Source organism: Camellia sinensis, chromosome 14, assembly GCF_055761805.1.
Source record: "Camellia sinensis isolate YWXY chromosome 14, ASM5576180v1, whole genome shotgun sequence".
Classification (NCBI taxonomy): Eukaryota; Viridiplantae; Streptophyta; class Magnoliopsida; order Ericales; family Theaceae; genus Camellia; species Camellia sinensis.
In genome coordinates this window covers 47,525,721-47,590,177 of record NC_138974.1, presented here as the reverse complement: position 1 = coordinate 47,590,177, position 64,457 = coordinate 47,525,721, and the positions used below count along the sequence as shown (strand labels likewise).

General features: G+C 37.2%; 2 long non-coding RNA genes and 1 pseudogene across 4 annotated transcripts; 1 reads left to right on the top strand and 2 right to left on the bottom strand.

Annotated features, from left to right (window-relative positions):
• Positions 1 to 4,976: 4,976 nt before the first annotated feature.
• Positions 4,977 to 32,610, bottom strand: LOC114265657 (sterol 3-beta-glucosyltransferase UGT80A2-like; annotated as a pseudogene). The gene is made up of 11 exons (XR_014351317.1): positions 32,218 to 32,610; positions 31,580 to 31,760; positions 29,399 to 29,448; positions 29,163 to 29,220; positions 28,868 to 29,044; positions 14,592 to 14,708; positions 11,054 to 11,156; positions 10,190 to 10,266; positions 6,670 to 6,717; positions 6,434 to 6,583; positions 4,977 to 5,153 (listed from the first exon to the last, which is right to left on the bottom strand). The product of XR_014351317.1 is annotated as a sterol 3-beta-glucosyltransferase UGT80A2-like (transcript).
• A 20,360-nt stretch (positions 32,611 to 52,970) lies between these two features.
• Positions 52,971 to 57,540, bottom strand: LOC145807910 (uncharacterized). 2 transcript variants are annotated; one of them, XR_014351318.1, is made up of 2 exons: positions 57,046 to 57,540; positions 52,971 to 53,262 (listed from the first exon to the last, which is right to left on the bottom strand). It is a non-coding gene; the product is annotated as an uncharacterized LOC145807910 (long non-coding RNA). The 2 variants fall into 2 exon arrangements; XR_014351319.1 differs by having other exon boundaries at positions 52,971 to 53,259; positions 57,046 to 57,539.
• On the top strand, positions 53,598 to 54,567 carry LOC145807911 (uncharacterized). Its single transcript, XR_014351320.1, has 2 exons — positions 53,598 to 53,824; positions 53,858 to 54,567. It is a non-coding gene; the product is annotated as an uncharacterized LOC145807911 (long non-coding RNA).
• Positions 57,541 to 64,457: the final 6,917 nt, after the last annotated feature.

Here is a 64,457-nt window from a genome sequence, read left to right as displayed (position 1 = left end):
AAAGCTTGTTTCCAGAGCTTCAATTTGGACACAAGAACGACCTAGAACGGAGTCCCTATGAGAGAGTTATACCCGTTTGAAGTTTTCACATCTGTGCTGGAAGCAGATCCGCACGTGCGGGGAATAGCGGCGCACGTGCGGGACTGTGCGGGACAGCAGCTCAAAAACGTGATTTTTGGACCATTTCTTATATTTTCTTTTCCTCTCTTCTTCTCCCCTCCTCCATGTCCGAAACCCTAGCTCCCCAAACCTTGATTTCCTCCACTTTCATCAACAAATCCACCATGAATCTTGCATCAAGGATAGAGAACAAGAGAAGATTAACATTTTCTACCGATTGGATTTCGAAATTTTGGAGGAATCTCATCAAGCTTGCTCCCTTGTTTGATTCTTGAGGTAGGGGTTCTATTATTGGGTTTAGATTATGGTTTATGGATGATGGACCTAGGGTGTATAATAAATGGAAAGATTGGAACAAAAAGAAATGGGTTAAGAAATTTGGATTGTTCTTGAAATTTCTAGATTTTTCTTGAAATCCTAGGTTGATTTTTGATGATAATCAATGATTTAGCCCAAATTGAGAGTTGAATCATGAAATTGGTAGGTTGAATTATATATGTACAAGTTTAATTGGAATTTGGTTATGTTTGAAAATTATGTTTAAAATTTACGAATGAACTTTGTTATGAGCAATGTAAATCATGTTATAATGAGAAAGGAAATTGGGGGAAATGATTTGTTAATGATATAAATGACATAAACTCGGTTATGGAATGTGGAAATGGGATTTAAGAATTCCTCTTGAATTATGTTGAATTATATTTAATGATGTTGAGTTGAATCGTGTTGTTTATATTGAATTGTGGTGATTATGTGGGATGGTATTGACTATGTTGATTTTGATTTTTGTGACCTAAAATGTGGAGTTTTTCGAAATGGGTTTAATCCCAAATTATTTTGCTAAATACTTGTGGGCTTGCTTAGTTATTAAAATCAAGAGAATGATTTAATGGAGTTTCTTTATGGAGATAGGAAATGTTTGGTTTTTGGTGAAAACCCTAGACATTCAGGGATTTTTAGAAAAAATGTGGAAGATGTCCACACAATTCCTTTCTATCTTGAAATCGAAGTGATTGATTATAAATTTCATATTGTGTTTGCAAGAATGGTAATCTTCTGTTTATATATATATTGAGATGGAGGAAATTGTGGTATAAATGGATGCTTAATGGTGGGCTTGTGAAGAATAACGAAAGAAAGAAAAAGGAACTAATGACTAAGTTATATATGTGTACAGGGCACACTTCAGGAGGGACAAGCACTCCGTTGTAGCACTGTGAGTAGTAGTACTATAGTCGTACGTTCAATTATCGTTAATGATTTTCATTGTTAAGATTATGTTCCTTGCAAGTAATTAAGTTAACATTATGTTGATTGGAAAATCTAGAGGCATTAGTGAGCAGTACATTCTGTTTACGGTTGACGATGAATACTAACATTCTGTTATTTACAAGATAGCTTACGAACAAATTGAACGTATAAGCAATATGGAACTATGGTATCCACGTATCTCTGAACCCATTCAATCGGTAAAATGTGCTTACCTTTTTGTTAATAATTATCAGGAATGTCCTGTTAAACTTAAGTCAACTATGTTAACATATATAAACGATCAAACAAAGGTGTATGCTTCTATATGCTACCGATGAATAGATCAAGTGAACTACGCCATTCTTAATGAATAATTAGCTAAGACCACGGATTGTTTTATACGTTAATGCCTGCTAAGTATTATGATAAAAAACAGATTGACTTACGGATGGCTCAACCTAAAGACAGAATTAAATATCGATGACCTTGTCATGTAACCCACATTATGATGTAACATGTTCTGTCTTTGCTAAGTGTACTGTAATGACATGATATAACAAGAAATGTTCTATGTTCTAATATGTTACGTTTTGAATTAATGAACAGTTGGCCATATATGTAAAGTATTCATGACATCCGTAGCACACGACCCTTACCCGGGGGTAATAATACCGTGTTTTCAAGTATGTTTTCAAGTATGTTACAAGTTCAAGTATGTTACAAGTTCAAGCATGTTTTCAAGTATGTTACAAGTTCAAGTATGTTTTCAAGTATGTTACAAGTTCAAGTATGTTTTCAAGTATGTTACAAGTTTAAGTATGTTATAAGTTTACGTATGTTATAAGTTCTCGGTATCCAGGGATTCCCCTCATGGAATTAACAAGTATGCTTTATATTGATTTGTTAGCAACATCGAAGTGCCAAGTATAATCAAGTATGAATTCCGATTTCTGTTTATGATTCAAGTATAATGCATATGTATGAATTTGTTTCCATTTATGGTATGACATGATATGAATGGTTTGGTCCATAAAACCTATTAATTACTGGTATGGAACAAAGTGCTACTTGGAACTAAGTGCTACATTGTGAGCCACCTCTAGAGTCCATGTGAGACACCTTTTGAATTCATACAATCTTTCAAGGGCTTCATGCCAACTTTTCAAGGGCTTAATGCCAATCTTTCAAGGGCTTCATGCCAACTTTTCAAGGGCTTATTGCCAATATATTTAAAAGCTTAATGTCGATACGTTCAAGGGCTCAATGCCAACATGTTTAAGGGCTTCATGCCATAAGTTCAAGGGCTATATGCCATGCTACTACATTCAAGGGCTTATGCCACTTTGTACAAGGGCTTCAAGCCGCTATGTTTCAAGATATTATGTTTCAAGCCATTATGTTTCAACACTGGGCCTAAGGCCGTTATGAAATTAGTACAAAATCAATTAACCTTATGTCCTCTTATTTATGTATGCATTGAAATGTTTTATAATTCAAGTTGAGTATTGAATTGTTATGTACTATTATTCACTGAGCCTCGCTCACTTTGTGTTATGTTTATTCTGTAGGTAATCACTTTGGGAGTCCGTCTTAACCCTTAATGCTCACTCTTCAGTTGTCAACCTTAGTATGCCCAAGCTCCCAAACCAAGCTCATGCATTTATGTGAAGTTTTGTTAAAAATTTTCGTTTGCCCCATATAGCATGTATATCAAGTTAAGTGTCCATTTCTGCATAAGTCATGCCTGAACTTTTAGGGGCGAGTTTGGGGCATGACACTCTCCGAGCTACATCCCTATCTGCCATAGCGTCCACCGAAAGATCCCCCTCAATTTCCCGCTTATCCAACCCTTGCAAAATTGACAAAATGTTTTGCTTCTGAACCTTCAAACGACCAAAAACCTCTACATTCCACATCTTCAAATCAGACTTAAGAAGTTTCAATTTCTTAGCTAATCTATAACTAGGTGAACCCGCCACATTATAACTCCCCCACCAACCACCTACCCTCTCAAAAAAACCAACTGCTTGTAACCACATGTTCTCAAATTGAAAAGGCGAGGGACTGCTCTAGACACCCCTACTATCTAACAAGACGGGCCAATGATCAAAAGTCAAACGATGCAACCTGCACTGTAGCATCTGAGAAAATGCTCCTCCCAATCCTCAGAAACCAAGAATCTATCAAGGCAAGAACTGACGCGGCTACCAGACCAAGTATAACCTCCCCCCTTGTAAGGGTAGATCTACTAGCTCCATCTCATCAATGAAAAAAGCAAAATCCCGCATAGACCTCCCCACCTGACCTCCCCCCAGTCTTTTCCACTAGACTCCTGACAGCATTAAAATCACCTCCAACACACTATGACAATCCCCATCTAAAAACAACATGCTAGAATTCCTCCCAAAAGACTGCCTTTCTGACCCCCCGAACTGGACCGTAAACCTCAGTGAACACCCACCGAAAATCATCCTCAAGGCATCTAAACAAAGAAGACAGAGAAAATCCCCCAACTTCGTCCCCCTCCTTCATGACCACTTTATTATCCTAACAGATAAGAATACCCCCCGACACCCCTAAAGATGGTTGGAAAACCCATTCCACATGCCTCCCGTTCCATAACTCTCGCACATACTCCGAGGCAACAGCCTCCAACTTCGTCTCCTAGAGACACACCACGTCTGCCCTAGCACTCTTCAACAAGGACTTCATCACCGTGCGTTTCCTTCGATCATTCAAACCCTGCACATTCCAAGTCAAAATTTTCAAATGCATGGCAACAAAAAATGACGACCCCACTATTTCCTTATCCGCCAATCGCCTCTGCTTGTATTTTTATCATAATTTATTGAACATTCTAGTCTTCGTAACTCCCGGGCCCCCTTATCTGTCTGACCAGCAAGCTGCACTTCCATACCACCCACTCCTCTCCATGTCCATGAAGCTTCAATAGTTAAAAATACTCTCAAAGCTTCATCCTCATGTCCCTCAAATGATACTCCCAAAAATTTACTAACCCCGGATATGCGATCAAACACCCAATCTGATACCTCATCTGATCATGGTGGATGATCCATACAGAAACCTACGCCCAACTCTGACTCCGGAGTTGGCTCTAGGTCTGGCAACCCAGAAGCCCCATCTACGAACACCTCCGGTCGAACCACCAAAACCAATGCATCACCTGAATTTGGCCACCTCAACTCTGACAATACCTCAAACCTACCCTGGTATGTGTTGAACATTGTGTCCCCCTTGATCTCCTCTCCCAACACCTACTGGGCGTAATTGCCTTAGAAGAAACAATTTGGCAAAGTTTTTATGGAACCATCAAAAAAACATCAATCAAACTCTAAAAATAAATTTTTTTAAAAAAATTGAGCATTTCTTTTAATAAATGAATTACAAACAAAAAAAATAAAAAATAAAAATAATACAACTCTCAAGAAGACAGGGATGGCATTTGCAAAACAGAGCTATAAATAGAGATAGTGGAGTACGTTATGAGAAACCACTAGTGGTGAACACGTCTTGCTATATCAAGATTACACTCTCTGAATGTAAAATCTAATCAAATAAAAAAAACACGGAAATCATTATCCACACCAGACGACTTAGGAAGAACAAAAACTTTTTCTAATTGAGAAAAGATTGGAGGGCAAGGGTGCTGTCTCAGGCTCAGGCTTCTTTCGAGGAAGATGTTTAAAGAAAGCTTTCACTGCTCCCGTCACCCCATCTTCATTTTCCATGGCCTTGGCAAGTTCCACTGCACGCTCCTTTACCTGCATTGTCTGTCAAGTTTGAAGCCATTTGCGGAAATATAAATATTTTTCTAGCATTCTAACAAGACAATGTGTACGGGGAGGAAATAATTCTCCTCGTATAATCCTGTTGACCAAGTCCACGCTCCTCCGTACGACGTCGCTTTATCACCTGAAAACACAAACGTGAGCTAGCCGGCGGGTGTGTGCCGGAAACCTCTCCGATGCCTAAGTCAGTAAGCTTGACAAATAGACAAAGTTTTATGCTCTCAAAAATAATTGTGTTCAATTTACCTCCTCCAAGGTGATGTTTGTGGGCTTTTATAAGTTTCCCGTGGCACAATCCTAGTAGGACTTGTATTTCTCCATGCAAAGTCCTCCTAGGATTCATACTCCTAAGGATAATGCTTATCCTTTTACACCCTCCCCCACTGCTTAAACCAAGTGGGATGGTTTTCTCCATGGCCGAACTACCATTTGACCGAAGTAAAGTAGGCCGAACTATCCTTAGTTCAGCCCTTCCCTTTACTCTCCCTTATATCGGTTTCTCATCTGTTCAACCTATGGTGTGTTTGGACCGAACCAACGACTCTCGACCGGTTTAACTCCCAAACCGGTATACCTCTAAGGTCGATATAACTTCAAGGCCGGTCTAACTTCAAGTTGCTCCCAGACCGAAGTACATTTACAATCCTCTAACCGAAGTAACTTTATCATTTGTGAGCCGAAGTAATTTCACCTCCTTGGGCCGGAGTAACTTTGTCTCCCCAAGGCCGGAGTAACCTTGCTCTCCTGGGCCGGAGTATCCTTTACGGCCTTTTTACTTAGTCCTTCGCGTTTTGGGCCTCAAAGCCCAACTCGCAGCTCGGCCCAATTTTTCCCAAAAATTACCCTAAATTTTCTAAAACAATGTAGAGCAGCATACAGTTTTGTTCATATTGATAATAACCGCCTTGTTTGGTGCAGCTTTTGGGACTACCTATAGCTTCTTCTTTTTTATTTTTTTTATTTTGCAAATCTATGGCTGGTTGTTTGGTGCAGCTGCTTCTTACAACTTATGAAAAATTGATTACTGAAAAGCAGGGGAAAGGGTGTTTTAAGTTTCTACTTTCTTTTTTTTTTTTTTGGTACAACGGAAAAGAAGCTACACCAAATCGGACAAATATCACTTTAATTTTTGGCTTCCGTTAAAGGGGGTTGCCGGGGACATTGAAACCAGAATAGTAAGCACTTTTGAGGACAACTATAGCATACATAAATTGTAGTAGGAAAATTAAGCCGTCTAGAAAATTGGAAGTTACCTTTGGATCTAGCATAAAAGAAATTGCATCAACCAGCTTGGTAAGTGAGAACTCATCGACTGGTATAGGAGGGGGACCTACTCCTCTGGCATGGACACGATCTCCCCAAAAAGGTTGGTCACCGAAAAAAGGTACAATGCTTGTGGGACACTATACAACAACATGTAATAAAAACATAAGACAAACAGAATTACATGTAACAGAAAGTAGAGAAAAATGGGTCATGAAGCCATTACTGCAGCTTTAAGACCAGCAGCTGTTGTTCCCACATCTCCATGATGCACCTGAAAGCAAAACCACATAGCAATAAGAATTGTCTACAGTGTTAAGAAGAAAACCACATAATAAAGTTGAAGTTTTGAAAGACTTATTATTCAAATAACTTTATTACAGCCAAAAATGTACCCAAAAAAAAGAAAAAAGAAAAAAGACGAAAAAAAAACACACTCATTGTAACATTACATATGTAGACTATTTGTCATTAAAATGCGTTGAGCATGCATAAGGATCTCTTCCCTCAAACTTGCTAGATGAACTATAAATACCGAAGCTCAATAGATTGGTAAATTTGAATCGTGAGCAGAAATCTTGGTACAGTTTTTAACTCTCATCAAAATTGAGATTGGGTAAACGATCTTGAAACTGCATTTGTAGACCACGCATGTATTTTTATACCATTTTCGCAACTGAAAACAGTTCGCAATATGTAAAGTGGAAGAGAATTATCATGTCAGAGAGAAGATTATTTGTAACGACCCCAAAATCCATATCAGAAGTTGCCTTTATGCCCTTGTGGGTTAATGTCTTTTAATTTAATGATATCTGTTCTGACTGAAGAATTATCTGTTGAGCTACGGCTTTAGAATTGAAATTACCGACCTTTACAGGTTCAGAAATCAAAATTGAGTACTTGAGTATGTTAATGAGAATTTTTAGAACTATTTGAAAAAATTAATTGGAAATCTAATTTGTCTGATTCGTTCATGCACATTTAGGTGGTTAATTTTGTACTGCAAATTGAAGGCCTTAGAGGCTTCAAAAACCAGAACATAGGACATATTTATGATCAGCACAATTTTTAGAGTCACCTGGGAAGTTTAATTTAAATTTGATTTCGTGCGATTCTTAAGGCCGCATTTGGCTTTCCCTATTGTGTTAAACTTATGTGTGTGTATATTTAAATGTATATATGTATGTGAGAGGAGGAGTTGAACTCATCTCTTAGAGTCCAAAAATATCTAGAGGAGAGAGGATGATACGTGAGAGAGAGAGAGGGGGAGAGAGAACTCAAAGAGAAGAAATGGAAGAAGACATCAAAGACTTGGCTTGAATTCATCATAGTTATGCAAAAACAAGTGATGGAAAAGGTTTAAGGTAAGATTCTCCCTCTCAACACTTGAAGATCATAAGCTAAAGAGTGAGTTCTTGGGTTATCTATGATTGTGTGTATGGGTTATGGTTCTTCAAGAGGCTAAAGAAGAATTTCACCATGAAAGTGAACTTTGGACCCCAAACCATGTCCACTCTATATTTTTGTGTTTTAGTTCTTAATCCTGTTCTTATGCTTGGGAATTTGGGTAGTATTTTGGGGTTATGATCTTTGATGGAAGCTAATAATGTGAAATTTATCATGTATTAAAGAGTTTTAGGCTTTGATTTACATGAAATTGAGGTTTGATTTTGAAAAGGAGGGGTTCCAAATTATACAACCATTTTCGGATTGTCTGATTTTGCCCAGACCACACGAGCGGCCACGGGCACCGCATGCGCGGAACATGAAGAAAAAAAGAGATTTTCATTCTGCTCTTTGGGCGCTCGAACGGCCGGTTTTTCCGCTCGAGCGGATTTGGGCCGCACAAGCGGTCCAATTGGGCGCACGTGCGGCCAACCCTGTTTCAGCTTATACCTGGTAACTTCAAATAAGCATATCTTTTGCATCCGGACTCCATTTTGAGTGATTCTTGAGCCTAAAATCAAGCTCCGGAAGTCTAATTTTCAATGGTAGTGGTCTCACTTCCAAATTATAAGTAAAGAAATAGATATGCCCAAATTAGTGAGAGTTGCTCACTTTCTATCTACCAATTTTGTACCATTTCTCCGTCTGATCCATTTTCCTATCAATTCCTTCTATCTTCTGAGACATGGATTATGACTTATTGAAGACTAATGAGTTTAGAACCGATATGACTAATTGATTAAAGAGTAGAGTAAGGAAACGGGTATATTCTTATAATGCTATGTGCATTGTATTTGTAGGTCAAGACGAGGACATCGTCCCACTGCTGTCAGAAACTTATCACTATGAGTAATAGTAGTGTAACGATATGCTATACTTACTTCTGGTGCTCATGATTTTTATATAGTTGTTGAGAATGACACATACTATTGACATTGTGCTCTGATTGAATTAACGGACATAATTGAACAATGGCACTGTTATAGACCTAAGGTCGTTCTGTCTCTATTAGTAAAAGTGGGCTTAAAGCCATTTTGTATCATATCTGGGCTTAAAGCCATTCAGTATCATATCTGGGCTTAACGCCATTCTGTATCTTATATGGGCCCGAAGCCGTTCTGTATGATCTGCGGGCCTAAGGCCATTCTGTATCCTATACGGGCCCGAGGCCGTTCTGTATCACATGCAAGCCGGAGGCTGCTTTGAAATATAATTATGAACAAGATCTGTGTATGACTTGATGAGCTTATTTATACTCTTTAAGACTATGCTCAAGTAATTAACCTCCTTACATTGCTATTATTCACTGAGCCTTGCTCACCTCGTTATTATGTATATTTATGTAGGTGAGCCATCGGGGATTGACACTAGCGTTGTACTGAGGTTTTTCTGTTTGCCAAGTCACCTGGGGTATGTCTCCGTGTGGAGGCTTTAATTTGTGTTGAGAGTCATGTAAATTATTAAGTCTTATATAAGTGTGGGTGAGATCTATATAAATTTTGTGATTGTATATGTAACTCTGGGAATGTATTTAAATGCTTAAACCTAATTAAGCCATTATGTATGCACAAGCTCAATAGATGTTGTTTTTTATTGATATTGCTTCCGCTTAAGGCCCCGTATGTGGTTAAATATTATTCTAAAATTTTGTTTTGAGGCCTATGTATAAGCCGATCATGAACAAAACTTTTAAGGACGGGTTTGGGTCGTGACATTATTGATTCACAGCTATTGTCTAGGTTCAGTTGGTTTTCAGCAAGAGACATAATATTTGCAGTAACCAGGTTCAAATTGAAAAGAAATCTTTTTTTTTCCCCTAAGAGGGATTTCTGTTTTCAACAAGGACACAATATAACACATGGAATTAGCAATCTACAGTAAGCTGTGTGTGTAAAAGTACAGCAATCCAAATGGCCACGAACTAAATAATGAGGCCTCACCACAGATGCACATTGTAAGATATCAACTATCAATTAAAAATCAATTAGTCGGATATCAACAATTGAATAAAAATTAATTGTTCGGATACTAACAACCGAACTGCTATTTTGTTCAATTGTTAAGGTTTGAACAATTAATTTTTTTTTGGTGATTAATATCCAAATGGACAAAATGGGTCGAACTAAGAAACTCCAAATGGCCACAAACTAAGGGGTGGTTTGGCATCCCCTATATAATCCATCTTTTTATCTTTTTTTCATTACATCACCTCTTTATTTTTCTGCACATTTTTTCGTAAAAAAATAAAAAGTGCACTTATTTAGATCATCCCAAACAACTCCTAAATAGTGAGGCCTCACCACAGCCGCACATTGTAAGAAAAGCCAATCATGAGGGCAATTGTCCAGCAAGTACACAAAGGCCCTGTTTGGTAGAGCTGTGAGAAAATGCTTATAACTTATGCCTAAACAGCTTATAGCTTATAACTATGAATATAAGCTGATTTCTGACTTATAAATTAAGCATCTCCTGCCCCACTCAAACAATAAGCTGATTTCTGACTTCCAAAAAGTTATAAACTATAAACTATAAGCTAAACCAAACACATCAAAATAGCTTAAATTAAGCTGAAAGCTGAAATAAACAGCTTTTAAGCTGCACCAAACAGGCAAGTGCTTTGAAGTACACAAAGTCCTTTGGTTCTGCCACCGGGGGGGGGGGGGGGGGAATAGCTTAAATTAAGCTGAAAGCTGAAATAAGTAGCTTTTAAGCTGCACCAAACAGGCACAAAGTGCTTTGAAGTACACAAAGTCCTTTGGTTCCGCCGCCCGGGGGGGAGAAAAAAAAAAAAAGAGCAAAATAAATAGACTAATACATTAAATAGGCAAGCAGAGAAGACAAATATAAGGGGAGATTTTGTTACACAACACAAGCTCCTTGTTCCATTTCACACGGCATGGTTGACAACCATGCCCAACAGTTTAAGGAAAGCATTTGTGAATAATATATTTATAAAAATTCCTTTATTTAAATAAATATTTTGGAATCAGGATTACATTTACAAATAAAATTAAAGACGGGTAATATGAAAAAGTAATGATTAAAAATTTGGAATTTCAAAAATGGATACATAAAATGCGACTTTCAAAAAAGAAAGTATTAAAATGGGACTGGAGCAGTCTAATTGAATGCATAGAGAATCAAAGATGAAAACGGAAACTTACAGTTACCAAGGCCACCCCGGCCTTTATTAATAATACCCCTTTGTCCGGTTGTTTCAAGTGCTTCCACAATTATTTGGGTAATTTTCTCAGGCTCTTGAACGGGCTGCAATGAAAGAAATAACTTAAATTTGGGAACATATACTGTTGTTTAGAACCCGAATATATAAATCAAATAAATAATTAAGTAATAATTATTTTATAATTTCAAATATTTTGTTTGTGAATCTTTAAGTGTAAACTAATTATTTTTAGGAGGTCTTTTAATTAATTTTAAATCTAAAAAAAAATTTATGGTGAAAATCTTTAATTTAAAGGTAAGATTTTTTATTAAAAAAAATATACTTTAAGTGCAAACTAATTATTATTGGGAGGTTTTTTAATTAATTTTAAATCTAAAATAAATTTATGGTGAAATGCTTTAATTTGGAGGTAAGATTTTTTATTAAAAATATATGCATATATAGAGAGAGAGAGAAGAGTGTGACTTCAACTCTAGACCACAATGTTAATATATATGACTCTTACCATTTGAGTTGCATATAACGTATATATGTATTTTGTATATTTATCTATTTATTTGACCTATATATGCCCACCACTAGTATAAAATAAAATAAACACAAATCCTACTCTATTATTTTGTTCACGACATAGGGCAACAACACAGCGGGGAGAGGGTTTGAGAGAGGGGAAAAAAAAAAAACAAGAAGTTGCAATCAAAGAACATTTGGATGTGTGGTAGGGTTCTAACTTTCTTCTTTATTTTATATTTGTTTCTTTATCCTTATTCTATTTTATGATTTAATTCATTGATGGGGAGGTTGTAGGTGTATGTAATTTGTGTATATATATATATATATATACAGTTAAGAAATCTGAGGAGTTAATTTCATGTATAAAGAATGGTGTAATTCTTAGTCCAAAAATTCTGTACAGAATCACAAACTTTAAAAATCAAGAAACCATATCAAATGAATGAATTTTAAACTAAAATTTTTACAGTAAATAATTACATATTGAATTTCATATCTGAATTTTCCCGTAATTTTTGGGAGTCAAAATCCATATAAACTAATGCGCTCAATTCCGTCAAGAAAACTGATTTAAAACAGTAAGTTCGGAAGCATCGTTCTCTTTGGGTATAGTTCCGAAAATTATCAAATTAGTGTCATTAGAACCAGTTATGAGTCTAGTTTCGTACATTTTTGGCCTTACATTGATTACTTTTGTATACTAAGAGAACCATTAATTTCTTTAAAGTGCTACAAAAAACAACATGTTTAGATATAATTAATTGTAGATAATTATTTTGATAACCAAATCAAGTAAAACCAATTAGGTTTGGAACTTAGGATATATTAGTTGATATCTGGAGGGTTTTGGAATTTTTTGAACAGCATAGAGTGGATTTTGTAATTTTCAAAATTAGCGAATAGATTGGGAAAGTTTGTTTAAAACTCTGTTTTATCTTAAAGTTACTTTTAGTTAAGTTTCGATCGAAACCCATATCTTGGGTAATTTTAGACCTTGAAGAACATGAACTTAGGTATTATTTAATAGTAACAGTGAGTGGGGTTGAGCTGTGTTAGTGCGCTTTAGTGTAGGGTATTTAGTTTATTATTCTCTTTAGTATTTTTAAATTAGTAGTGACGTGTAGTTTTCATACTTGGTTCAGGGCACTAGTTGGACTTTCATACTCTATTCGAAAATTATATTATTTCGTTTTCAGGTGAGTAGTTTCATGCTACATATTTTAAGAAATGTTCCCCTATCCTGAACTGTTGGAAAATTAAATTGTTGTTTCAAGACTAAACTGATTTGATAAATTATTATATTATCAATGGAATCAAATTATTTCTGAAACATGTGTGAACTTAGCATACTGTAAACTATTTATTTTGGCCTCATGTTTATAATAGTGAACTACCATGTTTTGCGAAACTGATGTGTATTGATTATTGGGACCATCTGTATATTTTAGTCCAGGGAAATTATTCCACTGTGTGTGGTGACTCTGGCCACTAGGGAATAGATCTGGGTTGGGCCGTGATGACTCTAGTGCTCAACAATTGTAAGAAAAAGACTTAGGTTAGGCTAGGTGACCTTCAATCGGATCATCTTAGAGAAAAGGCCTAGGTTGCCACCTTGAGGATGACTCTTAGTTCGGTATCGGATCCAACAAGGCTTATAGCCTTGAGAATTATGTGGCATGTTACTTGTTATTTTTTGGTACCCAAAAAATTATTGGTGTTCATGTTGTAATCTGTTTTAAGTGAAAAATGTCATTTATCATGTTCTTGAGAGACGTGAGTATTTTAACTGTTGAACTATGGAACCTTCTCTTTCAAACAGATTATTCTTATCAAACTGTATGCCAATCTAGTTTCTGTGATATATATATATATATATATATCTTATTTTGGAATTGAACCCTGTTTTCAAAACTGAATTTACTATCCATGTTGTTACTCACCAAGCTATCAGCTAACTTAGTTGTTTATCATTTTCAGGTGTTAGAAGGATTTAGAGTGGACTCATGGCGTAGTGGGGACTCAATTGCATGGACCTCTAGGACATTCATTTATATTGTTTTAGATTGTTGTGTCAAGTTTGTGCATATTTCTTTTTATTTTTATTGAGGTTCATTTAGGATTATTTTGATATGTGGGCTGTTTATATCCTATAAGTTTAGATGGTATTGATTACGGTTGGCTTTGCCGTTTATACTTGTGACTTGTCACTGGTGGATTTTGATTTATTTATTTCTGGGTTATCATCACATTTATTCTTTGTGATTTTGGATTCATGTATAGGCTTACGTGTGCCTTGGGCTAAGTCCCTATGGGCCATGGCCGGTTATGCCTCGGTTTGGGGTGTGACAGAATAGTTAACGCTAAAACAGAAGAGGACTAGGGTACATAAACAGAATTTACACTTGACTTCATCAAGCTAATGAAGAAAATATCCATAGAGCCATCACTTAAACATGCTAACAAAGGGCCTTCCATGTTGAGTGGAAAATTGCTTTAGGTTTCTCTTCAGTAATCTTCTAACAATTTCCATAATTACTCAATTACTTCACTCGATCATTATTATCAAATAAACTGACAAGGGAAAATTCAGAAAAACAATAAATTGAAAATGATAAAAACTGATGATGCTCACAAAAACAAACAAAAATGCTTCATTAGATGCTCCAAGCATTGTATCAACACATACAATTATCATTTGCTCAGGCTTTTACTTCCATCAAATCAATCAAAATACAATCATTTTGTCAACAGAATTAATAATAGATATTAATAATAGTAAAGCGCAAGGAAGAAACCCAAGCCTACAAGACAAGTGCAATTTGAAGAACTAAATAAGAGAAAAATGACTATATTATTCCCTCTTCTTAATCCTCTAACATAATAACTTGTTATTCTAGAACATAATAGTCACCACACAGAAATTAACTTGTTTAAGTAGCCACCAGAAAATAGGAAATTCACAAAAAAAGAACATAAATCTAAAGACTACTAAGAAGGATACTTACAAGGCTTCCAAACCCAATATAGATGGGCTTTGGCCCAGCTTTAAGCCAGTCTACAAGCTCCTGAGGAGGTTCATAATTTGATGCAAGATCCTACCACATCAACCTTGTGTCCCCAATCTGAAATACAAGAGATGACAATAAATCTGAAATTGATATTCTTCTAATAACAATCATGCCAGCTCATAAACATGGACCAAAAAGGAAAAAGACAAAGAAAAAAGGAGAAGGAAAAAGAGAGAAACATAACGACATAGAGAACATACAAGCAAAAATGATACCCAAAAAAAAATGGTTTTAATTTTTCCAACTAAACACAGAAGTATGTAAACTGAGATGACAAACAATTGCATGATGAAAGGCTCTGGAGAAGGCATGTAGGAACCCATTCGACAAGATATGAAGAAAGGTTGTTTAACCATACATAAGCATTATAACATTTATAACAATCTTTATGCATCCCTTGTATCACTACAACAAAATGCACATTTGGCGACTAAAATTGGCGACTAAGAGCACCATTTTAGGCGACTAAAAACCTGATTTAGTCGGCATTTGTTTAATATTTTTAGCTACTAAATTAATTTAGTCGCCATATATTATTATTGGCGACCAAACTTAGTTGTAGTTGTTGTTTGCTACCATTTTGCAACAAAAATTTTTTGTCGCCAAAAGATGGGCGTATTTTTGATGAATTTATGGCGACCAAAACTAAGTTAGTCGTTGTAAAGTAAACATTGCCGACGAAAAATTGGAATTAGTAGCCAAATAGGATGCTTTTCGCGACCAATTTTTAGTCGCCAAAAAGGATTTTTGGCGACAAATAATGATTTAGTCGCTAAATCTTCAAAAAAAAATTTAGAGGGAAACTCATTAAAGATTCGCGCCCAGTACATATATTTCACAGACACATTTTTGGAACTATTTTGTCTCACACACCAACATACAGACCTCACACACCACCAGTCGATACCAAACCTGACCGCCGATCATCACCATCGCTAGCCACTGGCTCTGGCCACCGGCGCTGGCTGATCATCGCTAGTCACCATTGCTGGCCACAGGTATTTGTCTCTCATCTCTCTCCCTCTCTGTCGATTTGGGTCTGTCTATTTGTATCTCCCATCCCCGTGTCTATAACGATTTCTGTAGGGTTTTTAATTTTTTTTTCTTTCATTTTTTGTTGATTTCGCAAACAACTTTTAGGGCTTTTTCTGATTTCGTGAATGGGTTTGGTTAAAATTTCAGATTGCCGATTTCTGATTCTCGATTGTGGATTGTTGAACTATATGACCAAATGTTCCAAACTAACCCTGTTTTAGGAAATCAAATGATTAAAATGAATGCATATATATATGACCTCTGTTTTAGGAATATTCCAAACTAACCCTATATATATATATATATATGCATGCATAGGTGAGAAATCTAAATAATGTTTGACCTTGTTTTGTGTGTTAGTGAGAGGATCTGAGACCACAAGGACAAAACCTCTGCAATCTAAGTAAGCTAAGGAGCTTAAGGTGACAATCCAGTTCCATTCTACTGTGCTTTTTGGAGATTTAAGGTACCTTTTCATTTGGAAAAAAATTCCGTCTAATTTGCTTATAATTTTTTTTTTTTTTGCTCTGATGATTAAAATCCTATTTATGTTGTTCCCAGCATTTAGAACAACATATGTTTTGAATGTAATCAAACACTCAAATTTGAGAGCCCCAATTACAACTACATTATAAACAATGTTTGAGAGCCCCAATCATTTTTAAACATCTACAATTTTTACATACACTAGCATCACTTGGACGGGGTAGTCGCGGCCATCCTATTCAATACCCCATCTCATCCACTATGGATTTAGTAGTAATATATGGAAAAATAAAAATAAAAATAAAATAACAAAAAAACTAAACATAGGATATAACTAAGGTTTACATTCAAAGTAGTGGCAACCATTAAAAGCACTACGAGTCTAGTCACTCAGATTTTAGTAGCCTCTCTTGATGATGATAACTTCCATTGTGTCCATTTAATTAGCTTCAGTTGCATACTCTAATGCCTTTAATAATGTAGGCAGAAATAGTTTCAGAGAGAACCACAAACAATTTGCCTTAGGACCCTGTGAACTACCATACATCCAAAACCACATCTTGTTGATTACCCAACAATGCCCTCACTTAAATGTATTGAACATATACTTCCTGTGCCATGAATCATTTGCGTACGAGGGTCTTCTTAATAAAATTCAAAATACAAATTGTTGTTGGGTCCCCAGGATTATCAGTTAACAAATTTTCTTCTCCCCTCAGCACGGGTTAACAATATAATGTCATGAACTAAAATTATCGAAAGACGTTGCAAACATATTACAAAGAAGTACAAGCAAAAAACCTGAATTTTTAAAATATGTGAATGGAAAACCTTGATGTGGATCGTAGGGAATACAAACCAAAATGATTTACAAAATTGTAAATACATACTGACAATGAATCAATGAACATGTGACAAAATTAACTACATAGTTAAAGAGAGCAATGAATTTAAAGGGTATGGGCAATTGAGGTACTAAATTAACCCCATGAAAGAAGAAATGATTTTAAAAAGTACGTACAAGACTCTAATATGTAAAAAGTCGTGATTGAAAGAATGGTTACAATAATTGTCAAGCTTTTTGTGTCCAAGTTCAACGAAATCCAACGTCAAAGGAAATAGAATGCAGAAGTTTGATTACATACGAATAAATTCAAAAAATATTACCATGTACATTCCATGACCGCAACGGAGAAACATATACATTATGTATTACAGATACTTTTTTTGGAGACATATTAGGAAGACTTGGAAATGGTGATATCGTAGGTGAGGTCATTGACCTACTTGTAAAAGCAAGATATCAATAAAATAAAATAAAATAAAAAAGCAACTAACAAGGGGGAAAAAAATAAATAAACAGAGCATACCATCAGTGCCATTGTTAGTTTCTGAATTTCGGTTTTGTGAAGCTGTTCCAAAAGGGGCAAGCTCCACCAGTATTGGGTTTACAGCAGGAACAAATATTTCGTTGTAAAATGTAATTATATCAACATGCTCCTGCCCTGTTTTCTGTTTTCTGAGTAATGTAAAGGATTTGAATAACCTTTGCTTGTGTGCTCTGTTTTGCTGGGTTTGTCTTTGCTTTGCTCAGTTGGTTTGTTGCTGCGGGTGGGGTGGGTGTGGGCTGTTTATGCTTTGTTTATTGTTGATGTTTTGGTTGATGTTGGTGATGGTTGCTGGGTGGAGTTTAATAGGTCTATAGGGTGTTTGGTTTTTGGTTTATTCCAAATAATGGTAGTTTGGGGTTTTGATTCTTTGGGGGGTTTTTTTTCTTGCCTTTTTTTCTTGTTGGCTTTGGTTTCTCACCAACCCTTGGGGTCGAGCTTGCAGATGATTGGGCTCTCTGCTTGGTGCCAACCTAGTTGGGATTGAGTAGTTTGCGATGATGCTTTGTGCTCTTTACATAAAGTTACAATTATATGTCTCCCTCTAAGATGCGTTGTGCTCTTTACAAATTAGTATAATGTTTGTTAAATATAAATTAATCTTGCACCAAGACTAGCAAATGCCCCTATTAATTAATATAGAATTGAAGAATCATATTAAGCGTATATATTTGGAATACTACTTAGAAGGAACAATCAATCCTTCTAATTAAATTAATTATTTTGTAATATGAAAATAAATTTGTTCACACATTTTTTTAGTATATGAACAATACAAAATATAATTATAGTTGAAATTTAGTTTCTCTTTACATAAAGTTACAATTATATGTCTCCCTCTAAGATGCTTTGTGCTTTATAGAAATTAGTATAATGTTTGTTAAATATAAATTAATCTTGCACCAAGACTAGCAAATGCCCCTATTAATTAATATAGAATTGAAGAATCATATTAAGGGTATATATTTGGAATACTACTTAGAAGTAACAATCAATCCATGTAATTAAATTAACTAATTTGAAATATGAAAATAAATTTGTTTACACACTTTTTTAGAGTTATTGTCAATACAAAATATAATTACAGTTGAAATTTAGTTTCTCTTTACATAAAGTTACAATTATATGTCTCCCTCTAAGATGACTTCACATAGAATTGTTCATGTATGTCACATTTTCTTATGAATGCATGCCAAGTTACTAGTGAAATTAGCCAACTATATGCAATTGACAAATAGGCAAAACATGCCGATCTGTTATTACTATTTCGTTCACTTCATTATTGCAATGCTAATCGAATCCTTAAACTTACTTAAGCTCTCTTCCAGTATAGCGTGTTTTTCCAAGTTGTTGTCCATTCCCAGGTTCATCTTTGCTTGATGTCTACTGTTCCAATAATGGACAAGAGTTGGATGATGATCAAAGATAGGCTAAAAAGTAAAGAGTATCTAGAAAGTGTTCAGTCATTTATTGAGTTCGCTACGAAGAATTTAGGGCCGCAGGATGAAATCCGTTGTCCTTGTGTTGATTGCTTGAACGGCACAAAATTTAGTCGACACGTTATACGGTTGCACTTGATTCGAAGAGGAATCGCATGTTCTTATTGAAATTGGGTCCACCACCACGGGGAACATGTTCCCATGTTTCATGCTTATCCTATTATGCGAAACGATGATACTGAAAGCCACCAAGCTGGAATGACAACTAATCACGAAAATGTGGGTGAACTTCCAACTATGTTAGAAGAGATTTACATCAGTGGTCTTATGGATGATCATATCGACGAAGAATGTACTAGTTCGGAGAGGCACAATTTGTTGAAGTTCATGAAGTTGTTCGATGATGCTCAACGCAAAGTATATCCAGAGTGTGAAAAGTTCTCCATCTTGTCCTTCGTAATTAAGATGCTTCATGTGAAGGTGTATAATAAATGGAGCAACAAATCTTTCGATATGATTATGCAAGTTTTCAAAGACATTCTACCAAAGTGTGATGAAAATGTTCCATGGACCCTTTATGAAGCAAAAAAGCTTTTTGTTTGGCATAGGACTTGAAACCTTGAAGTTTGGCGTCTCTGACTGAGCCTTAAATACTATCTCTGTAGCAATGAGTCGTTTTTAGACATTTACGGATATTTGTCACGTTGTACAAATGGCTGGATGGACTATCATGTATATTTGAGATCTAATAGTTATGTATTGTTGTTCTGACAGTGCTGCAGATCAATGGTTTAAGGAAGCAAAAGAGAAACATTCAACATTGAATGCGATCATATATGGAACTATAACATATGCCCATTGGTATGTTTTTCATTTGACAGATTTCGAGCTTTTTTTTTTTTTTTTTTTTTTGTTGCTCTGCCATATGCATAGATGAAAAGTTTGTAGATCATGTTCCTAATTTCTGTAGCTAGTAATCTCAAAGATGGGTTAGGTACTATCATATTGAAATTTGTTTTGGAAAATTTGTAGTATTCTATCTATGGTATGATGGTATCTGTTTTTGGGCAAAGAATTGTTGAAACTGATGTGAGCTAATAATCTGATAGAAATGCTCCTATGCTAAATTTTAGAAATATCAGATGATGCTTGGAGACCTCTGATGTAACCATGGTCAACATAGCGATTCTTAGCCCAAACTTTACCTTGTCTAGCAAAGCAACTTTATCTATATACAAGTACTGTGCTTTTTTTTTTCCCTTGTATTATATATTAGCCATTCACTTGGAAAATGAAGCATTCCTAATAAAATGCCAAAGCTTCTTATTTATGGTCTAGCAACCCTAATAAAATAAGAGAACTAATACTCATATGTTGAGTGTTGACATCAATGTAGAATAATTGTTTGGTACCATCAGCGGGATCTCTATTTCAGGGTTGTTGGTTTGTTAATTGGAAGTGATGTTGGGTGGAGTTCATGGTAAAAGGGTAAATGGTGTGGTCCCTGGTGTGTTGCTGCAGAGGGTCATTGGTCTGTTGCTACTACTGCTGGCTGATGCTGGACTGTATGCTCAGGTTCACAAGGGTCATCAGGTGGCCTCCTGTGGGTTTGGGATCCTAGAGAATTCCAGATGTCAGGTTGCTACAGCAATAGAAGTTGAACTCTGAGTTATGGGTAACTTGCTCAAGTTGCAAAATCATGAAGTTATGCTGCCACTGAATTTGTATTGGGATGATCTGTGTGAGAGGTTAAGCAACAATCAAGTTACTGGTTTTCATTTTTCAGAAAATACTTTTCAGAAAATTCTACTTTCTTATTTTTTGTGTTTTTTTGTTTTTATCGAATTCTTTTAATATTTTAAGCAATTTTTTTACTTTTAAAACACACCTAACATAAATACACCTAAAAAGTAAAAAAATTGCAAAAAAAAATCTTTTAAAAATTCGCTAAATACCAAAAATACAAAAAAAAATACAAGAATTCAATACATTTTTTGTATTTTTATGTATTTATTAATTTTTTAAAATATTTTTTCACAAATTTTTTACTTTTTAGATACATCTAACTAAGGTGCATCTAAAAAAGTAAAAAAAATGATTAAAATTTAAAAAATATTCACTAAAAACAAAAGAATATGAAAACCAAAAAACTCAGTTTTCAAAAAACTTAATTCAAAAAACTCAAACCAAACACACTGAATAGTATTATGCCATGGTCTTGGTAGATAACCTAGAAGAATCTAGTGTGCTGATCTGTGTTGCTGGTCTGTCAGGAACGAATGCTCTTGATAGGATTAAAACATGTTTTGATATCTTGATTGTGGTTGTTTTGTGTTTTGCTCTCCTAATTGGTGGTTGCTGCTGCTATGGATTTTGTCCTGTTTCTTGATGGTTTGAGGCTGATGTTTAGGAGCCTGCTGGGGTATGCTGTTGGTTGGTTGCTGATCTGCTGTATGGTTTTGGAGTCTGTTTGGTGTATGAGGATGATTCGAGGTTGCAAATAGGTGTTCAGAGGTTAGCTGGTGTATACTGTAGAAAGAAGTGGTATTGCTAAAAATGATTTTTTGGTTCATTTCTAATTGAGAAAAATTATGGGTTTGAATTCTAAGATACAAATCAATGGTAACAAGTTTCGTTCTTTTCTTTTCTGTAAGGTCATCTTAGGATTTTTAGTCAAGGAGAAATACCAAAAATCTCCATAAAAAAAATTTTAAAAAAAAAAAGAGAAATGGTAAAAAAGAAAAAACAGAATGCTATACAAACAAAAAATTCATATAATTGGTGAAAATAATGCGATCCACACCCACATAGTGTTCTCACCCCAAATAATTTGTCACTTGAAATCCACCTAATATATGACATGAACAATAAAATAGAAACCCATCAACTATATTAATAAAATTTTCAATGTAAATGATAAATCAAATCATCTGATAACAATTTTGAATAGTGAGATATTATCACTTTGATTCCTCACTTGCAAGCCTCTCACTTAGTATCCTAGCTCCCATGTACCTGCACCATTTACAAACATAGTACTTATCAGTGATAATTAAGCACATTAATTCTAAAGATCATTAAAACATAGACAGTTTCATGGAACAGAGACAAGAGGGGGTCTCTCATCTAAGAACCTTTATGTATTTTATTTATGTGCAAGTAGACTTTTTGTAATGCAAAAGATCTGTCAGGAACAATTATTCATGTATGTTTGGTACGTAATGTAGGTACCATGGTTCCTGGAATCAAGACGGGGCGGCGGAAGAGAGCAACAAGTGGCAACGTATTATCAGCCTCTGAAGCATGTCCACAGGAGATTGGCACCCCGCTGACGTTCTCTGATGAGACACAACCACTAGATGATACACATACGGTGGTGGACGAGACGCAGCCAGGTGGAGTGGGTAAGAGCATTGAACTTAGTTATAAGCTAAAAGTTTTGTTTTTTTTTTTTTTAGGTGCATAAGTCATCAAGTAAGGCAATGAAAACCCCATAAAGACAAAGAAAAACAAAGAAAAAAAAAACCAAATAGTGGGCAGCGAAATCCAAGTTGTAGCATAATTTATGTTTGACTTTATGCAGCCAAACAGTAGCTGGCAGCAACAGTAGGCAGCGAAAAAATTAACAAGACCCACTACGGCTACCTTTTTTTTTTTGAAGCTCATTAGCAATGTTTGTAATTTGTGACTTCCTTCCCCTTTTGTACCAAGGCAAACGAGGTCAACTCGTGTACGAGGACCAACATTAGGCAAAGGAGTGCAGAAAAAAATTACTAGGAGAAAATGGGAGAAATTACATGTCTATGTCAATCGGGTGTTGAACGCAATCACAGGAGGGAATGCCACCCCAGCGACGAATGAGTTGGGCCTTCAAATTAGGTGGTTGTGCCCTCTTCAGAGCGTGTAGTCATGGAGAAAAATTGATCAAACTACCAAAGATGCGGTCATCCAAGCGGTGCTAGTATGAGAATCATCTTGCCATAATGTCTTCATTATGTTATTTGTAATTGCATAAATTAATTGTTGTACTAATTCTCTTATTATGTTTGTAGGACAAGTTTGTTATCGGCGATGATTTTGATAATGATGAACAAGCTCAACAGATCCTCGATAGAAAGACATATTTGCTATACAATGATTGGAGGTACAACCTAAAGCAAGAGTTCCTCGAACTTAAGGAAAAGGGTGTTGATGACCCCTATAGTCATCTGCCTAGTGGAGTGAGCTTGGAGACTGGAAATATCTTATTGATGTTGCTTGGAAAGATGAATCTCACTTGGTAACAACCGAATTAGAAACCCCATTATTGAAATTAATTTATGTTTTAATATGTAAAAATTCTTCACTAATTTTTTATTTATTTATTTTTTTTTTTTTTGGTTCTTATTTTTTTAGAAACGCTCAAAAGCTGGTAAAGCAAATAGGGGTATGGTCCCCTATGATCATACAAGTGGATCGCGATCATTTCCTATAGCAATGTCGCTTATGGTGAGAAGTTAATTTACTAATGTAATGGATGATTGATTCTTCTTGATTTTGAATATTACCATGTACTAATTCGTCAATGGAATTTTTCCAAACCTAACAGGCAAATGAGGATGGAGATATAGATTTTCCTGAATTTTATAAGAAAGCACACAAGTCCAAGAAGACGGGAGATTGGATTGACCCCAAATGTAGTGAGCTACATGTGAGTATTGAATGTTGAAACCAAGTGTGTTGCATATCTATTAGTAAAGTTGTTTTACATTCCTTCTCCGATATTGACTTTATTGTTTTTTTGCCATGACAGGATGATATGGTGAATCTACAAGTGGTAGCCACCGATGCGGGGATGCCATTGACCCATGAAGAAATATCAAGGCATGTGCTCGGGGAAAAAAAAAATAACTTGCGTGGATATGGGATAGGCCACAACCCTCTTCCACAGCTTCTAGTGCGACACGAGCACGTAATAAACATATGGAGTCAATGAGAGCAGAACTGGAGGTTCTTCGTTCAGACCGTCAAAAAGATCACGAGGAGTTGCTGAAGGAGAAAGAGGAGCGCCAAAGAGATCACGAGGAGCTATTGAAGGAGAAAGAGGAGTGCCAAAGAGATCGAGAGGAAATTATGAGGGAAAGAGAGCAGCTGATCAAACAGGTCGATGAAGAAAAAAAAGCACGGGAGGCACAACAAGTACAACTTAATCATTTGAACGACGTGGTGTCACGGCTCACAACCCTCTTGGAGGGTTCAGATGGTCATCCTACTATTCGGTAAACAAAATTTTGTTTAACAAGCTAGTTCAACTCCTACAAAAAATATGGATCATGTTGACATAAAATTGTTTTCCTAAAGTTGCTATTCAAATTTTTTTTTGTTTTGTGCTTCGAATAGGTTTGGAGGCATAAAGTGAGTAGACTTTGCAGCAGCCGACGTGGTGTTTTGATACATGACACACAGGACTGTAATCTGATTTCCATAAGGTAACCACATGATTGGAATGAAATATTAAGTTCCCCAAAAACAAATACGATGAGCCTATGAATATGAGGCCAGTTACTATATTAGCAGTGATATCCAATTGAATGTCATTTCAAATTTAAGACTAATTGAATAAACCAAGTTAAATTGGAATGAATTTTGATTTAGTACAATATAACTAGTACAACTGGACTGGTGTAAAGTGCATGCAAGCCATTATTGGTTCATACTGATGAGTTTGAGAGAGAGAAGAGCTGTGAAGATACAATGCAAATTGAGAGCACTGAAAGGTACAGAAAACCGATTTTTAGAAAACTAAAATGTTGTTTGAATTTTTTAAGTTAGAAACAGTCGGTAGGTTTTAGTCGAGTCAATCGGTATATATTTTTGTAACGCTTCTATGTACAATAAGTCTATAATTGTTTCTAGAGTTTTGGGGTCTGTTAGTGGACAACAATTTTGGATTGTAATCAAAAGGATGCTAATACAATTGTAATTTTTGTTGCGTAAAAAGGACGCTAATACGTGAAAAAAATTAATGAAACCCTCATTGTGCATTAGGAGTTGTCAACATTGAATCATGACTTTATTTGGGTTGTAATCAACATAATTTTGGGTCTATTTCCCCCTATTGACCCTGTTTAATACGTTGGACAATTATGAGCTTCATTATTGTCATATTGGAAAAATATATTAGTTCAGTTAGTCTCCTATGTAAAATGTCGTCTTACTAGAACGCCATAAACTTAGCCGGAAAAGGCCTTCGAGGGCCGAAATTTGAAAGCAGCCCCCGAACCACTGTGGGGATGGCACGGGTAGCTTCCTCGTGTCAAATAGGACCTATAGGAACAGACGGGACGTAATTAGCACGTGTATGTTGGGAGTTGGCGTGGAAAACGCCATAAACTTAGCTGAAAAAGGCGTTCGAGGGTCGAAAATTGAACTCAGCCCCCGAACCACTGTAGGGATGGCACGGGTAGCTTCCTGATGTAAAATAGGACCTGTGGGGATAGACGGGACATAATTAGCACGTGTACGTTGGGAGTTGACGTGAAAAATGCCATAAACGTAGCCGAAAAAGGCGTTCGAGGGTCGAAAATTCAAAGCAGCCCCCGAACCACTGTAGGGATGGCACAGGTAGCTTCCTTGTGTCAAATAGGACTTGTGGGGATAGACAGGACATAATTAGCACGTGTACGTTGGGAGTTGGCGTGAAAAACGCTGTAAATTTAGCCAAAAAGGCCTTCGAGGGCCGAAAATTGAAATCAGCCCCCGAACCACTGTAGGGAGGGCATGGGTAGCTTCCTGGTGTAAAATAGGACCTGTGGGGATAGACAGGACGTAATTAGCACGTGTACGTTGGGAGTTGGCGTGAAAAACGCCATAAACTTAGCTGAAAAAGGCCTTCGAGGGCCGAAAATTGAAAGCAGCCCCTGAACCACTGTAAGGATGGCACAGCTAGCTTCCTTGTGTCAAATAGGACCTGTGGGGACAGACGGGACGTAATTAGCACGTATACGTTGGGAGTTGTCGTGAAAAGGCCATAAACTTAGCCGAAAAAGGCCTTCGAGGGCTGAAAATTGAAAGCAGCCCCCGAACCACTGTAGGGATGGCACGGGTAGCTTCCTGGTGTAAAATAGGATCTGTGGGGATAGACGGGACGTAATTAGTACATGTACGTTGGGAGTTAGCATGAAAAACGCCATAAACTTAGCCGGAAAAGGCGTTAAAGGGCCGAAAATTGAAAGCAGCCCCCGAACCACTGTAGGGATGGCACAGGTAGCTTCCTTGTGTCAAATAGGACCTGTGGGGACAGACGGGACGTAATTAGCATGTGTACATTGGGAGTTGGCGTGAAAAACGTCATAAACTTAGCCGAAAAGGCCTTTGAGGGCCGAAAATTGAAAGCAGCTCCCGAACAACTGTAGGGATGGCACGAGTAGCTTCCTCATGTGAAATAGAACCTGTGGGGTTAGACGGGACATAATTAGCATGTGTACGTTGGGAGTTGGCGTGAGAAATGCTATAAAGCTTATAAAAATATATTAAAGCTTATATATTAAAGCTTACAAATATATATGTTATATAAGCATCTCTATATATGTACATTTATGAATAAAATACATATATGTTTACACATTAGACTAAACTTGACTTGGGGCTCATGCTTGACTTGGGAAATTTCTTTGCACTTTAAATGTACACTTTCAATACAATTTAAAGTGTAAAGAAAATATATTGAAATTCCTAAATTCAAACTATAGTTAAATACAATTTCAATTACAATTGACATGCTTGCAATTTGTGTTTTGTAGATGGCTATAACTTTTTGTTTACAATTTTTGTTTACAATGGAACTAATGGGTGTAGTTTTTGTTGGGTAGATGGCTTTTGGCATTGACATGTGGATCTTCTATTTTTTTATCCGGAAGATAATTCACAGTTTTACAAGGATTTGGGAAGTTTTCTGTCGTCCTATACTTTTTGTGTGGACTGTGGATGCATTGTACATAAAATATTTGGCGGGGTACATAGTATTTTTGGAGCTTCTATTAATTGCTCTGGTGGTATAGAATCAATAGACTGTGAAATTTGGATGCATCGTACATATAATTTATGGCGGGGTACATAGTATTTTTGGAGCTTGTATTAATTGCTCTGTTGGTATATGTATAGATTACCTTTTGTCGTGGTACATATTACCATGGTAATTTGTACCTTGGCAAATGGTCATTACAATGCGTAGTATAGTAAAAATGTTGTGTAATGAGGACATTGTTTTGGTAACGTATTTGAAATGTATGACGTTTTTATTTGTAATTGGAATATATATAGTTGGTTTGTATATAAGTTTACATTAGCAGGTGTTCTTTTTTGTTTGATGGTTGTAAGTGAAACATGCATTACGGAATAGGTGATAATATATATAGGTTGTATACCTATTACCGGTTACGGTGGATACATACAGGTTCTAACAAAATTTATTAAAATGAAAAAAATAAAATAAAAATATAAAATGACGTTTTTGGTGACAAAGCAATTGGTAGCCAAAAGAGAAAAAAAAAATGCTTTTGGCGACTAAATATTTAGTAGCCAAAACAATGAAAAACACTTTTGGCGACAACATTTTTAGTCGCCAAAACATAATAAAAAAGCATAGGCGACTAACCTGTTTAGTAGCCAAAGAAGAATGAACCTTTCCGCGACTAAACATTTAGTAGCTTAAATAACACTATTGGCGACCAGTAATTTCGTCACCGTAGATATTTTATGTTTTCGCGACAAAAGATTTAGTAGCTAAAGAAGTGAGTTAAACAAATTAATGCACCCTTTGGGCGACTAATATGTTAGTCGCTAATGTGAGTCATCCGCGACTAAGGCTCTTTTCGAGCACATACGAGGCCGACTTCAAACATAAAACAAACATATTTTTCCTTGATCATAGTCCTAATGTTAAACCCAACAAACAAGGAAGAATTTTTCTCAGTTTACTGCCTGCCTAACAAAGAGATTTAACCAAAACTAGTTACCACTTTCAATGAGAAATTAATGCCTTCCATTCTCTTATCAAAGGGTCTGCCAAATATTCAATCATGGTAACAAAAATGGCTTCATTTTAAATATTTCTGGGAAACCCAACTGTCCACATTAATTCAATATCATTGTGATGGAATGGATAGTGAGCCACTTTAATTTGACCCTTAGGTTCCACGACAAGAAAAATCATAAATTTTGTCTTGGCTTTAAGTTCTACTCTCTTAAAAATAAAAATAAATAAAAAATTCGACAAGGAAAAAGCAGATTGCTTTTACATTATTGTCAAGTCACATGCATATTGCACCAACCAAGGCGCAGTTAGGAAGGTCTCTTCTTTTTTGTTTTTGTATTTTTATTTATTATTTATTTCATAGCTCTTTTTTTCTATTGTTCCCTCTTTATCTTATTTGAGTTTCATTATTTAAGAAAAAAAACATTTACAAAAGACGCATGTGGTTCATCTGTTTCTTGACCTTATGCACAAAGTCCAGTGTCCACTCCTAAAATACCACCCATATTCTCTACGAAAGAATTGGATAACTATGCTATAGTCTATATCTAAGTTCACTGCTCTGAATGAACAGATGACACTTACCCTAGTTTGATAGAACTAAAAGAAACAAGAAGATACAAACCTAAATAACAATAATAAACTGTTTAAAGAAGAGCACAACCCATTGCACAAACTTATGCTATGCCCTCCCCTCAAAAAAATAAGAAAAAACGGGTGAAAAGAACAGGCAGAATAAAAAACAGAGCTATATATGTAATATTTTATTAAATACCCAACTTTCCTTGGGTAACAAAAAAGTTACTAAAGCAAATGGTTGTTTAACAACAGAATATAAATCTAAATAACCACCTTTTGGTTTGGGAACGAAGTGAGGACTCCAAATGTATCTATATGCACATCAGATTCTGAGCCTTGTGAACCACTAAAATAGGTGACCGGCCATAGCTTCAACTTCTTCATCCTAAGATCATTTACCATATCCCGTATTCCAAGCCAGATCAGAGAGTCAACAATTTGATATGACAGCTGCAAAATTCATACAAGATGTAGAGAGAACAAAAAATCCCACAACATCAAAAGAAATCAAATTAAGAGAAGTAGTAGTAGTTAACAGGACACAAAACATAAAATTGTAAGGGCTCACTCTATATCCAGCTGATTGCTTAACACGGGATAACAGATGTGGAAATTCACTAGTTGGCCTGGTAACAGACAATAAAATTCCATTTTCACCATGCAATTACTTAATACTCATCTAACCTTGTAACCAGAAGCAAATAATACAATAGAGAGGGGAAGCAGGGAATTATAAAATGCACAATAAATGATGCGCAATGCAACACATTTCAAAGTAAAACTGCATTACCAAACAAAACTTACGTCCATGGCAAGCGGTACGTACTTTCAGAGCCTCTGCCACATGTGTATGCCTTGAAAACATGTTGTCCAGGTAAATAACTGAATGTGAAACATAGAATGCAAAGATGTAGGTTTTCATAAAGTAAAATATCAGTAAAAAATTGGAAATATAATAAATAAATAAAAATGATTGGAGGTGGACAAAGGTAATTCACATAATTAATTCACGGAACAAGAGGTTCTAAAAGTTACAAATTTTGTAGTCTCAGAAAGAGAGAAAACCAGAACATACTAGGCCTGGGATAACATAGAAGATAAAGCATTTCCAAATCCATATATTCCCATAATAAAGAAGGCTTAAAAACATATATATAGCTGAAGTTATTTTGTTGTTATTATTATTATTATTAATTTTTTTTTTTTTTGGGGGGGGGGGGGGGGAGATGGCAAGTGATTCAAAAAAAAAAAAAACACTTCCATCGAGTGAAAAGGTAAACAAGAATGCACCATCCGAGACTCATTGTTGGATGAATCTCAACTGAATGGAACTGGTTATTTTGAAAACAAAATATTGCTAGCAATACAAATTGAAAATTCTATCATATCAATTTAGAACTATTATCTAATTCTAAAATGGAAACCAGATAGAAAATTTATCTTGTTTGGATGACAAGAACCACACGGCCACCAGATCCTTAAAAATAAATGCATTTAGCAGACAAAAATTTGTTTGGCTACAGCTTTGAATTATGTTCCTAAGGTGTGCATATTTGTCATTTCCTTTCACCATAAAGCGTATTCATGAAAACAAACAAACAATACTAAGAGATAATGGCAAGCAACAAGTTCAACTTTAAAAAGTTGAGGAATTTGTTCATCCATTACCTATGTAACCAAACACCACCAAAAGAAAGGAAAATGATTGAGTGTGCGGGTTAATGGAATGGCAAACTGGAGTGTCAACCACAGTTGACAATCCATGGATCCCCAAACCTGTTTTCTCTTGACGAAAATGTTCAGGAAAAATGCTATGCTTAAAGAAACCTTGGGTGAGCCAAGATGGCTGGGAACGAACGTATCAGGTAAAGGCCATAACCAGCATCTTAACTAAATATTCTCAATCTGGAATCCCATATCTTGCTTCTTTTACAATGTCAGTTTAGGTTCCTACAAATCAGTACCCACTTTCAGGCTTACTTTCCCAGTTGTCTAATAATGTTCAGCTACCCATTCTTGTTCCTAAGGAAAAGGAAAATCTCTCACACTATCTACAGATGCTGACCAACATGAAACTTTCATGCACTTGAAATCCACAAAGACAAGTCAAAGTACTCAGGAGAAATACGATTGACAAGCAATATGTGAGGCAGAACCATTTCGGTCTACCAATGCAGATTAAATCACTGAGAGCTGACAACAGATCCAGACACACAGACTGTTTGGTTACCGGAATCAATTACATCCCACCTTTGTGCTGCCATGAAAGAAACAGAACCAAGCAAGGAACCATGCAGCACATCATTGTGAATAGTCTTTCATAAATGCCATTATTTTCTAGCAGGTTCATTCAAAGTAACACACCGAGCTGGGCGGAAATCTACAAAAGGGAAGCCCTTGACTTATTAATAACATGATTGCTAAAAGAATAGAGTCACATGGGCAACCAGTATTGAATTCTTGTCAGTTAGGAATAAACTAAAAACAGGCATTGGAGTTCCATATCAATGAAGTATGTGTCTCTTCATATAGCATTTTTGCTGTACAATTTGAGCTATGACTGCAATCAAGAAACAAAACTTCTTTTTGTTTCCATCACAAAGTTCGATGTTTCTATCTCCTAGGAGACCGAAATTACATTTTTCTATTCCATTTGATCTCTTGGATCTTAGATACAATTAACATTTGTCTCCCAAAGGAAATAAAATTGTAGGAATTATTCTTTCATGGGAAGAAAAAACAAAAAGCCTCTAGCTAACACAATTTCAATTGCATTTTCAAAATCCAAAATGAATCGGAGCCATCAACTATTTGACCAAAACAAAAAGACAAATTAGTGCACACATTGACATCAATGAAGCTAAAATGCTAAATTACCCAAATGCTAAAAGCGAAAATGCCAAGACAAGACAAGACAAGAATGAGAATAAATAAAAGAGAGAAATAAAATAGCAAGATACAAAAGATAAACATAAATTAAGTAGCTAAATCTAACGGTATACTGGAGGATTGGCAATAATTGCATCTGCTTTAAAAGGAATGCCAGAATCCATGTCAGGTTCTTTACATGCAGGAAGTAAAGAGTATATTATATCCTTTATTTGGTTTTGTTGAACAGGGATCTCTGAAGGCCCTGATGGCAAGAATCCTTTTTTTTTAACCATATCTGCACCAAAGAATTTTTTTTAATGAAACCTATTTGTCAACCCCATTAGAGAACTAACTCGGAACTTACTCATATAGAAAATCAAACCAATTTTTTGTGTCAACTATTTTCACAAAGCGCTTTCATTTTTAGAGCTTCTCATAAAATGGTTAAATGTAAAAAGTAAATGGCAAAACAAAGAAGAATTCATATACAATCACAAAAAGTATGAAAGACATGCCAACAAAAGAAATGAAGAACCTCGATATTTCGAATTAGATTTGATCACATTGCAAAACTCTTGATAAAGCATTTCAAGAAATTAAATCAAATACAAAATTCACGTTCAAAGTATTAATATGAAAGCAAAAAAGTGTGCAACAGTTAAGTCATCGGCAATGCTGCAACACAACATTCAATCAAAAGATGAAAATGAATCATAATTCATATGAGATCAACAAGTTGATTTTTTACATACATCCAGCAAGAATTTTGGGATCTCCACCTAGAGGGTAAAACTCCAATCCAGCAGTCAAGACAAAATCCTTGAAATTCGAATGAGTTGCTACTCTCACACGATGGCCATAAGCCTGCATCAGAATATCCACATCAACTAACATATATCCAAGATGAGGCTTCAAAATTTCATAAAAATGTAGATTTCGTATATTTTTGGCAATTGTACTTTCAGTAAACAAACTCGAAAATAAATAACATGTATAACGCTAGAAATAAATGGTAGCAAGCATAATAAAGAAATAAAACTACAACAAAGTCATATTTTTGTTTAGAGAGGGGGAGAGAGAAGGATATCATCCAAGGAAAGAAGGAAACTCAGACTTAGATTCTAGTCATTCAATTCAATTGCAAAACTGCCTCGTTACCACAAATACCAACAGATGGAGAGGCTGGTAATGACTGATGCAGAATGCTCACATAGAAAATTCACATTCTTAGTCGGTAGGAATTAAAAAATAATTACCAAAAACGAACAGTTTCCGTCTGAAACATTTACATGGTTAAAAGAAAAGTTAAGAAATTGGTCAGGTGCGGGGGCTAGGATGTTTATTTAATTTTTTGAAATAATTTAGTTAGCTATTATGCATTATTTTTTCCATTATCTAGATATTTATTAAAAACTTATTTTGGGATTATGACAAATATTTTACAAGGGATTACATGATAGATACTGAATGGCACTGTAAAATTCAGTCAATATCAATCATTTTAGGGGGGGGGGGGGGGGGGGGGGGGGGGGGGGGGTGTGTTGGGCATTCATACTACCAATAATGCTATCTGATAGCATGTATGCAGGATTTCCAAATCTGTTCCCCTTAGAGATCGCCTCTCAAAATATCAAAGAACATACAGTTTTCCATTATAATAATGTCGACCCAAATTGTCTTCTTCTTATTATCCCTGCACTATCATTGGCTAGCCCTTTTCAATTGTCTTTAGTTCTTCGAATGTGAAATATTTTGAGAAGAGTATGCTCCTCTGTTAGAAGAGAAGAAGAGATAGCTTCAAGTTCCATGACTGCTATAGTACTGTAAAGAACAAGGAGAATTCTATTCTACACACCCCCATAAAATATGCACCTTGTTTGGCAAGTTAACATTTTAGCTAAAAAGTCAAAAAGTTATTTAAAAAAAGTCAAAAAGTCAATAACCTATATCAAAAAGTCAAAAATTCTCTTTTCTCTCTACTTTTTGCATATTTTTTCATAAAAAGTCAAAAACTCACCCCTTGTAAAGTGATTTTGGAAAAAAAAATTTAAAAAACTTGTTTGGTTTGTAATTTTTCAAAATAATTTCCAAAATCACTTTTTCTCTTACACATCAATCAATCACTTTTTCTCTCTCCTCTCTCATTCTCAATCACTTTTTCTCCCACACACATCTACTCAATTATAACAAAATATCAAATCACTCCAAACTCCAAAACTACTTTCAAAATACACAATCAAACAAACCAAAAAAATTTCTAAGCTCTCTCCCCAAAATAATTTTTAAAAACTACTCTCTCAAAACCAAACCAAACATACCCACTAATTTTTTTTAACTCATATTTTAGCCAAAAAGTCAAAAAATTACTAAAATAACCTGTTCCCAAACAAGGCCTTAGTAACGCCATTTTCTTCTTTAGTTATGACCAATTTTGTTCTTTAATTACGATATTATTTTGAGATATTTAGTTATGATTTTTTTGTATTTGATTATGACTTTTTTTTTAGTTATGACTCAAAACATATAGAGTTATGCCATTTTCTTCTGTAATTATAAGGTTCATCTGGTAATTAAAAAATAATTACCAAAAAAATGTACAGTGAAAAATCTAGAAATCCCCTAGATGTTGATTTGTGATTATGTATCAATTTTAAGCAGAATATAACAATCCCAATCAAACAATCAAACAATCAAGACAAAGAGACACAGCGATTTAACGTGGAAAAAAAATCACAATTGGACACCTCCAACTGTGATCAAAAAACCACGGGCAACAGCCACAAGAACAATCCACTAAGAAGATTTAAAGGAATTACACAGGTATACTCTCAATTACCTAGCGAATCCACAACGCCTAATTGAACCAACCTCTATGTGCCTCTTCCAACCCCATCTTCACCACGGAATTGTCTTTCTGATGAGCCACTCCGGATTCCACCAAAGCTTCAGGCTCGAATTCTTCAGAATCCACAACTGAAGAATAACTCTCTCTTTTGTGTATAACAAACAAACCTTTGATGTACTCTCTTTAGATCATGAGTTGAATACTCAATAAAAACATCAAAGAAAACTCCCAAAGTATCCCCAGATATAAACCCTAGAAACCAAAAAGAAGATCTGGAGCAGTTCTCCTCAAATCTGACCCAACACGCGAATTTATAGAATCTGTCCCGCGATCTCCGCTCGAGCTCAACACAGCCCGCTCGAGCGGACTGACCAAAAACTGCGTGCGAACAAACTGAGATGCGCTCGAGCGTAGGAGCATCCGCTCGAGCGTAAAATCACACATTCCAGTATTTTTACAGGCGACTGTAGAGATGCTGAGAGCTTCCAATCCCCGCTCGAGCGTCACTTTCCCCGCTCGAGCGGGAAGGCCAAAAATGGAAAAACTGGAAAAATATATCATGCTCGGACAGGCAACTTTGAATGCATTTTTGCATTTTGCTTCGGGGGCGCTGCCCCTCAACCCCGCCGTGGCGCTGCCCCGGACCCGCCACCCGCGAGCTGACCGGGCAGCTCGATCCCCGTCAAAATCAGCGAAGTGGCAATCTTGAAAGCTTTATCAACACAAACTTCTCTGAAAGGCTTGATTCAGGTTGGATTCGCATCTAAACACTCAAAGTCTCACTGAAATAAAAATGCGAATAAAATTACAACTCAAAGGAGTTTTGTCAAACGGGATTGCCAAGAAGTAAAACCTAACATACAGGTTTTGCATGAACTATCATGAAAATTAATTAATTACAAGTACATTTTACAGCTATTACGCAGCTTTTTTTAGTGGGCTTTTTTGTCTTATTTCGAATTTTTCAATTAACATTCAATTTTCAAAAATAAAAGCTGGTTCCAAACCATTAAAGCCAATTTATATATTGACATTAAACATATTAAGAGAACAGAAATCTACAACTAAGAAGGAAAAAAAGGTTTCCATATTATTACAATACGTGTAGATTGTGACTAAATGGTAAGACATTTGTAGAAATGACAATCAGAAAACTGCATGTCCACTTGATTTTAGAGAATCAACATCAACTTGAAGTGAAAAGAGGGCAACTTGAAGAAAGAGTTTACACAAATTTGTACACATACAAGTATGCATTTACATACTTGCCGTTTGACAAGTGATCACTACAACATTTTCTTAGTTTAGTGACATTTGAAAGTGTCACAAAATTATTCTTCTAATGACATTTTTTGGTTTTGTGGCATTTTGAATAAGTGCCATTTTTATCAGTGTCACCGTAGATACGAGTGTCACCGTAGATACTTGCAAGTGTCACTGCACCATCATGGTTGAAAACTTTTAATGACATTTTAATGTCATGGTAGATATTATTTGTGGCACTATCAAGCGCCATTAAAAAAAGAGTTAGTGACACTTGTAAGTGTCATTACACCATCAAGACTAAAATCTTTCAGTAACACTTTAATGTCATGGTAGGCACTATTCGTGACGCTATCAGGTGCCATTCATGACGATAATTCGTTGTAGAACAATTTGATCCGCTCTTGCGGAGACTCGAACCGCCAACCTTCCGCACCATAAACCTTATACACAACACTCTTCCCACTACACCTCTATACCACCATATGATTATATATGCAACATATATTATTTATATAGTACATACATTCATATTAATATAAAAGTATATGTATAAACATAATTATTTTATTGAACATAATTTATGTAAAATAAACTATTTACTACAAAAAAAAAAAAAGAGATCACTTTTGGTGACTAAAAATATTTTTTAGCCGCCAATTCTATACTTTTGGCTACTAATTATTTTTTAGTTGCTAAAAAACTTAACTTTTGTCGACCAAAATCGGATTTGGTCGCCGAAGATGCACTTTCAGCTACCAAAATTTTGGTTACCAAAAAATCTATTCCCGCCTTAGGATTTTAGTTCTCCCGCGCTAAAAATGACCACTTTTGGCCACTAAACTTATTTTTTAGTTGCCAATTGTAGACTTTTGGCTACTAAAATTTTTTTTGGCACCAAAAAGCTTTACTTTTGGCTACTAAATTTTTTTTAGTTGGTAAAACCCATATAATCAGCGACCAAACTTATTTTTAGTCGCCAGTTGTAGACTTTTGGCTACTAAATTTTTTTAGTCGCCAAAAAGCTTTACTTTGGGCAACTAAAATTTTTTTAGTCACTAAAACCCATATAATTAGCGACCAAACTTAGTTTTAGTCGTCAATTGTAGACTTTTGGCTACTAAAATTGTTTAGTCGCCAAAAAGCTTTACTTTTGGCAACTAATGCTGTTTTAGTCGCTGAAAGCTATACTTTCAGCGACCAAATTTTTTTGGTCAGGAAATTTAGTCGCCGAATATGCTTTTTCCTGTAGTGTATATTGAGTTTAATTCATTTATTTTTAATCATTTACTGCATTTTAAAATTTTAGAAAATATATTGGCATTTTTTATTTTTTCAAAAATGTCATTATAAGCTTGGAAAGTTTTTTGCTTAGTGGCATTTCTCAAAATGCTATAAAATATTTGTTTATGACACTTTTCACCTAAGTGCCATAAAAAGTAATTTGCACCTACCTAGTATCCTAACATTTTTTAAAAAATGCCATTGCAACTAAAGTTTAGTGGCATCTGTTGGTAAATGTCACGAACATAATTTTTTGTGTCATTATTTTATAAAATGTCATAAAATTGATGTGACATTTCTTCATTGAAATGCCACTAGAGCCTTATATGTTTTGTGGTTCTATGGCATTTTTCTAAAACATTTAATGCCAATTTTTATTTTTGTGGCATTTTTTAAAAACATACTACTAGTGTAGTGTCACTAAAGTGTAAATTTGTTGTAGTGACATTTTTGTTGTAGTGGAGTGACACTTTTTTTAATTGAAATGTCACTAGAGCCTTATATGTTTGTGGCTTTATGACATTTTTCTAAAAAATGCCACCAAATATTCTTTTTGTGACATTTTTTAAGAACATGCCACTAGTATGGTATCACAAAAATATATTTTTGTTGTAGTGTTGTGACACTTGTTCATTGAAATGTCACTAGAGCCTTTTATGTTAGTCGTTTTGTGGCATTTTTCAAAAACGTGCAACTAAATATCATATTTGTGGCATTTTCTAAAAATATGTCACTAGTGTAGTGCCACTAAAGTATGTTTTTGTTGTAGTTTTGTGACACTTGTTCATTGAAATGTCACTAGAGCCTTTTATGTTTGTCGTTTTGTGGCATTTTTCAAAAGCGTGCCGCTAAATATCATTTTTTGTGACATTTTCTAAAAATATGCCACTAGTGTAGTGCCACTAAAATATGTTTATGTTGTACTTGATTTTTTTGGTGAAATAGTCAAAATTATTAAAAAAAATTAAAAAGTCAACAACTTATACCAAAAATTAAAGATTTCATTTTCTCTTTATTTTTTGCACATCTTTTTATAAAAAAATTAAAAAATTATCTCAAACATACTAATTTTTTTTATATTATACTTTAGTCAAAAAATTAAGAAATCAAAAAATTACTTAAAAAATTTTTGTTCCTAAACGAAGCCTAAATTCCAAAACTAGCCTTGCAAACATAACCAACACCCCTATTCTACTATTATTATCGTAACCAAGCACTCCTTCACAACCAAACACCTCACTCCACCACTCCACAACCAAACATCTCTCTATCTCTTTCCCCTCCCTTCTTTTCTCCACCGCCCATAGCCACCGGCCCACTGCCACTCAATCCACACCCCACCCAAATCCTCTATTGTCATCACCACCAAATAACCCCGTGTGTAATGGTGGAAAAAACCATTCCATTTCCAAATGGCCATAGTTTCCAATTGAAGCCACTTGAAAATTTTAGAGATCGCAATATAAGCTTATATATACACAATATGCAGTTTGCCAAACCCAAAACCCACCGATCATTATGTGCATTCTCACCAATTTGGACAATAAAAATACATTACATATATATATATATATATATATATATATACATGTGCCTATATGACGCCGCCGTCGCCTCAAATCCACCCATCCACTGTTACAAACCCACCACTACCTACAAGATCTAGGTCTTCATCCCTTTATTTTTCAATAATGATAGAGACCACTAATTTTAGAGCTCTAAAAAGACCACTAATGACATGGCACTCAATAAAAAAAGAAAAAAAATACAACACCAAGGCCAAAACATCAAATCATTCATGGTGAGACCCACTGCCACATCATTAGTGATAGCACTAATTAGTACTCTCACTCATTTTCCTTTATTTTTCTCTCTCCATGTTTTTCCTTTCCTCTTAAAAATTACAAAAATATTATTAGAGTGAAATGTTAATAACATTTTAAAAATTATGAGAACAATAATAATTGTTTTGATTGAAAATGAAGAGACTATTATAAATCATACAATTTATGAAAATTTTTAAATGTAAGGGTGATGTCATTATTATTGACATGCAAGTATAAGTAATTTTACTATAAAAATATGTAATTTATTGGATTGTTAGATACATTTGACCTGTGAGGTTCACTCTCTATATATTTATTTACTATTAGTTGGTGATATCACATACTACTAATGACGTGATATTATCATTTTATTGAATTTTTAATCAAACTTTGTATAAAAAAATAATTTATTATTATATAATTTAGGATAAATTACAAATACACCTCATAAGGTTTGCTTAAAATACAAATTGCCCCATGTGGTTTGAAAAATTATAAATATCTCTTTGTTAGTATTTTTTATTTAACAAAATTAACTAAAAAAATGAAATTCATAATTGTTCTTCTATACAATAATAAAATTATCTAAATTATTAATTGAAATATATTTTTAATATCATTAAAAACTGTTAATTGATTTGATTATTCATTAATAAAATGAGCGATTTGTTATAAAATTAAAAATCTTAGGGGGATGGAATGTATTTTCCAAAATCACAGGGGGGCGATATGTATTTTAATCAAACCTACGGGAGTGTATTTGTAATTTACCCTATAATTTATTTTAAGACTTATATTCATATTTTTTTATATTGTCCATGATGCACTAGTTATAAATAACATTATTTTTTTAATATTTCTCGAAATCAATCGTAAATCTTGCGTCAAAATATTTTTGTAAAAATTTTTGATATTATAATTAATAAGTACTTTTTTTTTAATTTAATTTTCTGACTCCACCACTGGTAGTGTATCTGTGATTTGTGGGGTTTGGTGGCGTGGTTAATGGAGCCGATTGGTATTATGACAGAGAAAACACACACACACATGTATGTATGTGTAATGTGTTTAAATATGTTTGCATGTATACGTGAGGGTGGTGATGGTGTATTAGGGAAACTATGGTGTCTGCAATGGTGGTTTTAGAAAGAGAATGGAAAGGAAAAATGAAGTGAATGAGTATGTTAAGTAGCAAAAATAGGAAGTGGGATGGAATATTTTGAATTAATAAGATTGTTTGACTATAAGTAAATGTACAGGGGTAAAATTGTAAAATCACTTTTACTGTCAATGGCTGCTAGTAGACAATTTTGAGGGGAGGACAGTGTAATTTCAGAAAATATAAAGGAGGTTTCTGTAATTTGTTAGAAACTTTAAAGGAGGTTTGTGTAATTAAAGAGTCGTTTGGCATTGACTAATGATGATGCAGTTCGTCCTGGGTGGATGGGTCGGGCTGGTCCAAGCTCTCCAAGTTCCGATTCAAGCGGATGATTCCACCAGATGACCTGCAAGCAAGTCCAAAGGGGAACGGGGTAGTCCCCCAGTGAACCCTCCGGCGAGCAAATCAGTAGAGGAAGAAGGAAATACAGAGAAAGAGAGAGAGAGATAGAAAAGCTTAACCTTCTTCTTGTCTTCGATTCTTGCTTATATCCTTTGGTAATCATTTCACTGTCCCTTGCGACGTGCCCCCTTCCGCCGAAAGCATGTGCCGTAGCTTACCTTGTTCAGGGTGAGGGGGCTCTGTTCCGACGGGGAGGTGTTGTCGTAATAAATGCTGTGATGGGATGCATTAATGGTGATGTGTTGTGGCAATAACTCTGCAGATCTTTGTTTGCTGATGTGGCCTGTGTTTCACCTGCCATGTGCCCGAATGTCATTGGCCCTCCATGCCCAGATGGCCTCCAGCTGTCCTGAGCTTTGCCAACCGGGTTATGCTATGGGTCCCAAGCGGTGGGTTTGGGGTTGTTTGCTGTGGGCTGTAAGCCTTATGGGCCTATCCATGTCAGTAGTCCCCCATTTCCGAGTGCAGCTTTAGTCCAACGAAGGGAATAGTAATAAGGAAGAGAAGTGCGAACCGAGCAGAAAGGCCGATCGTTAGGTGTGCCGACCGCGAGGCGTGCCGACCGCAAGGGTGGCCGAGCGAGGGGAGCTGACCGTGAGGGTGGCCGAGCGGGAGGGGTCGACCGTGAGGCGTGCCGATCGTAAGGATGGGCGAGCGGGGGGAGCTGACCGTGAGGGTGGCCGAGCGGGAGGGGTCGACCGTGAGGCGTGCCGACCGCGAGGCATGCCGACCGCGAGGGTGGCCGAGCGGGGGGAGCTGACCGTGAGGGTGGCCGAGCGGGAGGGGTCGACCGTGAGGCGTGCAGACCAGGACGGCGCGGGGCTCAAAAAATGGGGGGCGTGCCATGTGATGATGTGAAATGGAAAGGACAGGGTAAGGGGAGGGGACAGTGCATCGTGGCCATACACGTGGCAATGTCGTGGGGGAAGTGAAGCGTTGGAGCAGAAATGAAACGATAGGTCACGAGGGGGTTTTTGAAAAGGTGGTTTTGGCGGTTGATTTGAAAGGTCTTTAAACGGGCGAAAATTAATGTGGATCCATGGAATACGGGTAAACCATGGGTTTTTGGTATAATGCGTTTCACCTACCTTTTCACAAAAACTCAAAATACCCAAGTGTTAATTCCTTCATTGCGCACGACATACCTGTGCAACATTTTCTCAACTTCCTTGCTCCTGCGTCAGAAGTGATTCGTAAGTAAACCCTAGAAATGGCACAAGAAGAAGTGGTGAATGTGAGGGTGGACCCTCTGGGAGACGATGATGCAGAGGAGCTAGCAGCGCGATATAGGACGGAGACACGAATGGTGGGGGTGGGGGAACCGGTGGGGCAATCGCAGGCGTCGACCCTGATAGTGGCTCCAAAGCCAATAAGCCAGGTAGAGTCGGATCATTGGCACACTAAGGCTGACAAATCCACAATTACTGCGGCGAATTTGGAGGCTATCAGGGAAAAATACGAGATTCCGGCGGAGGTGGAGTTATTGCTACCAACGTCAAGGGAAAGGCCGTCTGATGCCAGGCCAGGGGAGTTTTCCCTTTACGAGGAGGCGCTAAAAGGTGGGCTGAGGTTGCCACTGCCCCAAGTGGTGGTTGACGTACTGAACCGTCTGGACGTAGCACCGGGGCAGTTGATGCCCAATGCATGGAAGATTCTGCTGGCCTGTGCGAGCGCGTGGCCCAAGGCGAATGGAGGGGAAGCCATGGCGGTAGACGAGTTCTTTTCCTGTTATAAGGCTTCGGGGCAGCAAGAGATATGGGTCACCCTACAGGCAGTGATGGGGAAGGGATTGGTGGCGGGGCTGCCGACATCGATGTCACGACCCAAACCCGGCCCTATGGGTTTAGCACCGTAACCGGCCAGTAATCCGAGATTACCGAAGGCCTACAGAACAGTAATACAGTAAAACAGAGTACAGGGCCTGGCGGAAGCCAATACAGTAGTTAAACAATGTCCAATGAGCTGTGACAGTCTGTATGCCAAAAAGATTTTTCATGCATTCATATATATACAAACAGTACAGTCTATACACAATTTACAGTCACACAGTACAGGGACCTAATCCCTTGATAACAGTACAGTAGTAACTGACAGTCTATACAGTAATCCAAACAGTATAGAGACAGACGGGGGAAAACAACAAAACACCCCAAAGCCATAGCATGGCAACTCGGAACCTCGCAGTGAGGCACAAAGGCTGGCTTGACAAAACTGGAGTCTAACCCACGCTCCTAGCTCCGATCTGGTGGCTGAGCACCTACATATATATATAAACAGTGAGCTAAAGCCCAGTGAATAACATAATGCGTAAAGAGGTTAAGAATGAATGTCCTTACAGTATGAAAACAGTTTATTTAAACAGTGTTCAGTCATTCAATCAGTATAGTCATATGTGGTACATCCATTAGCATAACAGTACAGTAAACAGTAGGTCTTAAAAGACCGAGCAGTAATGATGGCCATCAGTCAGTAAACAGTAGTGGTTCCACGAGGGAACCGACAGAGAATTCTGTCACAGTAACAGTAAACAATAGGTGCTAAGGATGCCACAATACAGTTCAGAATCTAGGACATACATTCATTCAATTAACAATAATCAGTTCAGAAAACAGTACAGTTCAGTTGTTCAGAAGATAATCCTTTATGAACATATCTTTACACAATCGTTACTCACAGAGTTTGGGCTCCAGTATGCTAGAGCGTGTCTCCCCAGTCGCCAACCCTACACAGTTAACAGATCGAACACACTAAGCTACACAGTTGGGAAATATCATAACTCAATCCCTAATTTGCCTTGGTGTGTTCTACAACGATATCCTCATTAAGATGTCTTAAACTAGGCCTAATAATGCCTAGAATGGGATGAGGATGCAAAGATGCGATCAGAAAATAGTTTCAGAATTCTCAGAAAAACAGAGTCACGCTCGAGCTCAGGTTTCCCCGCTCGAGCGGACATGCAACAAAGGTACACGCTCGAGCGTAAACTTCCCCGCTCGAGCGTACCGTAAAAGTACTGGATGGGTGAAATCTCCGCTCGACGCACGCTCGAGCTTGAGACAAACTCCGCTCGAGCGCCCAATACTCCGCTCGAGCGGACAGTAGAACAGTGCAGAGAGATGCTGGATGCTCGGATTCTCCGCTCGAGCGCCAACTTCTCCGCTCGAGCGGAAGTGCGAAATCTGGAAAACCCAGATTGCACCTCCAAGCTCAAACTCAAGCTAAAATGCAACAACACCGATCCTCTTGGGCTCATTTTCTGGAAAACATTTATAAACACATAGAATAACATGTTTCAAAGCTCAATTTGAGAAATCAAAGCCCATGGGTGTTTAATTCAAACCCAATTTCAAACCATTTTCCAAGAACAATCCTCAAATATGACATGCATGATCTTAAATCATTTTCAAAGCTTCAATGCTGTTTCAAAAGAGCTCAAACCTTCAAAAACAAGATGAACTCATGGAGTATGACCAAAAGATGGACATGCATGTGAGGCATTATGAACTACAACCTCAAAACTTCAATATATGTACATGCATGCAACAATTAAGCTACAATTCAACATCTAAACCATGTTTTGGCTCTAAACTCCATCAACATGACATGAACCATGCATGAATCACTTAATATTCAAGAACAAGAGAGTAGTTATCCTACCTTAGGTCTTAAATGCAAGATGAACAAGCTCAACTATGCAATCTTATGCTCCAAATCCTTCAATTTCCAAGCAATTAACAAGCCAAAATTGAGATGAAATCAACTCCTTAAGTCTCTCTCTCTCTATGGTCGGCTGAGGAAATGTTTGCCTCAAGTGTATACAAGGCTCACATGATATATTGAGATAGTGGCCTCTAGGGGTAGTTTGGTAAATAAGGCCAACTTAAGCAATCGATCAATATTTAATCTAATTTAATCATGCCTAATCAGTTTTCAGGTAAATATACCATAAAATCACATTAATTATGAGGGTCACGAAACATCAATCGGTTTCTAATTCGGCCGCCGATAAGGCCTTCAATTGGCAGTTTAAACACATAAGTATAAACAGATAATCATACAGTCAACAGATAGAATGCCATTTAACTAACATATACTCAATCAATTTAGTTCCGGTTTTCAGTCAGTCGGTCAGTTCAGTACTTTAATCAGTTCAATTATCAGTCAGTTATCAGTCATTATTAGTTCCGTTTAACAGTAATCGGCGATTATCGGTAATCAATCGGTCATTAATCAGTAAACAATATGGGGGTTGTTACAATCGATCAAAGGGTGGCGGCCACGGTGGTTCTACGTGTCTGGCAATGGGGGACGGGGAGTACACACCATCTGGAATGTGTCCATTAGGTCGATGGAGCCAAGACTGGGGGCAGCGGCGGAAGAGAGGGTGAAGGAGTGGAGGGAGAGAGAGAAGGCCAAATGGGACGAGCTTATTCAGCCGTCCGCATTGTTTGAGGCAGGGTTGGGACCGCAGCCTAAGGGTGGAGACCTCGACCGGGCAGAATTGGAGGCGAGAAGAGAAGTTCAGGAAGTAGAGGATCAGGCCATACTTGCCAAAGCCACGAAGTTGAAGGAAGCGCGAAGAGACCGACCGCCTCAACCGATCGCGCGGGAGAGGATCCGACCGCGCCCACCATGCCTACCATGCCTGCCACGCCTGCCACACCATCGTCCTGACATCCTAATAAAGGTAACCAAGACTATTAGCACATTCACAAATGTGCCGAAGCTATAACACTCGTGTCCTAATGCATGAACAACTGTAATTCATTCCACGTAAGCACATAAACACATAAGCACTTACGAATTTCATTTCCGAATAATGATAGTCCTGAGGCGTTACTAGAGTTCCGGTTAGAAACAGCATTGATCAAGTGCCTTTCCAACAAGACTCACAGAAACCCAAGGATTCAATCAACATCCTAGAAACTAAATCCCATACCCACATAGTCACATAAGCATGTCATCAATTAAGCACATAACATATGACACTACATCTAAGTCTCTATCAAGCGAGACAAACCCATTGTGATCCTAATCACTTCCCACGTACCCAAAGTATTCGAACCCGGTACGCTCTGATACCAAGTTGTAACGCCCTCAAAATAATAATATTAAACCCATCAATATAGACATACATTTATATACAAAAGATCCACATTCTTCAATTCATCAGAGTACTTCATTACAAAGTATTACATGTTAACGACAAAAGCAAATGCCCTACGGGCTTACAGCTTTCCAAGTTAACACTTGGTTACAAAAGAGAGTACTAACTCAGTTACATATTAAGCTCTTGGCTTGAATTTACATGTAATACATCAAAAAGAAAGAAGACAACAAAAGTGTGTCCGCCTCTAGCCTCCCAAGCTATGTCCTTAGAGATGGCATGCTACCTGTACCTGAAAATGATGTTCCCATATAGGGTGAGCCACAGCCCAGCAGAGATATACTAAACCAACTATGAACAATGACTAAAAGATTAGCAATTGATAGATGGCCAACACTGATACATCCACATTTATCACATCACAATTTCATAACATACGAGTCTATGTCACTTTTCATTCTCCATCTTTATTCAATAGATGAGCATATTTGCTATACCAACACATCCACAGATAAGCATATTACACATCAACAGATAAGCATATTAGCTGTATCCACACTTCACTAGACAAGCATATGAGCTGTATCTATACTTCTCAAAGATAAGCCTATGAGCTGTATCTTCACTTCTCTAGACAAGTATATGAGCTGTATCTACGGAGTTCATCCCCATCTCCTCCCAACACTATCTGGTTTAGAGGTACATCCCCTATTTTCCCCTAAACCGTGGAGTACATCCCCCATCTCCTCCTCTACACACAATGCATATAAACACAAAGGTTCTATACACAATCAATCAATACATAAAATTAATGTATTCTATCCACCGTCATACTCTATGACGCATTCAATCGATTAGTTTTAATTTGCCTAATCATCATGCATTGTCTACAACAATCAAGACTATCCTCCACCGATAGCCCAAAACAGTTATTTCTAAACAGAAAATAAATACACAAAATGGATATTAAATCAACATTTCGATTAGTTGAGCGATAAACGATCCAACTATACCCTCTAATCCCTTCCCTTTTCAATTTCCAACAATTAATTGTACAAATTAATCAATCAATGTAATTAGGGCATTTTCCATAATTAACATTTCAACCCTTCACGGTTTCATTTTCATCAATGTTTCAACATTTACTTCATTCATTCATGCCAAACATGCATTTAGGTTTTATATAATTAAAACCCTAACTTTTGTAAAATTACACAAAGGCCCAAACTCTCTCAAAATTTCCCAACAACCCCCAACATATCGAAATGCCAAAATTTAAAGACAAAACTCATAAAGAGGAGTAGGATATCCCTACCTTAAAAGATGACTCCCAACCAAGAAGGTGAAGAAGACGAAAATGCTCCAACCCACGAATTTCTCGGATCAAAAGATAGCCCTCGACGATCAACAACTTTTTTGTAAAGGCCAAAGGTGAGGAAATCACTCCTACTAGATCAATACCTAGAGAGAAGTCAAGGTTTTAGAGAGAGGAGCTCTCAAAAATGGGTTTTAGAAAAAGTAGGAGAGAGAAAAGGAAGTCAAAAGTGATTTAAAATCACGCAGCGGATAACTCATATACGCATGACCCGCTCGAGCGGAGAACACAACGCTCGAGTGCCAAGAACAAAATCTGGCCACGCTCGAGCGCAACAAGACCCGCTCGAGCGCCAAGACACAAGAATAAAGCACTTCCGCTCGAGCGCGAAAACCAGTCCGCTCGAGCGTAGATTTCCCCATCCCAGAACTTATACCCAGAAAGTACTACCCGCTCGAGCACCAACAAACCCGCTCGAGCGCTACCGTTCGAGCGTAAACAAACCCGCTCGAGCGTAAAAATCACATCTGCAGAAGTTTTGCAGGAACACGAAATACTGGAGGTGTGCAATCCCCGCTCGAGCGCAAGAAGACCCGCTCGAGCGGATCGCCTAAAAACTGGACAACAAGGGATTGAAACCAAGGCCTAACCAACCTGTAACAACCCTGCTCAAAACATCCTAAAACTCAATCAAGTGGAATTAAAGGATGACAACAAGATAGATACCACTACCAACTTCACGGAACCGAGTCCGGAATACAACAGAATAGTAAAGGGACAATCGGGATCGCTATACTGTGAATCGGCTAAGGCGGCCCTGACGTATGAAAGTCTCGATCTGATCTTTGAGGTTGATACACTCGTCGGTGGTATGGCCATGGTCTTGGTGGAAACGGCAGTATTTGGACTGATCTTTGCGATTGGAAGGGTTTCGTGAAAGCAGGGGCCACTTGAGGGGGTAGTCCCACTGGATCTGATTAAGGACGTGCTCCATGGGAGAGTTGAGTGATGTGTACCGCTCGAATCGACCGAGCGGTCGGGTCGGAGCCGACCGGTCGGCTCGGTGGGGTCGGTCAGTATAGTGGGGTGTTTGGCTATTATACTGGGCGGTCCTGGGTTCTGAGTCTTTCCTCTTGTCTCTGGGGGTCGGATTTTTAGTGATCGGCTCTTGCCGAGCGGCCAGGGAATCTTCAGCATTCATGTATTTCTGGGCTTTGGATAGTAGGGCTGCCATGGTGGTTGGAGGGTTTTTGGAGAGGGAGAAGAGGAAATCGGACGACCGTAGGCCGGCCATGAAAGCCGTGAGGATGACCTTGTCGTCGTTCTCCGCTACTTGAAGGGCTTCGGTGTTGAAGCGAGTGACGAAGCTGCGGAGCGACTCCCCCTCGGTCTGACGAATGTTAAGGAGTTGGGTGGCTGGGCGTCTCTGGCGCTGGGCTCCGATAAAATGGCTCAGGAAGGAGTCACTGAGGTGTTGAAAGGTGGAGACGGAGTCCGCCGGTAACTGGCTAAACCACAACCGAGCTGATCCCTTTAGTGTCACGGGAAAAGCTCGGCACATGATCTCGTCAGGGAAAGCATGGAGGATCATGAGGGTGCGGTAGGTTTCCAGATGGTCAACTGGGTCTGTTGTGCCATCGAAAGAGTCAATAGTGGGCATTTTGAACTTGGCGGGCAATGGTTTGTCCCGAATGGAGGCAACAAAAGGCGAGTTGGGGGTGATTGAGGGCTTGTGCTGAATGTTCTGCATGACCCCTTGTAGTTGGAGCTTCATGGCTCGGAGTTCAGCATCCCAGAGGGGAATGTTGTCGTCATGGTCGGTCAATGGAGGTTGGACGCTGCTGGCTTCTCCCTCAGGGGCTAGTGCCACAACTGACGGGCATGTGGGTGAAGGTGGTAGGCTCATATGTGGAGGATGAGGAGGTTGTAAACCTTCTGGCTTGAGCGGAGGGGGTGGTGGAGCAGTGTGGACCGGGGTTCCTTCTTGGTTGGGTGGAATATCTGGAGGTGGAGCGGGGAGGTTTCTTTGGAGTAAGGCACTGATCAGGGCCTGGTTTTGCTCGGCCATGCGGTTAATGCTGTTGGTGAGTTCGATGATGTACTGTGGTGGTTGGTTTGGATGAGGAGGGTCTGTTTGATGATCGGCGGTATTATGGTGAGAAGCCATGGATCTAGTCGTGACCATACACCTGGACGGGTGAGAGGAAAAGGTAATGGGGAAAAAGGGGGGCTTCGGCGATAGTGAACACAACTAGCGCACGAATAAACCACAAGTTCCCACAGAAGGCGCCAACTGATGATGCAGTTCGTCCTGGGTGGATGGGTCGGGCTAGTCCAAGCTCTCCAAGTTCCGATTCAAGCGGATGATTCCACCAGATGACCTGCAAGCACGTCCAAAGGGGAACGGGGTAGTCCCCCAGTGAACCCTCCGGCGAGCAAATCAGTAGAGGAAGAAGGAAATACAGAGAAAGAGAGAGAGAGAGATAGAAAAGCTTAACCTTCCTCTTGTCTTCGATTCTTGTTTATATCCTTTGGTAATCATTTCACTGTCCCTTGCGACGTGCCCCCTTCCGCCGAAAGCCTGTGCCGTAGCTTACCTTGTTCAGGGTGAGGGGGCTTTGTTCCGGCGGGGAGGTGTTGTCGTAATAAATGCTGTGATGGGATGCATTAATGGTGATGTGTTGTGGCAATAACTCTGCAGATTTTTGTCTGCTGATGTGGCCTGTGTTTCACCTGCCATGTGCCCGAATGTCATTGGCCCTCCATGCCCAGATGGCCTCCAGCTGTCCTGGGCTTTGCCAACCGGGTTATGCTATGGGTCCCAAGCGATGGGTTTGGGGTTGTTTGCTGTGGGCAGTAAGCCTTATGGGCCTATCCATGTCAACTAATATAGTCAACTTTTTTAACTTACGACTCTTTTAGTCTTGTTTGGTTTTTGTTTTAGGACTTTTTTTACTTTTATGAGAGAAAAAGTGTAATAATTATTGGTAAAAAGTGATATTTTGTCTTATTAACTTATGTAACTTATTTTATTTTTTTATGCTTTTTTAGTACCAAAATATTAGTCAAATGAGCACTAACCCTCAAATTTTGGATCTCTCTCTTGTAACATTTCCTCCATTTTCCAATTTTTTTGGCGTAAATCTAACCCACCCAAGGGAAAATTATAGAAGAAAATTACCATTCTCTCCAATTATGATAGAAGAAGAAGCGGTCAGATGTCTCGTCATTATTGCGCTGAAAAGAAATCTGTTTTGACTATTCTAGATCGATTTAAAATAGCTGTTTAAATTGTTGTTGTGACCAATCTGGCTATTGTTTAACGAATGTTAGTTATTAGACAGGTACTTGAGGAGAAAGGACAAGAGGGACAACAAAATTAAACAATTCGGTAATTTGAATAAATAGTTTGCACCTGGGGCCCCACTTCCAGTATCCACCTGCAAGTGTCTATAGCACCTTTAAAAGGATATGGGATAAAGCTTGGGAGCTCGAATGAGCTCCCCTCCGAATCCCCCGAAAATGGAAACAGAGGGAAACAGAGGGAAAAGAGGGGGAAAAGAGGGTGAAGGCGAGAGAGAGAGAGTGAGAAAGAGAGAGGAGATGAGAGAGGGAAACAGAGAGAGAGAGAGAGGGAGAGAGAGAAGCTCGGCCGATCGTCGGCCGATCGCCGATCGTCGCAGCAGCTCGGCCTCCACCTCGCCTCCGCCGCGCCTCTGCCCCTGGTTTATGCCCCCTCCTGTCCAGTTCTCCCTTCTCCCTTCCCTTCTTCTTTTTCTCCCTTCTCTTCTTCTTCTTCTTCTTGTTCTTCTTCTTCTCCCTTTTTCTTTTTCGTTTCTGATTCAACCCAAAAAAAAAAAAAAAAAAAAATGGAAAAACGTCGTTTTTTAAATTAGGGGGATTCGGGGGGTGTTGATTTCGAGCTACGTAACATTACTCAAAGGATATGTACCCAACAATATGTTGATCACTTTTGATTCCTTGCGAGGTAGTTAGAGATATGTGAATTTTGCTTCTCTCTGTATGTCGGCCTCGGTGATTCAATTGCTTGATTGTTGGGATCATGGGTGTCGCACATTGAGGGTCAACAAGACTTGGAGAGTGGTTCCTACGTGGCTAATGTAATGTATTTGGAGAAAAAGAAACAGATCAACTTTTGAAGAAATACAAATGGCTACACACAGACCAGTTTACCTTGCTTGGACCAAACCATGTTTGGTTAATGGAGGACTCTAGGAATCCTCATTTTTGTTTGCCGATTTTACAGGAAAGTGGGGAGGGTATAGAATTTTGTATAGTTGTATTGTACATACTTCCTTTTTTGTTTTCTTACCGTACAAGCAGCGAAATCAAGAAATTAAGTTAGAGGGAGCATTATTAATTATAATTTTTTATTTAAGAAAAAATTATGATTAATATTAAGATAATAATAATTTTATGAGTTAAATTTAAGCATAAAAAATTATATATTCATTATTAATAGGAAGAAATTAAAATTCTATAATAGGGAAGAATAATTCGGTGTGGAATAGTGATGTAAATTTGTAATTTTAGCACAAAAAATTATGGATCAAAAATCCTAATTTTAGAAAATAAAAAAACATCTTTTATAGCACAAATTATTATAAAATATATTTAATTTTTATTTGAGAGAAAAATATTGAAGAGATGACATTGCTTATAAATTATGTGTTTTGAATGAAAATTATTAAATAGTCTTAGAATACCATATAACATTGCCTACGTGATGCTCAAAATATAAAAAATTACAAATCACACTAAGGCCAAATTTGGAAACTTGTAAAAAAGTTAAAAAGCCAAAAAGTTACTCAAAAGGTTAAAAAGTTAACACTATTCACCAAAAGTCAACAATTACGGCTGCACAACTCCGAATTCGAATTTTTCCCTACAAATCAATTTTTACAATTTTTTATTACACATTTTTCCATAAAAAGTCAAAAAGTTAACCCAAACATCTATATTTTCAACCTCAATTAATTAGTTCAAAAAGATAAAAAGTGTACTTATTTAAGACACTCCAAACAACCCCTGTCTAAAATAATAAGTTCATTATATCTAATCTATAAAAAATTTCACTATATTATTGGTTTAAATTATTACATAAATAATATCACATAGTGTTCTAAAAATATCAAATAATTATTTGTTGTGAACTATACAATAAATTCTTAATCAAAAAATATGTTAAGAAAAAAATATATACATTTTATATATAACAACAATACACACCAAAAAAAAAAAAAAATCAAAATTGAGACGAGCACGTGACCCCTCGGCCTACTTTCCCTCCGCCACTGCGTACAATGCCCCCATGGCGTCCCATTAATATTTAATCCTTGCTTATTCAAAAAAAAATAAAATAAATAAAGGTCCCCAACCATCTCCTAACTCTCTTGATAAAATGAAATCTAGAGTTGAATGTTCCAGCCTCCTATTTATGAAGTGACCCAATAGCACATCCAAACAAGGACATCATATATGTATGCATTATAAAGAACAAATGGCTCTTCAATATATTTTTGTAACCTGATCAGAATACGTAGGTTAAGGATTGTTTGGGATGATCTAAATAAGTGTATTTTTTAACTTTTTATAAATATAGATTGAATTTGGATTGAGTTTGAAGTGATATGATAGAAAAGTAATGTAGCTTAAATAAGATGACGTGACTTAAATAGGATAGTGACTTTTTAACTTTTTGACTTAAAAATGTTAAAAAGTTATTATTTTATTTAAGTCATGTTACATCTCTACCATATCACTTTAAACCCAACTCATATTTCATAAAAAGTAAAAAATTACACTTATTTTGATCTCCCAAATAACTCCGTAATATAAAGTCTTTATCACCATAAATTGAGACTGAAAAAGATGGCCTTGTTTGGTTTGTTTTTCAGAAAAAATTTTGAGAAAAATTCTCTACAAACAATTTTTCAAGAGTAATCAAACCAAACAAATTTTTTTAAAAAAAATCCCAAAATTTGTTTGGTTACCTACTTTCCAAAATCAATCTCTCTCATACACATCAAATCAATCACTTTTTTTAAAACTCTCTCCCTAAAACAATTTTCTAAAATCATTTCTGAAAAAAGGTAAACCAAACAAGTTTTTGTACTTTTTATCTGAAAAATTACTCTACAAATACAAACCTAACACACCCGATATGTTTTGAAAAGTTAGTAAAAAGATAATTTTTTAACTTATTTATTTATTTATTTTATCTTTTTATAAATAAAAACTGTGAGAGAAGTATCACAAAATTAATAAAAAATTAAAAGTTGACTTTGTTTTTTTTGCTTTCCAAAAGATTAGTTATTTATGTCAAACACTAATGACCATTTTTGCAATGAGCGTGCAACCAAAAAAAAGGAATTATACCTTCTGTTGGACAGGAATTTTATCATCGAAAATTTGTGCTGCCTCTTCAGCAAGTATATTGTTAATTCTACGCTTCTCGGTTTTTGATATTTCCAACTTAACCTAGCTCGATGGTGGCTCTGATACGTCAGCACTCAATATCTCCACCGGTGAAGTATTTATTCTAGGAACATTCCTTCCATTGTCAGCAGTCCCTGCTGATTGAAACATAACCAATTTGAGATGGGTCTTTGGGAAGTCGTTTTAACTTACAATATTCAAAAGGGTTGCTTAGAGACTACTCATAGGTAGATTGGCATTTGCTAAATAAAGTCCAACTGTTATATAAGTAGTCAACATACAAAAACTCTGTCGATGCTTGTAAGATAAAAATTGGGGTCAGACTGGGCTTTTTGTATGTTGACTAGTTATTCAAGAACCAAAATTGACAGCTAAACTCCTATAATTCGATTAAGGATTGATAGATTTAATGTATAAAGAGAGAAATACAGAGAGAATAATTGTATCTATTGATGTATTCTATGTTGTGTTGAGCTCTCTCCTTTATAGAGGAGAGGGAGAACAATTACAAACCGAAAGTAGAAGCACAAACCAAACAACATTATTAAAGGTACATTATTAAAGGTTTGACAGCTAATATATATACTAATATATACTAACAGCCCCCCTCAAACTCAAAGAGGATAGGCACTAACCAACTTGAGTTTGGAGAGAGTAACAAAACAAGAAAATAAACTGACAAATAAAAGTGGATAGGAGGCACTGTATGGTCGTGTCAGATTGTTGGTGAAGACACTGTATGGTCGTGTCGGACCGTTGTAGCAGGACAGTTTACGAGGTCATGCCGGACCGATGTAGAAGCTGACCGGAATCAATGTCGGGACAGTTTACGGGGTCATGCCGGACCGTTGTAGAAGCTGACCGGAATCAATGTCGGGACAGTTTACGGGGTCATGCCGGACCGATGTAGAAGCTGACCGGAATCAATGTCGGGACAGTTTACGGGGTCATGCCGGACCGTTGTAGAAGCTGACCGGAATCAATGTTGGGACAGTTTACGGGGTCACGCCAGACCGTTGTAGCAGACACTGTATGAGTGTGTATATAGACTGCCCAAAAGATATACATGGATATATATATCGAGCCCTCAAAAGTCGCGCCCTCAAAAGGCACGCCCACTGCATCAAAAGTCGTGCCCGACAGAAATCATCGAGCGGCGAGCCATCAAAAGTCGCGCCAGACACGCGGCGATGCACGTGATCAACAGAGCGCGTGTCGTCCTCTTCGTCATTGTCTTTATAAATCGATGCGAAGGCTGTGCAAAACAAACGAGTCTGAAACATCTGAACATTTGCATTCTGAAACACTCTGCAACCAACCCTTTCTGACATTATCAGTCTGAAAGCGCTACTTCTCTGAAACACTTAGCAACCCAAAACATGGCCTCTTCTTCCCGTGGTCTGCTCACTCTCTTTTCAGACCTCAACGAGTCCACAAGAGAGATAATTGGTGCGGTTGCCCTGGAACCTCAACCAAGCGCCCCTGGGTTTGCTCCGTTGACCTTTCCTATGCGGTCTGTGGAGCAAAGAATGGCAGTGCAATCAGATATTGAGGCCAATCAGTATACACTGAAGTCATGTGTGGAGACGATGACTGTAGTCACAAACTTGTCGCACCAGCTTCAGAGTAGGACAAATGAGGTGCAGTAGTTAAACACCCAACTGGCTCTGCTCCAGCGCATGTATAAGGATGCGCGAGCAGAGATATGTGTGCTAAAAGCGGAAAACAAGGATCTGAAGCGGAAGGCCACCGTGATGTTCCGATTTGGAGGTCCGCCATATGCTGCAGTGGAGGAGCAGGGGGGAGTGAACGTGCTCGGCGGCGTGGGAAACACAGAGGCAGCACCGTCAAGGGCCGCCCAGGACGGAAGCAAGAAGAAGAGATCGGCGGCAGAGTAGAGAAGGGATAAGGAAAAAAAATCCCGCCTGTGGGTGGGTGTTTGTGGGTTGGTATGATAGAGAGGTTTTTTTTTTTTTTTTCCGGTTGTGGTGTAAAATTGTGATCGGGGTTGATCCCGACATAAAGAAATGACAAGTTTGCGGAATGAAAACCGAGTTGGTTGTGAATGGGAGTTTTTTTTTTTTTGTGAATAAAATCAGCCATCATTCAGTAATGCAGGTGCTAAAGAGAAATATTAAAAGAGAGTGGTGGAAAGAAAAGTTTAAAAGAAATGATGGGAAAGAAAAATAAATGTGGGTATTTAAAAGAGTGTAAAAGTAGTGTGAAGAAAATAAATTAAAAAAAAAAATTGATTTTGAAATCAAACGTGATAGGAGGACAGAGAGGGGACAAGTCCATGTGATAAAGGGGAGAGAGAGCTGGGTATGCATATGAGTATGTTTTGTGCTGGTGGAGAGTGGTTTAAAAAAAAAAAAAAAAGGGTTATTGAGCCCACGGTTGTCTTCAAACCAACACAGTGTGGTGCCAGCTATTATAATTAAAGTGGGTAATGACAGATTATATATATATATATATATTTGTAAACAAAAAACAAATTGTAGGTGGGTGGATGTTGATAGATTAATAAAATATGAGAGAGTAAAAGTGGGTCTGGTGGAGGGAAAGGGACCAAAGAGAGAGAGAGTTTTTTTTTTTTTTTGATGTGTGTGTCTTGTATCAGTGTGCCGATGGAGAGAGCCGAGAGGGAGAGCCCGAGTCAGCCCATGTCTGTTTTGTGAGTATGTTGAGTGTATCAATGTGTTAGAGCTATGGGCCACGGTGGCATGGCTGTGCAGCCGCAGCGGTGATGGTCCTTGGTTCTTTTTCTCACGCTCGTGGCAGAGAAAGGGAGATTGGTTTCAGCTGCTACTGCTGTGTATCTTTGTCATGCATGGAGAGAGAGTGCATGTGTGAGAGGTGTGCTGTGTGTGTCATGCCCATCATTGTTGTCTGTTTCAGATGATGAAGTTGCCAATTGTTGTGCCAATTGTTTTAGAGATGTCCAAGCTGCCATGGCAGCTTGGAGAAGGACTCGCCGTTGAAATTGACGATGGCCTTGAAGCGCGGCGCGTGGTCTGGACCTTCCCTTATGCAGGTGTAGGAAGGAAGGTTGAAGCAGCTCCTCTGCGCCAGCTCTTGAAGCTGGTTCTTATACATCTCCGCGTCTCTCTCTCTCTCTCTCTCTCTCTCTCTCTCTCTCTCTCTCTCTCACTCTATATATCTATGTATGTACACGAATTCTGTTTTCGATTTCTCTACAAAAATCGAAGCTTTTCCGGCGAAGAAGCCGCCAGAAAATGGGTTCCCGGAGCCAGATCGGAGATTCGGGATGATGGGTTGAGTTCGGGTTCTCGCCGGAGAAATGGGGTCAGTCGGAGTCAAGGTTTTGTAGGGTTTTTCTCAGAGAGAGACATAGAGACTTTGGGTTGTGGTGTGTTGGTGGACTATCATTGTTGCATACATGGTGTTCGACGAAATGTCCCAGAGGGATTTTGGGTTTGCTTCGGCGAGGTGGTGAAGAAGAGTGAAGGTATGTGTAGAAAATTCTAGCGGACTAGGTTGAGGTCCGGCGGGCTGTCAAGGCAAGGTTGCCGCCCGCCGGTGAAGCGAAAAATACTAAGTTCTTAACCTAGCTCTAATACCATGATAGATTTAATGTATAAAGAGAGAAATACAGAGAGAATAATTGTATCTATTGATGTATTCTATGTTGTGTTGAGCTCTCTCCTTTATAGAGGAGAGGGAGAACAATTACAAACCGAAAGTAGAAGCACAAACCAAACAACATTATTAAAGGTACATTATTAAAGGTTTGACAGCTAATATATATACTAATATATACTAACAAGGATCATATCAACTAATCTAAGACAGAGTCCGATTCAATTTTCTTTCGCTCCTTTTTTATTTTTTTCCACAATTTTTCGTCAAAGTTAACAAAACTCAATTGACGCGAGAGTTGTTCGATAAAATCAACTCACCTGCAGAGTTACCGTCGCCGTTGGACAGTGCACCATCACCAGCAACCGTCTCTCCGCCGTCGAATTCACGACCACTGCTACTACTGCCGCCAGTAACTTCCAGTTCGAACTTGACCGGAACTTCGCCGGAGCTAGAGCTTCCCTGACTGCTCTTATGCTCTGCCATCGGTGGCGCCACGAACTCCGGCGACCATTCTCCGCCGAACTGCGGCTTTCTCTAGAAAAAGATTTAAAGAGAGAGGGAAGAGAGAGAATCGGCACGTTCGGAGGAGAGGGAGGAGGGTCTGAGATAGAGAGAGGAGATTATTGTGGTAGAACACACGAGAGCACAGACATGGACACACGAGAACACGGACACAAGAATATATTTGAAGTTTAAAGTTTTCATGTTTAAGGTTTTACTTTTTTTTTGGAAAAAAAGTCAGATATTTAAAGGAAAATAAAGGAATAAACCATATATAAAAGCAAATAGTTCTTTCTCTCACTTAATTCATGAACATAGAATATAAAAAATAAATAAAGAAAAAAAAATAAAAAGAGAGAAGAAATTCATGATTCATATAACCTGTTATGAACTGGTTGGGACCACTTGGCCAATTTGAAGAGTATTAAATGAGATTAATAAGCTCACATTTCTTTTCTTTTCTTTTTAATTTTTTTACTTTTTCATATAATCTAATTCTGGAAGGATCTAAAATATTAAAAAATAAAAAAATTACTAAATAGACAAACAAAAACAAAAAAAAAAAATCAACTTTTTAAATTATTTTTGTCTTTGAACTTTTTTTTTGGTCTAAATATTATTTCAAGTTCTTGTACAAATAAACATGGTCAAAACTAAAAGAATTTTAATATAGAAAATCCATTCAAGGATGAGCAACTGAGAGTCACAAAATGCTTCTATTCCAATCCCATCTCATAAAAGACCAATTTGGTCTTCAAAAAAGTGTTTTTCAATTTTCTGGTTTCCTATTTTTTAAAATATTTAGTAATTTTTTACTTTTTAAATTCATATAAAAAGTACAATATATGTAAAAAAATTCGGGAAAAAATCTCACTAAAGACCAAAAAAATATGTAGATGTGCTAAAAAAAAATTAAAAATTAAACCACACAAACCCCAAAAATCTAGGCTTAAAACTTCTTACAAAAACATTTTACCATTGTTAAAGCCAAAGAAACACCATAATCTGTGCTTTAGGTGTGTAGGTATTTGGACATAACAGCAAACTAAAATAACAACCACATGTCTAAGCCAAATAAATCCCCCACTGACCAAAAGTTTTGTTTTCAAACCAAAACACAATGCCAATAGGAACTAAAAAACTTAGAAGTTTGGAACCTTCCAAAATCTCACTTTGCAATCCCGAAGATAAAACACATGGCTTGGAAGACTATCCCAAACTATTGTTTCAATTCCTGCGCATTGTTGCGCAAAGCCAGCCTCTATCGACCTTCCTACTTGACACTAAAAAACAACAAGAACCTGTTAGAAAGCAAAGGGACAGAAGCTTACAAGTAGAAAAACATAAAACACAGTTCCACTTCCACGTAGCAAAAACATATTAAAATGTCTCAAATCTGCTGGAATGAGAAAAACATGTAGTGCTAAGCCAATATTGCACTTCTCAATCCTGGCTAAAGCTGACAAAAATGATCCCCATGTTCTATATATTGCTTGTGCAAATAAAATTTTCAACAAAAGTATCATGATCTCCTGTTGAATCTGTTTCAAGGAAACATCGAAGATATATTATAGTTTCGTTACCACTTGCCCTTTAAATGACAAAAAGGTGGAATGGGTCATCTTTTTGTTTTTTGGTTTCATTTTTTTGTTTTAAGATTACAGGCATGGATTATTCATAATCACAAGGTTCTATAAATTGGCCAATATTTTTTAAATATAAGAGTTAATTTTGATTGGTACTTTTGAAGTCATAACATAGGTTATATTCCCCACTATTAGGCATTTTTCTTGTTATGTTATGAAGTTACTTGTACGGGGAGCAAATATTCCGGCGAGCCCGTTGTACATTATTTAAATGGATTAGGAAAACAAAATATCAACACAAACAAATAAATAAATATCAAGTACACACCTAGTTCATTCAATTGGTTGCAGGAAGGTAGATTCTAATGGTATCTTTGTGTTAGGAATTGACATTTCCTAACCAAGATCGGTGAGACACGAAATAACGAAAAAAACAAATCAAATAAATCACACACAAGAACACATGGATTTATGTGGTTCATCCTAAAATAGGGTTACGTTCATAGCTGCTGCGGTTTTTACTATAATCAGAAAAATTACAACTCTCTTAACCTAAAAGAGTCGCCCCTCATCTATATAAAACTATAGAATTACGGTTACACAGAAACAACATAAACAACATGGGAATAACGAAAGTATCCAAAAAATTTCGGCCAAGAGGGGTAGACCCCCTCTCCCTTGGGAGGAGGCCCCCTCAAAACCCCCATCTAGGTGTTTGAGTGACACTATAACAAAAAAGGTCTATGGTGACGAAAATGCGTGACGAAAAAATATTTCGTCTCCAAGTATGCATGTTTTAGTGATGAAAATAAGATTTCGCCTCCAATTATACTATTTTCAGAGACGAAAACCAAATTTCGTCACCAAATGCTTAAAATCAAATAAAACAATAGGTGACGAAAATTTTATTCGTTTCTAAATTTTATTTTTCGTCACAAAACAATTTCCCGCCCTTGAAAAATTTGGTGGAAGATTTGGCGCCATTTTGGAGACGAAATTTGTCGTCACCATTGTAAAAAATTTTAGAGAGGAAATAATTTCGTCTCCAAATGTATTATTTTTAGAGAGGAAAACCAAATTTCATCACCAAATGCTTAAAATCAATAAAAAATACAAGAAATCTAGGCTATTGTGACAAAATTTGGTGACGAAATTTTTTTTTTTGTCTTAAAATTTAACCCAAAGATGACGAAATATTAATTTTGTCGTTTGTTTTAATTTTTCTCAAAAGTATAAGAGACGAAAACAAAATTTTGTGTGCAAAAATGAGGCGCCAATTTCATTTGCATTGGCGCGAATTATTTTAGCTCATTGGAGATAAACATTTTTGTCACAAAATATAATTATTTTTGTGACGAACATAATTCGTCGCCAATAAATTCCATACCTATTAAACGATGTCGTTGCATATTTCCATTTATTAGGCGACAAATATATTTTTGTCTGCGAAGGATAAGTTATGGAAGACGAAAATATTTCGTCACCAATAAACACTCCATCATGCAGACAATGTCATTTCATCTTTCTATTAAATAGGCGACAAATATATTTTTGTTTCAGAAGAATAAGTTGTCGGAGACAAAAAATATTTCGTCACTAATAAATTCTAATTGATTGCGTGACGAATATATTTTTCGTCTCATAAGGTTAAGTTGTGGAAGACAAAAATATTTCATCACCAATAATAAATTCTTTGTTCTGGTATTGAAGGATACAAAAATATTTTATCACTAATCATTTCTCTTTATTAAAATGTCGTGGTTTTGTGTTTCAAAGCATTGGAGCTGTGACCCCAAGAGATACACTCTGATACTTATCACTCATTTTCATGTACACGGACCTTGAAGTCGTGACCCAAGAAAACACTTTCTACAAACCCTCATTTCTCTCTCGCACTTGAGTCTACTCCTCTCTCACAAGTATTGAAATCGTGACTCAAGAAGACACTCTGTAAACTATTTCTTCTATTTCGCGCTAAAGCCTATCTCTTCTGTCTCACACTTAAGCCCTTCGTGCAGGCCAGCATTGAAGCTATTATCCAAGAAGGCACCCTATGCAAACCCACTATTCTTTCTCACAGTGAAGGCCCCTCTTGCACGCAAGTGTCACGACCCAAACCCGGCCCTATGGGTTTAGCACCGTAACCGGCCAGTAATCCGAGATTACCGAAGGCCTGCAGAACAGTAAAACAGTAAAACAGAGTACAGCGCCTGGCGGAAGCCAATACAGTAAATAAATAATGTCCATTGAGCTGTGATAGTCTGGATGCCGAAAAGATTTTTCATGCATTTATACATAACAGTACATAACAGTACGTACAGTATTTACAATCATTCAGACGAGGGACTCAATCCCTGAAAACAGTACAGTAACACTCGGTCTATACAGAACAGTAAGACAGTACAGAAGGGGGAATATGTAAAAGACCCCTAAGCCTTAACAGATAGGCTCGGAACCTCGCAGTGAGGCACATAGGCTGGCTTGACAAAACTGGAGTTACCCTGACGCTCCTAGCTGCGGTCTGGTGCCTGATCACCTACATATATATATGAGCAGTGAGCTAAAGCCCAGTGAATAACATAATGCGTAAAGAGGTTGAGAATGAATGTCCTTACAGTAATGAAAACAGTTCATTTAAACAGTAGTTCAGTTGTTCAGTCAGTACAGTCATGTGCGGTACATCCATTAGCATAACAGTACAGTAAACAGTAGTTCTAAAAAGACCGAGCAGTAATGATGGCCATCAGTCAGTAAACAGTAGTGGTTCCACGAGGGAACCGACAGAGAATTCTGTCACAGTAACAGTAAACAGTAGGTGCTAAGGATGCCACAATACAGTTCAGAATATAGGACATACATTCATTCAGTTAACAGTAGTCAGTTCAGAAAACAGTACAGTTCATTTGTTCAGAAGATATTCATTTATGAACATATCTTTACACAATCGTTACTCACAGAGTTCTGGGCTACAGTAAGGCTAGAGCGTCTCTCTCCAGTTGCCAACCCTACACAGTTAACAGATCGAACACACTAAGCTACACAGTTGGAAAAATAACATAACTTAATCCCTAATTTGCCTCGGTGTGTTCTACATCTAAATCCTCATTAAGATGTCTTAAACTAGGCCTAATAATGCCTAGAATGGGATGAGGATGTAAAGATGTATATTTAAAAGCATTTTCAGAAAAACAGAGTCCCGCTCGAGCTCAGGTTTCCCCGCTCGAGCGGTCATGCAACAAAGGCACATGCTCGAGCGTAAACTTTCCCGCTCGAGCGTACTGTGAAAGTACTAGATGGGTGAAATCTCTGCTCGACGCCCCGCTCGAGCTTGAGACATGACTCCGCTCGAGCGCCCAATCCTCCGCTCGAGCAGACAGTAAAACAGTGCAGAGAGATGCTGGATGCTCGGATTCTCCGCTCGAGCTCCACTATCTCCGCTCGAGCGTAAGTGCAAAATCTGGAAAACTCAGATTGCACCTCCAAGCTCAAACTCAAGTTATAATACATCAAAACCGATCCTCTTGGGCTCATTTTCTGGAAAACATTTATAAACACATAGGAGAACATGTTTTACAGCTCAATTTGAGAAATCAAAGCCCAAGGGTGTTTAATTCAAACTCAATTTCAAACCATTTTCAAGAACGTGAAGAACATGCAAACATGCATGAAATCCAATCAATTCAAAGCTCCAATTTGATGCTCTAAGAAGTCAATTCTTTGCAAAACATGGTGAAATCATGGACTTAACATAATTATGAACATGCATGTAACATTTTTGCCATGAAAACAACTCAAAACTCAACCAAGAACGCATGCAAGCATGGAATGAGCTTCTTTCAACATGCATGCACCAAAACATGGCTTAGCTCTACCATTAAAGCATGAGTTGTGCAAGAATGGATTCTAAGACAACAACAAGAAGATGAATGTCCTACCTTAGTCTTGTGTTCAAGGTCTAGGAGCTCAAAGTAGCAATCAACACTTCAATTAGCAAGCAATTCAAGATGAAACCCTCAAGAACAACTCACTCTCTCTCACTCTCTAACTTGGGTTGGTTGAGGCTCAAAGTGTGAGAAGAAATGTTTGGTTTATGATCAAATACGTGGAGTGTTATCAAGGCTCAAGAGATGTGAAGCGGTGGCCACTAAGTGGCGAAACGGTAAATAAGCAAAACTATGCGATTAATCAATATTTAATCTAATTTAATCATACCTAATCAATTTTCAGATAATTACACCATAAAATCACATTAATTCTAAGGATCATAGAACACTAATCGGTTTCGGATTCGGCCGCCGATAAGGCCTTCAATTACCAGTTTAAATATATGAGCATGAACAGATAATCATACAGTCAAACAGATAGAATGCAATTTGACTAACATACACTCAATCAATTCGGTTTCCAATTTCAGTCAGTCAGTTCAGTACTTTAATCAGTCCAATTATCAGTCGTAATCGGCTCAGTTTAACGGTAATCAGTCAGTCATTAATCGGTAAACGGTATGAGGGTTGTTACAGCAAGCACTTTTTCTCATTGTCTGAACCAACTCTACCCTTTCCGTCTAGAACACCCATTTCAGAAAAATCGAAGGTCAAAACCTCTCTCCAACAAAAAAAAAAGAAAAAGATAATTAATGTAGCTATTTTTTTTGTGAGAAAAAATACAGAGAAACAACTAATAAAAAATTTGTAATTTTCCAAATTAATAGAAAACATTACCTTGTTTAGTATGGAGTTTTCAATAATTAAATTTTAAAATTTGGTGATAAAATTTATTTTTGTTGTAGAATGTAACCCAAACATGACCAAATATTACTTTTGTCGTTTCTTTTAATTGTTTTCAAAACTATAGGAGACGGAAAATAAATTTGTCAGAAAAAAAAGAGGCGCCAATTTTATTTTATTTTTGTTGGCGCCAATTATTTTAGCTCATTGGAGACGAACATTTTTGTCACAAAATTTAAAGTTTTTTGCGACAAAAGGAATTCGTCACCAATAAATTCCAAACTTATTAGACGATGTCGTTTCATTTTTTTATTTATTTGGTGACAAATATATTTTTTGTCTGGGAAGGATAAGTTATGGAAGATGAAAATATTTCATCATCAATAAACCCTTCATGCTCGTTTTATCTTTCTGTTAATTAGGCGACAAATATATTTTTGTCTTGAAAGGATATGTTTTGGGAGACGAAAATATTTCGTCACTAATAAATTCTCCATGTGTCATGTTGCATTTTGATTGATTGTGCGACGAATATATTTTCGTCTCATAAGGTTAAGTTGAAGGAGACGAAAATATTTCATCACCAATAAATTCTCCATCCCCACACAACATTGTTTTTGTATTTTTGTTTATTAGGCAACGAACATATGAGTTTGAGACGAAAATATTTTCTCACTAATTATTTCTCTTTATTAAAATGTCGTCAGAAACTAAGAGACGCTCTTACCTTAATCACTTACTTTCACGCACACACAAATACTAAAGTCATGACCCGAAAAGACACCCTCTACAAATCCTCATTTCTCTCTCGCACTTGAGTCTCCTCTCTCACAAGTATTGAAGTTGTGACTCGAGAAAACAATCTCTATAGACCATCTCTTCTATTTCGCACTGAAGTTTCTCTATTCTCTCTCA